This window comes from Drosophila grimshawi, unplaced genomic scaffold (assembly GCF_018153295.1).
Source record: "Drosophila grimshawi isolate 15287-2541.00 unplaced genomic scaffold, ASM1815329v1 contig_1367, whole genome shotgun sequence".
NCBI lineage: Eukaryota > Metazoa > Arthropoda > Insecta > Diptera > Drosophilidae > Drosophila > Drosophila grimshawi.
In genome coordinates this window covers 12,081,273-12,153,361 of record NW_025062889.1, presented here as the reverse complement: position 1 = coordinate 12,153,361, position 72,089 = coordinate 12,081,273, and the positions used below count along the sequence as shown (strand labels likewise).

At 37.9% G+C, this 72,089-nt stretch overlaps 3 protein-coding genes across 11 annotated transcripts; 1 reads left to right on the top strand and 2 right to left on the bottom strand.

Moving 5' to 3' along the window:
• Positions 1-964: 964 nt before the first annotated feature.
• Positions 965-3,065, bottom strand: LOC6560328. Of its 9 annotated transcripts, none has more exons than XM_043216326.1 (5): positions 2,984-3,065; positions 2,320-2,640; positions 1,755-2,250; positions 1,512-1,712; positions 965-1,468 (listed from the first exon to the last, which is right to left on the bottom strand). In XM_043216326.1, exons 1-5 carry the CDS (start codon positions 3,035-3,037, stop codon positions 1,161-1,163), a joined length of 1,380 nt encoding a protein of 459 aa, XP_043072261.1. In that variant the 5' UTR covers positions 3,038-3,065; the 3' UTR covers positions 965-1,160. The 9 variants fall into 9 exon arrangements, with proteins under 9 accessions (XP_043072261.1, XP_043072260.1, XP_043072262.1 ...); XM_043216325.1 differs by having other exon boundaries at positions 965-1,330; positions 1,373-1,468; positions 1,512-2,250; positions 2,984-3,064; XM_043216327.1 differs by having other exon boundaries at positions 1,512-1,553; positions 1,596-2,250; positions 2,984-3,064.
• A 426-nt stretch (positions 3,066-3,491) lies between these two features.
• LOC6559621 lies at positions 3,492-4,458 on the bottom strand. The gene is made up of 3 exons (XM_001986535.2): positions 4,365-4,458; positions 3,968-4,303; positions 3,492-3,906 (listed from the first exon to the last, which is right to left on the bottom strand). The coding sequence occupies exons 1-3, from the start codon at positions 4,410-4,412 to the stop codon at positions 3,568-3,570; spliced, it is 723 nt and encodes a 240-aa protein (XP_001986571.1). The 5' UTR covers positions 4,413-4,458; the 3' UTR covers positions 3,492-3,567.
• A 14,132-nt stretch (positions 4,459-18,590) lies between these two features.
• Positions 18,591-56,840, top strand: LOC6559933. Its single transcript, XM_001986534.2, has 7 exons — positions 18,591-18,753; positions 39,570-40,171; positions 51,994-52,095; positions 52,314-52,422; positions 54,854-55,030; positions 55,132-55,245; positions 56,453-56,840. The coding sequence occupies exons 1-7, from the start codon at positions 18,642-18,644 to the stop codon at positions 56,590-56,592; spliced, it is 1,356 nt and encodes a 451-aa protein (XP_001986570.2). The 5' UTR covers positions 18,591-18,641; the 3' UTR covers positions 56,593-56,840.
• The last annotated feature ends 15,249 nt before the right edge of the window (positions 56,841-72,089 follow it).

Here is a 72,089-nt window from a genome sequence, read left to right as displayed (position 1 = left end):
TGATGCACACTCAGAACAATTTAGAAAATCGACCTGAAGCCAGAGAGTTTGGTGAATTAAAAAAAAAAATCGAAGTGTTCGAAATATATTTCATAAAATTACTAACGTTTGACGACTGTTTATACTTACAAAATAAATATATTTTAAAATCAAATTTATAATTTAGATGTATCAATTAGCATTTAAGAAACTTTAACCATTGTTTACAAAAAACCTTTTCTACAATATTTGGTAAGCCAGAAAGTATGGTGATTTATTAAAATTCAGGACAATTTTTTTCTGTGTGCACACATACACACATAACCACACGTGTTGTAGGCACCGCTTTGAGCTCAATCGTTATGCAAATGCTGACTATGTCGAGCTGTCAGTGTGCGTTGAATAATATGCTCTGACTCCTACTCCTACTCCTGCTTGTGCACCTGCAATTATTAAACTTTTGGCATAATTTCAGAATCTGACTTTGGGCTTTAACAATGATTATTCTATCTGTTTTATACGAGGGGCCTAAGCTGTTTAGCCTGATATCTGATGCCAAGACCTGCGGCACAAGATGCTGACAGCCAGCTCATTAGCCTTGTCGAGTGTAACTAATTATTGCTGGCTTGGTTTCCGTTCTTCTCCACTTATTGACAGGCTCTGGCTTCGGTTTGCCCCTTATGCAATATTTTGCTGACGCTTCACTTAGATCCATCATTTTGTGCAGCCATCTGCGACACGTGGCCCTCAGTTGGCTAATAAATCTTAATCAGGGGATGCCCAAGTCAAGCCGCAGCAGTCAGTGGGCGTTGCCTATTTGCGAATTTCATTGCCATAAACACTTTTTTTGCCTTTTCTATTTTTCTAATTTTTGTTTTTCGTAATCTTAGCTGATAGCTTATCATATTACGGGGCATTCATTGGTCCGCATGGACCTGATTGAGAGTCTACGCGTGTTCGGAATAAAAACATTTCAATGCTAATCAATTTATTATTTTTATATATGCTGAAAATTTAATTTTAAGATTTTATGAGCAAAGAAAAGGAAAAATTATGTAAGACAACGGCTTAGATTCTCAAGTTCTTCACAAGTTTGTCCCACCAACTCATAGTAGTGGTGGCTTCAGGCGCAGAGGTAGTAGCATTCCAGTTTGGAGTGCTAGAATTCCAGCTAGGAGTAGTCAGATTCCAGTTCGGGGTGCTCTGATTCCAGTTTGGAGTTGACATATTCCAGTTGGGGGTCGTCCAGTTCCAGCTTGGAGTTGACGTATTCCAGTTGGGGGTCGTCCAGTTCCAGCTTGGAGTTGACATATTCCAGTTAGGGGTCGTCCAGTTCCAGCTTGGAGTTGACATATTCCAGCTAGGAGTCGTCCAGTTCCAGCTTGGAGTTGACATATTCCAGCTAGGAGTCGACCAGTTCGAGCTTGGAGTTGTCCAGTTCCAGATTGGTGGGGCTGGAGTTGTCCAGTTCCATGATGGGGTCTCCGTCCAGTTCCAGCTTGGAGTTGACATATTCCAGCTAGAGAGTCGACCAGTTCCAGCTTGGAGTTGACATATTCCAGCTAGGAGTCGACCAGTTCCAGTTTGGAGTTGACATATTCCAGCTAGGAGTCGACCAGTTCCAGCTTGGAGTTGTCCAGTTCCAGATTGGTGGGGCTGGAGTTGTCCAGTTCCATGATGGGGTCTCCGTCCAGTTCCAGCTTGGAGTTGACATATTCCAGCTAGGAGTCGACCAGTTCCAGCTTGGAGTTGACATATTCCAGCTAGGAGTCGACCAGTTCCAGCTTGGAGTTGTCCAGTTCCAGATTGGTGGGGCTGGAGTTGTCCAGTTCCATGATGGGGTCTCCGTCCAGTTCCAGCTTGGAGTTGACATATTCCAGCTAGGAGTCGACCAGTTCCAGCTTGGAGTTGACATATTCCAGCTAGGGGTCGACCAATTCCAGCTTGGAGTTGTCCAGTTCCAGATTGGTGGGACTGGAGTTGTCCAGTTCCAGCTTGGAGTTGACATATTCCAGCTAGGGGTCGACCAGTTCCAGCTTGGAGTTGTCCAGTTCCAGATTGGTGGGACTGGAGTTGTCCAGTTCCAGCTTGGAGTTGACATATTCCATTTGCCATTATCAGAGCCTCCAGCACCCTTAGAAATGCAATTCTGCAGGCATCGTTGGACTTTTCCACTTCCAACGCAGCATTCTTAATTTCATGGATGACACAACGCTTGATCTGCCAGACCCTTCTCAACATTGGATGCACAGCATTAAACAGATCCATGATCTAAAAACGGAACATTCAGCTAGTGAATCGCTAGATAAAAAATGCAGTTCGATTCTAATGATTCCTTACCAAATCTGCAAAGCACTCATGCTTGCTGCAGGCGGTCATCTTCTGCTGGAAGGCAGTTTTCACAGCAGATGAGCTTTGCTGTTGCAAAAAGGTTAGCAGTTCGAATTCCTTCACATTGGCACATTGGCGCAGCTTGCTGCTCGCAATTATAACTCTCTCAATAATTTTTATATTGTAAATAGCCGCACATTCATTCAAATTTTTTAATTCATTCAATTCGGGTATTTTCAGGCCGCCCGTAATACCATCGAATAGAAGATTTTTTAAAATCAACTCATTGCGGACACCGTTCGAATTAGTACTCTCAGCCGTCGTAAAGATCTATAGATAAAAAGACAAAATTAGTTAGGTATATGCAAAATGAAAATGACTAAAATAATATGAATAGTTATACAATAATTAAATAAATAACTTAGCTAAATATATATTTTATATTAAAGCAAGTTATAATTTAATTTTTTTCCAATGTACATTCAATTTAGTATATACTCGTACATGTATAAATACAATTTAATATTTATCATTTTTCGTCTGAATAATAGTTTTATTAACACTTTTCACTTCAGCAATGGAATAGATTCGTTATATAAGCGATTAATCTATAGAAAACTTTTTCATAACCTAATTTTTAATAAATTGTATCTTTAGTTGAGGAAGTACTTACGTTCGCGCTAAATACCAGTGCGCAGAGCACCAGCAATTTGCAGAGAACCTCCATGATTTCGGTTCCCGTCGTTTGTTAGTTTGCCAATTTAGCACCTGACCGTTTTATATCAAATTTGGCCGCGAAAAAGTTGATAGCTGGGAATTTTTCTAATGTATTTTTTATTTACTTATTATTGTTTATCTACACGAACAAATTTTCCTGCAGAGTCTTCCTCACTGTGATAAGAAACCTAGCAGTCTGAAAAATATATTATAATTACGTAGTATGTATATATATATATATGTATATAATTATCTAATAACTAGATACGGTTACTAGATTATACCCCCACGTCGCTTGGTCGTGAGTAATATTTATATACAGTATATTTGGGAACTCTGATTATTAAGACACTTGAGGTATTGGCACTCTTAATTGCGAGGCGCAATATAATCAGATTAAATAAATATTTATGAACGCTGTCGCCTAGCGCTCTATTATGTGTCTAGATATTGACTGTTTGAAGTTTGTTGAATATTAAAGATATTTATTCATCATATCCCATACAACATAAGTACATTCATAAATTTGATGTGCAAAAATTAGATATTGGACTGCTTAGCGGCTTGCTCAACTGGCGTCTGCTCTTGCAGATTCTCTGGCTGTTTTTCAGCCATTTTCTCTGCCTGATTCTCCGACACATCGTTAACCTGCTCCATCTTCTCCTTCTGCGCCGGTAGCTCACGTTGATTAGGCGCCATGGCCATGCACTTATCGAAATCATTGGCCGCCTCAATGGAGTTCACCTTGTACTGGCTGACAGCAGAGCTGATGCAGTTGGCGCGTTGCGTCTTAACGATTGTGGAATTGCTGGTGTGCTGAGACGCGATCTGGTAGGCCAAGGAGTTGGAGCTATCCAGCAGTTTCAGATTCTCGTCGAACTAAGAAAAAAACAGAGTTATGATTGATTATATGTGCATTTAAATTAAATTGCTCTCTTACATGGGCGATGGTACAATTGATGAGTAGCAGATTTTCGGATTCATTAGTGCACTTTTGCAGATTATTCTGCAAGGTCAGCACCTGGCTGCGTATCTGATTGCCGATTACGTCTCTATTCTGACTGTTGGCCACCAAAGTACTATTGTAGGTCTCCTCGCACTTGCTGGTCGCGTTGGTCATCTCATCGTGGTTCATGTTGGATGAATTTGTGTGTTTATTGACGCAATTAATTTCAGGTGGTGTCAAGGAGCGCGCTTCGCTGAGCGGCGATCCCAACTGGGCTATCACCATGCGGAGCAGGCTCGTCTCGGCGGCAGTATGGGGCCAGGCGCTGGCCTAATAATTGAGAACAATTAATGAGGATAGACGAAGAAGCACTCAAGTGGCGCGTACTTACACTCAACACTGTAGCTGCTAGCAGTATAACTTTTGTGATCAATTGCATATTTAGTGATTTTTTTGAGGTTTCAGATGCTTTTTTGATTGCTTACTAATTGCTCATTGTAAATTGATGGCGCTTTTATAGCCCCCAATTCAGAATTCTCAATTTTCACAGGGGAGAATGCAGAAATTCTGGCAGCATTTTAGATAAGATAGAGATTGTAAAAAGCAATTGGCTGGTTAATTGCCTTTTGTGCAGTTTTAAGACAACATTTGGCACGGTATCTTTGTCGAGGTTATAGAGTAAAGCAACTGTTGGCCCCGGCGCACTATCAGAGCTCATGTCTCATCAATTGCTCTTATCAGACAGCTGCTTTTTGGTGTCTTAGTGTCTACATTATAAGCTGTGATGATATAAGAACTTATTTATAAATATATTTTTATACCAACGTGAATCATATAATGCTCTCAATCGGATAGACTCAATTCAACTCATTCAATTTACACGCTATTTAATTAATTCCCTTAGTTGTAATCGAGTGGCATTTAAATTGTCAATTATTATATTACATGACTAGCTCATACATCCCATACTAATAAGTCAATATTTTCGCAGAACTGATAGAGTATATAAATGTGTTTTCATAAATTATCTTGTCATTTCTTGGGGATTTTATTTTCTAATTCTTTAGAATTTCATTAGATTAGATCACATATACTTAAAGTTTGCTTAATTGCTTGATGAATTGTTTACTCATGGAGGAAGGATAAGATAAGTTAATTATACCCTAAGACCATTAAAAATGGATAAAATTAGTATTATTGCATTGTGCAAATGTATGTAATAAGCAGAAAGAAGCATTTGCGACCCTTTAAAATATATATATTCTTTATCAGAGTCGAGATAGACATGTACGTAAGTCCATCTGCTTGAATCACGCAAATCTCAATGACTATAAGAGATAGAGACTTCACATTTTGGAAATGGGTTTTTGAATACCACGCGCTGTTCAAATATCGATACTTATCGTTTTCCGATAGCAATAGGAGCCACAATTTAAAGGGCAACGGCTTTTTATTGGCATTGAAATGCTTTTGACCAACTGGCCAAATTTTGTGAAGTTGGGATAACAGACACCCAAGTTACAGTCGAAAAGGTAGTCTCATATTGATGTCATTTCTATCAGCAGGCGCAACCATTTTCTATGCCATTGAGAGCAATTCCAAGCAAAATGCTGAGGGGAAATATAGCAATAAAACTAAAATATATTTAACAGCTGGGTATATCATAGCATAACTCACTCGACTACAGCATTCTTAATTGTTTTTTCTTCGCCTAGTGTCTATAAATTTGGGCGTGACAATGAAAAAGAATCTCTATCGACTTTCAGTCAATGGGCGAACAAAATTCCCAAATTCAATTCAATTAAATATTTGACATATTCAAACGCCATGTCGAATCAATTTCCCAGAATTGATAGCGAATCGGCAAACCCCATTCATTTTAATACTGTAATCAGTTTTGAATAAATACTTCTTATCATTTTCTTGGGAATATGTTTTGCCATTCTGATTTTATAGAAGACAGTCAAGTTATCAGGAAATAATTTATAAAGTGACGGAATTTGAAATTTGTTTATCATATTGTTTCCTCATTGAGGAAAGTCAAAGAAAGCTAATTTCTAATGCGAAGGCCCATAAATTTGATAGATCTTTATGAGCGAGTAAGAAAGCAACGAAGGTGTCTATCTCGACTTTCAGTCAATTGGATAACATAATACTAAATTATACAAGCAAATAGAATGGGCTGTGCTGAAAAATCTGTGCCAAGATTACCAAGTGAAAGCTGGCAAAACAATTTTCAAAAGTGGCTAACTTCACGGCTGCCAACAAATTTATCACAACATGCCAGAACCCACACACATACACACACACTTATCGCTTGGCATATCTAGATATGCGGCAATCTCATATATCATGCGACAGGGCCAACAAGACTTAAATAATATTCATAAGGTAAAAGACGCTTTGAGCACCTCTAGAGAAATAAAGAAGATCCATCCCAAAAGAAAATGTATTTTTGGGCGTTGCGCATAACTTGAACGATTAATCAAAAGTATAAAATGCAGGCTGGTTGGTTGCAACTTTTTGTTGAGATATGAGTTGTGCTTGTCTTGTGCTTGCAGCAGGTAGAGGGAGTGACAGATGGTAATAGCGCAAGTGCTCTGGCTGCCACACGCAGCTGCGTGACTTGAAGTGGCTGCAAAAACGTTGACAAAAATTCTAGAACCTGCTCGAACGTGCTCATTTCAGCAGTTCAACAATGTTGACTAATTTAATTGTTGTCTGCCATTTTGGTTTAGCACTTTTGCAAGAAAAGCCAAATGAAAGTCTTTCGCTGAGCAGTCAGCCACTTGAAATGTGACAGCTGCTGTTTACCTCTTGTGGCTTCTGTGGTTGATTTTCAATGGCCTGGCACTTTTAATCACGCCATTGTCGCCACCTTGCCCAACCCCATGGCTTCCCCAATACCCCTTGCTCATTTGTTTTGTTGATGGGGAGTCGAGTGGGCGAGTCATGTAACGCGGCTTCAAGTGTCATTTACACGCGCATTGTATTGTGGCTGGAACATCTGCTGTTTGACTGCCTGCCTCTTGGCAGCTTTTTCCGTTTCGCTCTGTTTTGCGTTTTAAGTAGCTGTTAAGCATTTTCATTACACACGCCAAAATGCACAATGATTTATGCGAAGAGCCCCGGAACCTTTATCACATGTTCATTCTGCTGTCAGCGGATTAAAAACTCACTCTACCTATCAACCCCAACCCACTGCCTTATCGCTTCACGCCTCTCTCTCTCTTTCTCTCCCTCTCTCTTTCTCCTACCACTTTCCCCAATTTATCATTAAAAAAATGGCATTTCATGCCGCATGCCTCACATGGTGCACAATACTCGGCTTTATGTTTCGAGTGTTGCGCATTTTCAAGACCAGCACATTGACATTGCACGTTGTTGCACACTGTGTGGTCTTGCTGCCACTGTTGCTGTTGCTGGTGTTATTGTTGTTGTCGTTGTTGTTGTTGTTGGTGATGTTGTCAGTGGGGTTTCGCTTTTGTTTGCTGCAGCTTTGTATGCAAATAAATGGGCGGTCTAGACAGACACGCACAATGGCAGTTTTTATTTGAAAAGTGTCTTCTGCAGCAACAGCAGCAACAGCAGCAACAACAACAGCAACCTCAATATCAGCATATAAGAACAACCGCACATATTTCACATTCGTGTTGTTTCCATTTTTGCTAACAAACTAGAAATTATACAGTTTAACAACTAAACAATAAATGTAGATATATATTTCGGTTAGTATTTTTGTAGAACTCGATATGAATGTGGTTTGTGTGATTTGCAAAGTTAATTATTGAATACCAGAAAAAATCTATACTTATTATAAACATCAAGAAATAAAACAACAATTTTGATTCTGCACGCCGATTTCAGTTAAATATTGCTGGACGTGAGGATAATACAAATAAGTGCAAAGTCAAAATAAGCAGATGATTTATTATAACTAAAATTATTTATGATTTAATGCAGCATCATGGGATCGCAAATAATATTTATCAAAATAATCATCGTTTGCATTTTTGCTCCTAATCTAATATTAACGGATTCTAAGAAAAAAGTAATTTTTTGTTGACTAAAATAAACGATAAAAATGTAACTCACAATTATAAGTTATATTTTTTATTATATGCTACAAAAATCTGACACAAACTTCACTTGATTCAATATGATAAATAAATCAGAATTCAACATATTTTTCTATAACCCGTCCCGCTTCAAACATTTATAAAACATATTTTACCAGTTTCATTTTCAGTTTTTATTTATTTCAATGTAATGTTTTATCCTCTAATGCAACTATGTTGACATTTCACTGCTCTTTTCGTTTATTATTTTTAGTGGCTTGCAGTCTTGCAAATTCCTGCCGGCTACTAAATTGAAATTCATAATTAGTTTTTTATGCAAATGTGTACCAGTGGTGTTGGCGTGTTAAACTTTTGACTGTCGCATTTTATTTCATTGTAAATTTTACTAGGTGACTTTTTTATGCACAATCCAAAAAAAAAAGCTGGGAGTAGGGTGACAAACCTTCAGATACTCCACCTTATTCATTTTTATCAAATATTTTGTTTAAATAAGCTATGAATAAAATGTGGCAGCACTTTGGTTTTTTCTTGATATGCGAACTATGAAATTAACTTGCACAATTTTATAGATGAGTCAGTAAGTTTTTGAGATTACACAGATTAAAATCAGGGCTACACGAGTCGATGTTTATAGTCAATTCAATCAAAATATTTGTATATATTTATGCATATTCAATAGATGGGGATGTGTTTTCCTTTTCAAAGATATTTTTAAAAAAAAGAAGCATTTTTGAGAACAGGGTGTAAAAAGTCAGATACAACAACATTCAGAATCGTGTAGCTTGTATTGTTTTTTTGTGGCCGCACGGAACTTTTGCGAACAAGCGGCAACCGAAATTGTTATATGTTAATTCGATACAACAATTTGGAGCAGTGTTGCATGTTCTCGTGTAAATGGTAACAACGATGTGCCACATGTGCCACATTTAAACAACGAGATGCTGGAAAAACTTGGCCAAAGCCAAAGCCAAACAACCAAACTGAAAACGTTTGAAAAGGCTGTGATTTTGATTTGGTCCGCAACATTTTGCGGTCTAATGGCAAACGGCATTTGAATTTAGATTTAATCCGATTGTAAAATGTGATTTAAATTGAAAGCCTAGCAGTGTACCAATGAGAGGAGTGTGGTAGGGGGGAGGTGGCAACTGTCGCTCTGCAAATGAGATTTGCATTTGAAAGCGCGGGCGTTTTTATGCGAGTTGCGTTCAAGGAAATTTATTAAAGCTTTCATTGCACGCTGGGGAACTGGCACTGGAACTAGGACTACAACCCGGGCCAAATGGCAAACGGTGGCCTTTTGTGTGTCGTAGATTTACAGTTACAGTTTAATACAATTTATATATGTACGCTGAACGAACAGAGTTGATTTTGCAGTCGGGATAAGGGCGATTACATTTTGGTGATTTTCATTCGCTTTTGTTACGCTTCAAATGCGCATTTAAAGCACTGAGCTGCCAGCTTAGTTTGTTGCCAGCTGCACGAACTTTAATTAAGTTAAATGGTTCGCATGAGGCCACTTGCTATCCCTCTCTTTCTCCATCTCTGTGCCTCTCTCTCTCTCTCTCTTACTCTCTGTCTACCTGGTCAGCCCATTTACTGTGTCTTGTGTCCTGTGTGTTATGTCCTGTGTGTTGTGTCCTGTAGCAGCTAACAGCAATTAAAGTCCATTAACCACATGATGCGTTTTGCACTTAAAACCAACGCATAAACATAAACACACACATGCAGCCTCACACACACACACACACACTCGCACTCACACACCTATGCAATCAGCGGCGCACATGTCGAAACCTGCAACAGCACCTTGCAACAGCAACCGGCAGTGCACGCCGAATCGGCATCCGTTTCCGGCAGCCACCAAGCCACGTCGAGGAAACGCTCAGTTGCTGATGCCCCTCACATGCCTCGCTGCCCAACTGTTCAAATGCTGGCTCTATTTATGTTACTAGCCTGACCATTGCGTCAGGTTAGCGAACACGTGTGCATCCCAATGAAAACTAATTAGACTGCTCGTCTGGTCGGCTCTGTTCCCGGTCTCGGTCCCAGTCCTACTACCGCTCCAGCTCCCGCTCCCGCTCCCAATCCCGATGAAGCCATGTTTGGTTTGGTTAGGTTAGCAAAGTGCCGCTGGTCACATCGTCTGTTGCATTTGTGTGCATTTGTGTGCATTTGTGTGCATTTGTAAGCGGCTTCAGCTTGTTGATTTTCACATATTTTTCTATACCCCGCAGTTCCACAAGGCACTGACGTATTTTTACACTGATTGCAGCCTAAATAAATAACAAATATTTTCAGATGCTTATAAACAAACACCGCATTTCTCTAAGTAAATATATCAACTTGCAACGCTTTAGTTGAGTTTTCTTTACTCATACAGTAATCAAAACAAATAGATATTAAAAAAAAGTCAACATTTGTGTTTCGCTTTTTACTAATCGAGTTCACATTTTTGATTCTTAATTTTACTGGCAATCTCACCGTCGTTCCCTTACCTTGTCTGTGCTTAATTGTGGCTCGAAAATTTACAAATATATCCGGAAAATGGTCGTTACTGCCACTGGTCGTTGGTTCCACGTAATGCGGCAACTTGTAACAGTTGCCGTCATCAGCGGCTTTCACATCATATGTGGTCCGCTGACATTTGAGGCAAATATACAAAAGAGTCCACACACAAAGGTAGAGGCAAGTGGGTGTGTGTCTGTTTGTCTATGTGGGTGCGAACCCATTTGGATTCTTTGGTCTTAGAAGACCTTAGACCTTTAGCCCTGATTCTGACAAGTGTCACAGCAGGTTCACAGTTGTGTCTTCTATATATTTTTGTTCGTTTTTTTCGTTGCTCTGGTTCAAATGTTAAATGTTCTTTTAACTGACACAAGAAATTTAATTTATTTTCGGCAAGACAAACACACAACGACAGATGTCAAATTAGTCGTCTTTGATATATGTGTATTTTTGTTCTAAAATATCCTCAAGGCATTTGCCGCAAAATTAGTTGTTTCGTTTAAAAACGAGGGCAACCACTTATGTGCGCTGTGAAATTTCTCTGACGTCAGCGGACAAGCTGTGCTCGTTAGCTGTGTGGCATACAAAAGTAAGGGGACTAATGGCTGGAGCATATGAGCGCCCATCGATATTGGACAACTAATTGCATTGTTTCACTTTGGAGCCAAAGAAAGCGAACCACTCACCCACTAAACGCTGATGCAATATGAGAACTTCTATCTGATGCTCGCTCGAGTTGGTCGTCGTAATGAAGCGACTTAAGCGGATATAAACTGAGCCATAAGCCAGCTTTAGACTTTTAATTTAAAAGTTTTGCACTGTGCCAAAAGGCAGGCGACAGCACCAACAACAACGTATGATGGAGAGCGAGAATGAGACCCAGAACAGTGAGGACAACGTAATGCAATCAGCAAACAAAAGGCAACTGCTAAAGAACGATTGCTGAAGGGAGTGGCAGCAATGGGTTGGCAGCGAGCAGCTTTCCATTCCTGCGGCTCTGCATGCCACATGAAATCAGGCGCTTCATCTTTTTGGCCGTGCATGCCATTGTCTGAGGCGGTGGTTAAGCGCGGATTAAGTCATAAATTGCAATATTTGGACATGCCGAACGAAGGTAGCCATTGTCATCAGCACTGGCACTGGCGACTGAGCTATAAACATACCGACAGAAAATTGCAAAGTTTCTGGCGGGCTTAATTAACAAGATATAATACGAAGCCAATATTATTACTGCTGATGTAGCCCATTTTTATACGTGTCTGAAAGTATGTGGCTGTTAGCGATGGCAGCATTTTAAATTAAATCACAGCATTATGACCGATAATTGGCCGACAGTCTCATTTCCATGCTGATGCCACCTCAAAGAGACAGAAAACAGGCGAATGATATTGTGTGTAAAATTAATTAACGACTTGCCCAACGAGTTGAATGAAAAGAACGCAATGGATACGAAATCAATGCAGTACTTCAGCGCCCTTTGAGGAAGACATAACTCAACAAAGTAATTTTCACAGTGCATTGTGTAAGATGGTCTTTTGGTGCCCGGCAGCACTCGGATCTGGAGCATCACATTTTTCATTTATTTTATTTTTTTTGTGAGCGCAAAATTAAACCCATTAAGTGTCTTCCTTTGCGGCAATCGCTACTTTTAGACCTAATTTAAGGCCACACAGCAGAATGGGTCTTAGACAGAGTTGTTCTTTATTAGGGTAACTAAAATTTGTTACGGATTATGGAACGCATTAAGGGAATCAGATATAATCCCAATTTCACATGAGTTGGTTAAGCATAAAATTAATTCGATAAAAGTTGAGTATCTTAACGACTTTTTGTTGTACATATTTATTTTGTTATTAAATAGCGACACTTGGCACTTCCACGCTTCGTTTTGTTGTTATTATTTTCTTGGAAAATTTGGAATTCAGTTTTTAAATTTAATATTAAAAGTCCAAAGTCCAAGTTATGCTTAAGCAGTTTTTATTTATTGTTCCAATTTTGTCAGGCATTACGTTTAAAGTCTAGCAATAAAATATTGTTATACGTTTAAAGTTGATCGGTTTTTGGAAATTCAGTAATCAGCAGATTGTAATATTACTGAAAGGGTATTCAAATTTTGTTAACCAGCATAGCTCATCTATGCTGATAGCCCTTTTCCTTTTTTTTTTTTTCTTTTTTTTGGGGTGAGTTGGTTTTCAGCTTTATTGGAGTTTAATCTTTTGCTTTCTGATTTGGCATCTTATTACATAAGTTTGAAGCTTAAGATTTCACTAAACTTTTTGCGCTCAAGAACTTGACTATCTACTTAGCTAGATTCCTCAGGCAAATAGCAAACAGAAAAATAATGAAGAATAAGAAATGGTAAATCGATGCAGAGCTCAAAGGAATCTAATTTCAATGTTTTAAGTCAGACCACGACCCCCCTTTCATTATAAATAATCGACAAGAGTTACAATAAAAATCAATTTCCATATTCAATTTGGCTAAGTGGCACACACATATCTACAAGCACTTGCAGATAGCCAAACTTTGACAGCGGCTGAAAAATGAAAATGAGTTTGTGGAAAAGCGCTGTTCAGCGCTATTTTCCAGCTGGTCATCTAAAGCGGGGCAGCATTTGAGAATGTGGATTGTCTATAAATAATACGCAGAGTTTTGCTCTGGCTCTAAATGAAGTTAAACTATGGCCAGTTCGTCAACGTCAGCAATTTAGAAGCCATACCCCTGCAATTCACTTGACTGTAGCTCATTTATGCGTTTAACACATTTTCCAAAGGGAGCTGGTAGTATGGGTCTTGGCAGTTGTAACTGGGAATTATATGGGACAAGCGACAGCGACATCCACAACAACAGCAACAACGACAACGACAGCGACAACGACATTGTGTGACACATTTCCATTTTGGGTGGAAAACGTTTTGCAAAAATTTCTTTATTCTTTGCTTTTGCTGGCTGGCTGGCTGGATGCTGCTGCTGCTTTTATTTACTGCGGGCTCACAACAGCCCTGGCAACGGCAATAATAAAAGAAGAGGCAAAAGTGAAAAGCACAAGAAATGTTTACCAGAAAATAGTGCAAAGTTTTCCTTTTTATTTTCCTGTTTTCTCTTTGGTAAGAGGAAAAAGTGAGAAAATACCAGCACGTTGAATTGAATTTAACGTGAAATGCAATGAAATGTAATGAAATTTTCGCCGTCAGTAGTCTCAAGCGTGCTCAAATAAATGAACTGACTATGTCCATAAGCAAAAGGCTCAAAATACAAATATAATCTTAAATATCCACCATTAACTGCACTAATTCACATAATATATACCTTATATAGCTGAATATATAACCAATAGTTCACAGATAAAATATCATCATCTAATCATCAATCAAGATACATTTTCAATTTTTAGTTTTGTTGACTTGATATGCATTCTTAGACAAAATTCCACCTTCGAAAATATTTCCGAAATTTTTGGAATGCTGAGAATTATTGAAGCTAGCTGCAAAACTTATTACCAAACAAGTACGAAAATCGAATGGAATGGAATATTTATTGCCCTTATTAGTGAGTCGATTGAAAAATTTTCTGCTCTCGAAATTCAATCTGAAGCGCTTCAATTCGCTGGCTGACTGCCTGGCCGCCCTTGTTCACCACACTCCACACCCCTCCCCAGCTCACCACCCTCTCAGTATCAATAGTAAGTGGTAGTCGTAGTTAGAGCCCTGTTGAACGAGGTCTAAGGTACAAGAGACTGCCAAACAATTCATCTTTTCACAAGCGAATATTTCACTCACCGCATTCGTTTTATTTTCAATGCCAATTTTTGGCATGCAGCTAAAGGTGGCACTTTATGAAATTCTCTCGATTGCCAGCCGGTTGCAGCTTGTTTCGTCTCATTTGCACTCCCATTTTTATTTGCCACTTTTCCTATTCCCTTCCCCTTTCCTGCTTCTTACATCTATTTACCCACCTGTTTTCCTTGTTAAGAAGTTTGTTGTTTGCTTTCACATTGGCATTTGTACAGTGTGTATTTGTTTTCAATTTAAACAGCTCCTGCCCTGAGCTGCCAATGCTTTTATCAAGTGCTTTTGTTCGTCTTGTTTGCAACAGCGTACAAAAACGGTACTCAGGCGTATAACAGTTGCCACGTGGCGTATGTGTAATAAGGCATATCACAATTTGCTATTACAGCTGCATTATTACCTTTTATCGTATTTTTTCCATTACAATTTTCCTCTCACATTGCGCAAGCAAGTCGTAAATAAATGCCACAATAATAAAATTGCATTTTTCTCTCTTTGTATTTACCTCCAATGTTAATTCTATCGATTCTCTGAGTTTCTCTTCCACGCCAAGAGCAATTAAGCGAAAGCAAAAGCAAATGCTTGACCTCCTGTAAATATATACAACTTATGCTAACAACAATCTTCAGCTGCACAGTAACAGCAACAAGCAAACAAATACAACAATTATTTACCCATCACCGAAGCAAAAATACACTTGGTGAAATTTTAATTAAAATACGTATGTTATTAGTAAGTACCGAAATATGCATTTTAGCCATATACATTTTGCTTGGCACTCTGCAATTAATCAAATCTCTTTAAGTCACAGCAGAAACGTGAACAACCCATGTATTTTATGAAGATTTATTTTCGGAAAATAATGGTCTCAAAAAGTTTGAGCACGTTGACGTTTGAATTCGGCGACTACTTTGTTATCGGATACGCATAATTTTTGGCATGTGGCAAACTTTACGCCAAAGTTGTTATAACTGACGTGCAAGTGTATCAAAAATAACACATAGTCCAGAGTGGGCGGGCCAGTTGGCCAGACAAATAAACAGACCTGAGTGCCGGACTGAAGTACCCGCAGCCACTCCGCAGCCCTTCCCACTTCCCCCTTCCCGACCGTTGTCAGTTGCAGTTGTAGCTTTTGCATGTGGCGTGTATGTGTGAGTGTGGATGATATGTCATAACAGACATTAGCATGTGTTTGTAAAAAATAGTTTGCGAAAATGCGAATATGTCTTGTGACCCCCAAGTTGCACTGACTTTGCGTGTGAGTGTGTGTCTCATGCAGACTGTCTGCGTATTTCCGGTGTGTTTGTGTGTTCACCTAATTACATTCCGGATATAAAATGTTGACTGATTGTGCCAATAAATGAAAATAATGACGTAGCCATTGACTGCAAACTCGCAAGACGACGGAAGCGGCAAAACTGGCAAACGTCGGCATCAAGCTGAACTCAGCCGACAAACTTTTTGCTCGCACAATGACTACAAGACCCGACCATTACCCCTCCTCATCCCATCACCCCTTAGCTATCCACTTGTTTAGGAATGTAACTTTTGTGCTGCTCTTTGGCTGTGTGCGCCGTTAAAACACAAACTCTTGACGAGTTTATTTCCCCACGCAGTCGCTAACTGATTGTCTGTGATTTTCTTGTTTTTAGATAATGAAAGCACACACACATACGCACACTGATAGACATTATTTGTGTGAGTATATAAAAGTAAGAGTTGGCCAGAATGTTTGCTTTTTATGTGCCTTCAGCTTGAAATTGTGGCCCATTTATTTGGTAATGCCCAAAAAAAGAGAGAAAAAAATTACTTTTGACGAAATTAATCTGCTGCTTTTAGGTTTTCGCGCAATAGCTAATAAATGATAGATCAGCCTCAAGCAGATTTATAAAGCTGGCAAAACTTTCCTTTTTTGGCATGTCAGTTGCAGCTTCTGCTCACGCAAAAATGCTTTTTAATATTTTAAGTAGCACATGGCGTCGGAACTGTGTCAATTTGTTAGCCAAAATGTAGCTGCAGGCCAAAAACTGGCAGTCCCTAAAAAGTATGCTAAGTATTTAGCCATTCGGCTTATGTTTCAGACTATGCATGTTGGACACAATGAAGAGAAGAAGCCTGATTCAAGGTGCAGTTAGACGATGGGACTTAAACAAACTTGGCCCTTTACTAATTTCAGCACAATAACCCAAATTAAAGCGGTTTTTGGGTTTTGTTTGCAGAAATCCAAAACACGAAAAGCCACGAACAGCTCCAAACAGAGAGAGAAAAGACTCGAAACCGGAAATCAGAGAAGACCTAAGTCAAATTTATGGCGACTTGAACAGCGCAGAAGCGTGAGAGCTGCAAAGAGATTTAGAGAGAATATATGCGAGAGAGTGACTGAGAGAATAGGCTTAAATGAGAGTTGTGTGTGCGTTTCAAAATGTTTGCTATAAAAGTGTAACAGCTGTTTTTATTGTCATCAAGCGCAGTATCAATTAAATGAACTCAAAATATCTCACAAGTAGTTGCTCAAATCAATGAACAATTTAAGCTACTCGCCAATAATAAATATATTTGATTATTAATAAAATAGAAACTACTTATTTGATTAGGTATAAGTGCTCAGAGGGCTTAAGAGAATAGAAAAAATTAAAACCATATTTATGATTATGTTATATACAAAAAAATATACAATTCTGAAGCAGTTATTGGTCAAATAATTTTATAAATTATGAGCAAGCACAATAGATACGATTAAAACAAATGAATTAAATTAATTTGGTTGATAGTCATGTTTTTCGGTCTAAAATGTATCTGCCGTGATTATAAGTATTGTAATCCATATGCGATATGCCGCCAAATAAGCGCTTGCTCCATCAGATGTTTGTCAAACTTTTCTTCCATGGACCAATTTCACGCAGTTTGTGCGCAACGATGTGAAGCTGCCATAAATCGAGAGACAACAACAAACAAGCGCCGAGGGAAAGAGAGAGAAACAGAGAGAGAGGAAGAGAGAAATAGAGAGAGAGAGACTTTGTGGCTGATACTGCTGTCGACGCAGACGTTGACGTCAACGTTGCTGCCTGTGCAGACGCAGACTTTAGCTAGTCATTATGGTATTTGCCGCTTCTGCTGCTGCTGCTTGTGCTGCTTGTGCTGCTGCCTCTGCCGTTGTGGCGCTGTTGGTGTCGTGTCCGTATCCTCGCCAAAGCAAGTCGCCATTGCCAGTCGCTTGCGAAAGCGTAAAGTAAACAGACTAGCGTCGTCCGAGCATGCAGAAGCAGCTGCGCTCCGAAGTTTGCAAGCGTCACCAACGACAGGCACAACAAAAGCAGCAACAACAACAGCAACAACGACAACGAAAACGACATCGACATCGACAACAACGAGAAGTCGCACGAGCGAGCTGTACAAGTGGCGCAGCTAGTGGCTGCGACGCCAGCAGCGACGCCTTTTATCGGTTATACGCTGCCAGGCTGCCTGCTTGCCTGCTTGCCTCTGCCTGGCTGCCGCTTGCCACATCCTTTGACGGCGCATGCAGTCAGTTAATTTCTGACCACAGCGGCAACGCGTTGCGTTCTCTCCACCGTGCAACGAATCGTGTTTCCTCTTGTTGTCCTTTATTGTTGTCAACTCAAACCAACCAACAACAAACTTAAATAAGTGCGAACTGTATTAACGGGACGTATACGCAATGCGCAATTTTTACAATTCACATTTAAACGGAAACATTGTGCCCCTTGGCCTAACGCATCCCACATAAAATATTTATGAGTGAATCAGATGAAAATTAAAAGTCCACAATTGGAGGCAATTGCCTCGGGCAACACGTGTGGCAAGCAAAGGTCAAATTAACATTTCCAAATCAAGTGCTCCAAATCGAAAAGTGAAAGCCTAACGCACAAAATTTGTGCAAAAAGCTGCTTTGCATTAAAGTTGGCCATTTTTTGTTCTATAATATCAATTAATTAAAACGACAAATTGCTCAAAAACAACTCAATCAAATTGTAGACAAATAGTTAACGATTTAATTAAATTGAGAAATTCAAAAGTTAATTTAACTCATAGATATAAGAGCAATAAGTGTGTGTGTGTGTGTGTGAGTGTGAGAGTGTGTGAGTGTGAGAGAATTCAATTGAAATGACAGTGACAAAAGAATTAAATTACACGTTGATAGATTGATTTACATATTGAAAACAATTAAAAGTGAAGTGTATACAAAACATAAAGGAGAGTAGCAACAACAACAACAAAAACAACAACAACAACAACAGCAACTTAAACAGCAACAACAACAACATCAGCGATAGCAAAATGCCGGCATCAATTGGATTATATCGCATCAAGCACGGGCGTGTACTTGGCAGTGTGCAAAAAAAGTCGGCACTTATTTTTATAGCATATATTGCGGCATGCAGCACTTGTGGTAAATATAACACACTTACACTCAAGTCCACAGCCCTAAGCTGATTGCTCAATAATAAATGGAAAGAGTAGCAAAACACAAATATAAACCGGGAAAAGCGAGGAAGAACTAAAGTAAAAATCCATTCATTTCGCATTCAAAACAATTATGACATTTGAAATTTCCATTATGTTCTCTCGATTATCTTTGGGCAGCAAACACGTACGCATAATAAAACTTCTGAGGAATATTCGAAAAGTTGTCAAATGTCGAGCAGCAAAACAGGCAGCCACACAAAAAATATCATGCATATATTTCAAGGATTCGACCAAACGCAATCATTAAATTATTAAAAATACTTGAATATTGAATTTTCAGTACATTTTCATATTCGTATAGCAGCAATAATGTGTAAAATGGGAAAATAGTTTTCAACTTTGACATTCTACATATGTAGTACATATATTCTGATATATATTTAATGGTTACTTTAAATTTGATTAACGGCACAAAACACTTTGACATTCTACATTTCTTTCCTACTACATATATAGATAACATATACATAACTCATGTTTTATTATCGATGCAAGTCGTTTATGCAAGTGTTAGACTTCTCCTTTTTTATCCCCATTGAATTGCAAAATTATAATGGTAAGAATATACAGTTCTCTTACCTAAGGATATGGGTCAATCGCAGCTGGTTTATGCATGGAGACCAACAACTTTCGTCAACTGCAGTTGCAGTGTGAACTTTGGCGAGACGTCTCAGAAAGCATTTGTCCAAGAGCAAAAATTGCCACTAATTTTATACTTTCTAGTTGTCATTAATTTGCGTGAGTGTTCATCCAAAATGTCAATGGTTTCTATTGGTAGTGACTAAATCTACGATTCATAGCTATAATTTTAAGTGAGAATATTTTTCGATTTTACGACCCAAAAAAATATAAACCATTTAAAGTGACGCAAAGCGTACATAATAAAAAACAGATGTTGGAAAATGCATTTTTGCTTATATTATTTATTGAAAGGCAACACCTTTTTGTTATGCTGACTCCGGATAAATGGCAATATGGGCATACCGTAAATATACCGTAAATATGTAATATTTTATTGGCAATGTCGCTCTTACTGACAGGTCAGCGATAGCGCGGAAATCGTGCATCACTTGTCAATGTCTGACAGAGCACCAACAATCGAATACAAGTGTGAACACTTGTCTGCAGGGCAAACGGTGCCGTGCCCCTGTCGGTGCCTCTATCCCACTGTCGTCTGCTGCTGTTGGCAATTTGTCAAGCAATCAACAAAGCCAGAAATTGCCCCAGCTCTTGTGACTAGAGGCAAGCTGGGAAGGAGGAGAAGGGAGCATGGACTATAGCCCCAAGGTGCCGTCGCTTTGCGAATGTTTGTTGCCAAATCATTGAAACAAATGAAAGCAAAGTGGTGAAGGAAAAACCGATCAAAGAGCACAAATACACACATGTGCATGTGGGTTGTATATGTATGTGTCTGCTGAGCCTTAACAACTAGAACAGATTGTGAAGCTAGCGCATCTACAGAAGCCATATACAGCCGTTGCTGTGCGTGCAACAGCAGCCCACAGACCACGCCCCCTTTGGGCCACAAAACGGTCTGTGAAATCATCAAATAAAGCGACCCAGTTGCTGGCCCTGGAGCTGTGCACTTCTGGCACATCTAGCACATCCATTGTTGCATGTGTTATGCCAACTTCTATGTTGCTTGCTTTTTGGGTTACACACACAAACAAACACGCTCGCACACTTCAACTGTCACTGTCAATGTTGTAATATGAAATTCTGAGAAGAAAAAAAATAAAAATGACGAAACAACAAAGCGAACATGGGCTTAGTTCATAAAATACAATTCTGCTGTGCTTGCATTTTTTTTTTCTTCATTTTTATTTTGCCTTTATATTCGGAGCACATTTATATTTAGCCCCGGCACACGGCTCGCATATCAATATTTATGCATGTCAGGAGTCGAGGCTTTCGAAGGACATCTAGAAATGCAGCGTGGTTTGCCGTTGGCCTTACACGCAAACACACACAAATGCATTTTATTCAGCTCGAATCTGCAGCTCGATGAACATAAACATTTGCATAATTCAGACGTAAAAAATACATGTTTAAAAACATAGAAAATATGATATCAGATATCAGGCATTATAATACACAGCCCAAATACCCTGGCGATTGGCTGCTACATGTTTTATTTGTATTATTAGAACAACTTTTGATTTGTATTTGTAGAGCATATGCTTGTTGCGACAAATGCAAATTTTGTATTATATTGCAGCACTCGAACCCATTGGGTGTTTTAAAATTCATACTATCATAATTTACACTTCTGTGTTATATTTTTAGCTACTTTAATTTATGTTAGAGTACATTTTACTTATGTTTTCAATCGAGTCCATGACAAAAACAAGGTGTCCAACTACAAAAGAATGACCAGCTGAAAATATACGGGAAAAATGTGTATTTACATATTTTTATTTCATATCGTTCACTAAGAAAAATATTATGATTAAATTATGTTGTTTGGGTGGGTGAAAAAATCGACGTTCACCAGTGCAATTTTTAATAATTGAAAACGAAAATTCTATAATAAAAAATAAAAAATGCTTCAGGCGATTATTTATTCTATGTTTAACAATGAGATGGAAATTCTAAGAAAATATGCTGAATGTATAAGCACGTTTACTCACGATTCAGATACGTCTTGCCAAAATGGGTAAGGCAGTGTAAATTTGTCGAGCCGCAGACGTTTTGCCAAGCACTTGATGGCTTCAGAAATGTAGCCAGGTCAACAGTCTGAATGCCATATAGACAGTCTGAATGCAATTCAGATACCTAAAAATGTTGTTGGTCTATCTTTTTGCTTTTGTACAAGCGGTCAACAAACCGCCTTGCTAAAAAATTGCAAAAAAAAATGCATCAGCTATCAACATCGTTTTTAGATGTATCCAGTACGCAGAGACTAGTTGGCCACTTTTCGGATGAATTTACAGTAAATGGGTGTGTAAATTGATCTTGCTCGATTGCTTAATTGCCACAATTCCAAGTTTACCCCCTGGGGCGTATACGTAATATGAGCTGCGCATTTCAATTGGGCTTGAATTGATGCCTTAATTGATGCGAACGAAAGAAGCAAAAAGAAATTTGTAAAGCGCATTTCCTTAATAGGATAAACCATAAGGATGTTGCAACAAGGGTCTGCACGTAGCCCGTAGCCGTACTTCAATATTTCTTCATTTCAAGCGTAATAATTTTAAATAAACTCAAGTCAGCCTGTCAGCAGCCAGGCAGCTAGCAGCCTCCGCATGGGTCAAGGTCTACAAGAAGGGCTTACACCCGTTAACCCACACACACGCACACCCAATGTAATAGCGCGCTGGCAAGAATAATTTAATATTACTCACACACACGCAATACACGGAACCAGTTGTAGCTCGCCAACACAGCCATAAAGTTTACCTGTTACAAATGCAACGACACGTGGGCGCTGCTGCGGCAGTGGCAGCCATAATAATCAGCACAAAAACTAATGGTCGCACACGCTCACGCATACATCCACACACACTTACACACACACACACACTTAGATAGACTTACATGTGCTGCCTCGGTGCTGAGCCTGCACTTTCGACACCATTGCATGTGAGTCTGGGGTCGCTGAATGCCCGTAAATTCGACATAATTCAAGGGCTGGCGTCACCTTCTGGCAACACGGTTACGACGTGCTGTGAACGCGAGCACGGATTGAGATTTGCAGATGCGATAAAAGGGTATCGAACAGGCTTAGTAAAAAAGTAGGGAAACTGTATGCAATACGGGAAACGAAGAACATTCAAAATATAATACACATATATTCCTTCGGCATCAATTTATTTGCGTCTCCCAAAGTGACCGCATATGTCACAGATTGCAGCTCATATAATGTCTACTTAATAATCAAACTGTATAATCTGTATTACTGTATAATCGACATGCTGAGTAAATCCTTAAAAAAAAAATAAGGAAAGATATCTGGAGTAATATTGTTTGCTTAAATATTTTAAAGGTATTGTTTGGTATTCCTCTGGTCGCACTGCAAAACTGTCAAACTGATTGCCGTTGATTTTTGTTCGTGGTAAATATACAAGTTACTACTTGGTGTTGCATTTATAATTCTTATATTAATCTGGGCGTGTTTAAGTAATTTATGTGGCTTCAGTAAGGAGTTAGAAGCGAACACAAAATACAACTTGAATTGGGTGGGTTTCCGATTATTTTTTTATTTTATTATTCCGCAAGTCATGCAAATCCAAAAAAAAGAGTCAAGTTACCTGGGCTCTGACAGGCACTTCAACTTTGACTGCTTAGCCTATATGCAAATGATTCTTATGATTTACCAACTTTTACTTTTTCTTTCGTTTAGTATTTTTCGATTTTTGTTTCTTCTATTCTTCGGTTTCAACTTTGAGCCTCATCATCGTTATGGTGTGATGATGACAATGATAATGCTGCTGATGACGTGCATAGTTAGACGAGATGTCTGCTAACGAGCTGCTTTGCGGACAACTTTGACAAGTGGTTGTTGCAGCTGTTTCCCCAAAACAACATCAACACCACCCGAAACCCTTTTCCAGCATACCCTTTAATTATTAGTCCGATTGTCTAGAGGTTGGGTTTTTGTGCGCACTTTATTTACGCCGTTAATTGGACTGAATTCGGGGCGCTTGATTTTATTTGTGTGTTTCATGTCACTCTTGACGTTCTGTTTTCTTAAAAAGACAGACGACTCACCAAAATAAAAACGAAATAAATAAATAAAACAAGAATATCCGAAACAAAATCCCGCTGACACAATTTCATTACGGAACTTGTCAGCGTAGAAAAAAAATACAAGACGAAGCAGAGAATTTGCCTATCATTTGTCTCGGCAGCTCACAACTCGAAACGGGGAAAGTCGAGCTGGAAGACTGGCAGCTCGCAACTCGCAGCACGCAGAAATTGAAACTTTTCAAAAGCAATTGCTTGAATTTCAAGTGAAAACTTTCTGGTTTTGCCCCTTTTTCTTTTGCCAACTTTTTTTTTTCTTTCTGTTTGCCAACGCACACAGGCACACAAATATATTTTTGGGTTTGTTTTTTGTGTGTGCGTGTGTTCGTGTGTGTGTGTGTGTGTGTGTGAGTTTCTAAGTAATTGCACTCAGTAGCAACTGGAGCAAACTGTCTGCGTTTTAAATGCCAACGAGCACATTGACGCCAAAATGCAAAGCTAAATGCCAAATGGCGTCGTATTCTTTTAGCAGCAGCAACAGCAGCCGCTATATCCACTCCAGAATCCAGCCGCTCCAGCATCCAGCATCCAGCACCAGCTGAAGTCATCAGAATAAAGTATTGCATGCTGCTACACATTTTTTAGATGAAATAATGTTGCAACTTACAGCCGCGGCAAAGACATATGCTCTATACTCTATCTTCCAGCCGTTCGATGCCGACGATGCCATGTTTTACACTCAATGTGAACTCTGTTTGCAGATTATCTTGACTTGAAGACTTCACTTAGTTCACTTCACTTACAACAAAAAAATACAGATTGGCTAATAAACTTGCTAGAGGGTAATCAAACTTTATTACTGGATGTGTAATGTATTGAATAAAGCACTTCCGGAACCAGTAAATGTGTGCAATAACCTAATTTAATGATCTAGTCTGGTGTATGTCCATAGATTATTTTTCTGAAAATTACTTTAAACAAATTCACTTTCCATATCAATGTAAAATGATTCATATATATTATTGTTATACAGCATTTTTTTTGTGGCTTTCATCTGAAACATTTTTAACATTCGGTAATCCTTAATTACTTTATTCTTTGTTGTTATTGTGCAAAACTTTTGCCACATGTTCAGTTGGCTAAACTTATTTCAATGCATGCCTCCGTTGCTTTAATTCAAAAAGTGCTTACATTTTTTTGGCCGCCTACCTGAGGATTAAGCGTTAAGTAACTGTAACTCACTGTTACTCACGACTGTTTTGGCGGGCTGTTTTGGCCAAAAGCTCCCTGCTTAGCAGTTCCTTAATGCGCCGAAACGAAACGAATCGAAACGGAAACGCCCCATATCAAAAGGAGCTCGCGTTTTGCGCATAAAGCCGGATTATGGTTTTAAGTGTAATTACAATTTACATGGCTTCCATTCTGTCAGCTACATCTACGGCTGCGGCATCACACACAGGCCCGCTTATATTAAAAACTTAAACACCAAGCAATAAGCGACACCCGGCCAACCAGATACCCGTCGCCCACTGCCCACCAGCTACCAGATAAGTGAATACAAAAAACCGCCAGTCGGTTTCACGGTCGTAATTAGAAACTTTTTAGTTGTTGGCAGCGTACAAAAGTTAGACATGACTTTTGAAGCATTAGCGAACGCGGTGGCAGCAACGGCCATTTTTACACCATGAAGCGGTAATTAATTTTCTCGGAACGCTTTTGAATAGCCATAACTGATGAGTGGTGTTCAAGCTGCGCTTTGGACAGACACGCTTAGTTATCAAGGCTACAATCGCAGTAAATATTGCACACAGACATCACTAGCATATGTATATCCCCTTGATCTTACAGAATCAAATAAGCGAAACGAATTCTTTTTTTTAAACATATTTCGCTCTTCTCATTTAAGACTTGAACATGCAACTTGTTGTAATATCAACGAATTCACATTGCATATATTTCAATATTAAAAATCAAAATAGAAATAAATTAAAAATCTTAAAAAATGCTGCCCATATTAATTGCTGTTATTTGTTGATTATTAATAAATAAATAATCACCGTTAACATACAGCCAATTATCAACTTAGTTTAAATATTAATGAGCTGACTAATTACATTTTCTATGTGAATTACCAAATTAGGTCATATATATTTTTTTAATAATAATGTATATTTTCCTATTTATTTATTAAATTCATTTGAATATTTAATCACACATTTTCTAAACAATCTGAAGCTTTTAAGCTAATTGAATAATTGTGCCATTTCATGCTTAAATTATGTTATTATTATTAATATTTATTATTTGTGGATTGTACATAAATAAGTACCGTTAATATAGAGTCTATCGGCAAATTAATTTAAATACCAATGATCGGACTATGTCCACTTATAAAAATTATAAATATTATTATTTCAAACACTATATTATTTTTTTATTCTATTGTATGTGTTCATAATATATTTATATTCTATATTTATTAATTCAATTAATTTGAATATATTTTCAAACAATTTAAGCTATCCTGGCAGCTTTTGGGTTAATCAAATAATTGTGGCATCTCATACTAAATGTATTTAATTATTATTGTTTAATTTAGTGCCATGAAATTGCTTGATCTGGGACAGCGTATTTGGCTTTGCGGTTTATAAGCTTGCTTTGAAAATTAAATGTGAAATTTATAGGCAACGCGAAGCCCCCAGCTAATGGCTAAAACATGCAAACACACACACATATATACATAAACATAGATACAAAACAGGGACACATACATGGTATTTACTTAATTACCGTTGATAATTTACACTTTCGCTGCCTGCGCGCTTTAACTTTAGCCCATTTGGCTGCACATTTCTGCGCTCTACATAAATTAAAGTTTAAAGCGCAGTAAATTCAACAGTCCCCCACCCAAAACTTGGCAGTTTCCATACGACACCTCCGCAACACACACACACACACACACAGAAACGCACATACACCCACACACACACACACACACAAACACACACAGAAACGCACATACACCCACACACAAACACACACAGAGAGCCACACATACACCCACACACAGAGAACTTTCAACTAAAAAGCAAATTCAGTTCAGGGTAGTCGCCTGGGGCGGTTCAAATATTTGAATGTGTTTGTTGGGTGTGCGTGAATGTGTGTGTGTGTTTGTGTGTGTGTGTGTGTAGATGCGTACAAGAGCTTGCGTAACAATTTGGATTACTGCTGAAGTAGTTGACAGTTTGGAGGGGTGCGGAGGCGGCACAGTAACGAAACGCGGAGTGTGCTACAAGCTAATTTACGAAAATTGCTGCCGAAATTATTGGCAAAGACGCCGGCGGCTAGAAAGGGGTGTTGTTTGACTGCCTGACTGAGTGACCAAACGACAAACCGAACAACCAACTGGCTGTCTGACAAAGTGGCAAAGGCGAGTGACGCAATTCAAACGGCGGCTGCGGCTTTGATAATGAGCCAAGAACATATTGAAAGTCTTTCTCTCTCTCTCTCTGGCGCCTAGAAGTATGCAAACGCTTCCTCTGTGTGTGCCTCCAGTGAAAGTGGCAAGTAGAGAGTGAAAAGGAAAAAGTGGCAAGTGGCTAACAAGTGTAATTTATGGTTGAATGCTTAAATTTCACCAAATAAAAATAAAACCACAAATTATAAATCTACTGTACAACATATATATACAATCCAATAAATTTAGACGGCTGCCAGCTAAGCAAAAAAGGTATGACTGCTTTAATCGAGAATGCTGGGCTGTAAAATACCTTATAGCTATGCCTTAAGTGCCTTAATAATCCGATAATGAAGACCATTAACTGCGCTTAGAGAGCGGAGCAAGAGATAGGTGCAGATAAATCAAAGGACGAGAGTGAGAGTTTTTGTGGAAGCTCAGAGTAAACTTTCTGTTTTTAGGACAAAATTTACAAATCTCATTACAAAGTCTGTAGGCTTTATTGGATACGATTAAAATCGCACAAAAAGGCGATATTTTGCACAAACTTTATCTTTCTTATGGACAGATCTGCGAGAATGTATACATATATATATATATATATATCTTATCGGAAATGTCTCTTTCTGCACTTACATTTGAATTGTACGCAGAGTATAAAAACATAGAGGAAGTGGAAGATAAAATTAAACAACCATAAGAAATAGAAGAAGAACAAACGAATTTCTTTTGCCAAACTTACTTGTTATTTGTTGCCTTTAATCTTTTGGAGGTGGGGTGCGAAAGAAATTTACGCGATTTCAGTTGCGCTCACAAAAGACTCTGGCGCAACTCAAGGGCAACAAATGATAACGGTTAACACAGCACCACCATCAGCATCAGCATCACCAGCATCAGCAGCAATAGCAACAGCAACAGCAACGGCTACAGCATTGCCTAATGATACTGTCAACAAAAGCCAAAAAGAGTCCGTGCCACAGAGGGTGAAGGTGAGGGTGGATGGACGGGGAGCTGAAGTGGCTCGTCGAAAAAAGAAAATATAACTTACCAAAGCGAAAAGACAAGAGGAGACAGCGCCCGAAGAAGAATATGATGATGACAGCAAACACTGCAAAGATTTTGAGAGACTGCCATTGCGACTAAGACTGCGACAACAAATTTTGCCATTAGATACTGTAGGCAAGCATGTATTGTCTTGCTTGCCTGAGGTCGAGCTGGTTGATGGGGTGGCTGGTGAGGGGGACAAGACAAACACGCAAGCCGCAACCCAATAGCAAATGGCAGTTCCTGCGCTGCGCGAACTGGCACCATCCCCGTTCATTTGCATTTATTCACTTGACTTTGCTTTAACAATGAGGTAACTGACAACGGTGTGTGTGTACCTACGTGTGTATGTGTGCTTGTGTGTGTGTGTGTGTGTATGTGCACGGCAACATTTTTGTTTTCCATACACGCACCAGCCGCATAGATTGAATATTTCCTGCCTTGGTCGCAGATTTGTCCGCATGCCGCGAAAAAATTCATATTAATAACTTAGTAAGAAGAACTCGACTCTTAAATACTCTATGACTGAATAAGCTTATAATAATTTAAGTTGTACTATTTTTACTAAAACCAAACTTTCTCGTTTGTTGCTTGTCTAAGCTCGCAGATATCGATTTATTAATTAAGCTGCATAGAACTAATAACATTTCTATATTTCATTTTTGAGTACAGGGTGTAGCAACATCACATTAAAGTCGTCTTTGATTTTTCTATAATGCGATGTCAAACACAAAAATCCTTGTACGCGGACCAAAGTGTGTATGTGAAGGCTTTGACTCTAGCAATTGCGACGTATTTAAAAATTGAATTCAATTTCAATGCTGTAACTTTATGGATGTGTTCTTTGAGGGACGGTTGCAATTGTGGGCATTGCAGTTAAAAAGTCAAAAGTGGAAAACTTTGTTGCTTAACTTAGTTAATGCCAAACTTGCCAGCATTATTATTGCTACTCCCACTTTTCACTGCATGCCACAAGGTCAAGATGGGAGGTAAAGTTATGATGCCCCGCAGTCGTCGCTTATACTTATATATACAGACAAGACAGAGTACTTGGAAATGATTTGTTGGATCTGTCGAATCAACAGATTTATGATCGAAAATTGTTTTATGTGTGCGTTGAGCCGAATAAATATATAAATATATTTTTGGTATATTGTGACAGGCCTTCATTAAGCATTTTGTGGCTTAATTATCATAATTCATAATGGAGGCCAATGGACAAATCAATAAATTTCGGACAGACAGCCATTTAGTTAATTACAATAAGTACTATGGCTAAATTGATGTATCTTATATCTAAATATTGATTTTAATCTTAGCAAACTAATATTCTTCAATCTGAACTCAATTGAAATTAAATCACCTGCCAGCTATTGTATTTGCGTATAGCACTACTCACCCCCTCCCTTCACCTATCCATTAAAATCCAGCTGCGAAACTCAAACAGAGAATTGCGAATATTTGCTCGATGGAAATGTTTGTTTTGATATGTGATTCAGAAGGCGCCACAGGCTCACTTGCAGATGGATTTCGCTTTCTGAGTAATTGACTAGAACTAGGTATGCTTTGTACACTGACCACAAGCGACTAGGCAAATATGTGGCACACTATATCACACACACACACATACATATACACACTCACACACATACATTTTTGAAACTTTAAATGTTCATGCAATGAAGTTGCGCATATGGTAAATTGATTACTGCAACGGAAACGGGTGCAATTAGTTTGTCCTCATGAGCCCGTCTCTTGCCCTTTGTGATGAGCTGCAAGCAAAATGTTATCCAGTCACGAAAGCACAACAGCTCAATTATTTCACATGCTTGTTGGCTGGCCAAAAATACTCTTTATAGGTGGAATTAGTAGAAAGTGCAGTTCTCTTTTCTCTATTGCTGAAAAATGAAAGATACTAATAAATAAGGAGCACAACAACTACAAAGAAAACAAAACGTGACATGCTGCAGTTATTGCATGTGCAAAACTTTTCAAAGGCAACTAACTTAACTAACATATACGCAGTGGTGGCACTGCAAAAAGTTTTCAATACAGCTGCAACGTTTGCTGCTGCCAGTTGCAAGTTGCAAGCTGCTATATCCGTAGTCAGGTGCCAGCCCTAAGCGCAACCGATACTGCCCGTTTAGATTGAAATGCCAATCAAGCGGGAATTGTATAACATTTTTAACAAACCGCATTTCGATTTATCAATTTTATTAGCCACAAAAATTTAATCGAGCGTGTTTTATTTCTATACAAACAATTTTACAAGCTGATGCTTCTATCCAAGTTTCTAACCCAACTAAAAATTTGTGGTCGAAATTCTTCAATCTGTGATTCCAGCCAAACAATTGCGGTCGGTGAAGAGATCCCACTGCGCAGCATGACACACAACACCTCGACTGAATTTCACCTGCGGTTGCCAACAGTCATCCAAAGTATAGTTTAAAATCAATAAACTCAATCTTAATTGCAAGGTCAGCGCAGCAGATATACAAGTTCCTTGATGTCAAACCGCAATAATTTCCCGAAAGAAAAAATTACTCAAAATCAAAACCGCAATTTCATTTTGTTCATTTGGTGCGTTTGGTTTTATCGTTGACAGCAAATCAACTAAAAATTTAAAAAATTCACAATGCTCAGACGGTCGGACATCCGAGTCATGCCAAAGCCATTTGCTGTTTGGGAAATGTCAACGGCATAAAACGGATAACAGCCCACACAGTCAGTCCGATAATGTTCCTTGCCCCCTGCCTGCCTGCCTGCCTGCCTGCCTGCCTGCCTGCCTGCCCCAATACAAAATGTGACAGTTCACATGAAAATGTTAAGCAGCAACAACATAAAAGCCAGGGCCAGATTTACCCAATCTCAACGTTTAGAAAATTGTGGAAATGGCAAGTGGAAAACTGGGAAATGGGCATCAAAATAGGAATCGATCAATGGCATTTCTTTAGCTTTTCTTTGGGTCGCAAATAAATTGAGCTTAAATAGGTGACGTCAAGCAAAGGTATCAACGATGCTTTTGAACAGGGCGAGATACCCTACAAATCTCAGCTGCTGTTTCGAATCAACATTCTCTTTAAAAAAAAAACTGAAGTTTTCATATATGATTTTTTATTACATTTTTTTTTAAATTTATGCGAATAAATCCCCAAATAAATATTTAATCAAAAAAATCAACATAAATGAACTTCTCCATTCTGTTATTCCCTTAAAACTTGAAGGAACTTTTTGTCAAAACATCTTTATTAATATTAAATGAAATCGAATCAAGCGTAGCTATATTAAATGACTCTCGATGTTTTCCATTAAAATCTAACTACCTTATATACTTAAGCTATGTTTGCCAAAGCCATCCACTAAGCAGAAAACACTTCAAACTGGACAAAGCTATTATAAAAGGACTCTCGATTGTATACATTATGGCATTCCAAGCTCTGGATGCCCTATTAAAAGGACAGTGTATAAAAATATTTTTTTTTTCCATTACTAGTCGAGATTAACAACTGAGCTACTTGATGCAACTTTATTAAGAAAAATTCCATTTGAAATTAAAAAAGAAAAAAAACGATTAAAAGGGGCATTAATATTATATAGCTAGTTGCAGCGAACTTTTGATACCCTACTCATCAAGGTACTGAAATAATGGTTTCTTTTTAACGATTATTCTTAGGTAAGGGTATACACGAATGTGATTCGAAATGTCTAGGCAAAAAAGTTTGACTTTGATTGCGTCCGAATCCCAAAAGAAGAGCCACCAAATTTGCCACATCCGGCGCAGCAGTTTATATCGACTGCGACGCGACGCCGAGTCGCCTGTGTCGCAAGTGTGTCTGGAGTTGGGCTGGAATTAAGTGGACTGGCCAAAAAAAAAAAATTTTTCTTTGCAGTTGTTGGGCTCTCTTCGCTTGTTATTGTATATTTTATTATTTTTTGTTTTTGCTTTATTTTACTTCTAATAATATTTTCACTTTGATGCCCGGCCACTTTGGTCAACGTTGCCAAATACGTCCCCATTTTGTCCCACTCTCCGTCTGCACCTCTGCGCCTCCCCTCCTCTATTAACGTCTGCGCCTGCGTCTGCATCTGGCGCTGTTAGCGCTCAGTTTCTGTGTTTATGCGTCGCATTACGGAAGTTGACAATTTAATTTTATGTACTGAAGGACTGGCCGGATTTCGTCTAGAGTTTTCCCTTCCTACTTCCCTCGACTAGCATTTGGATGGGCAGATACTAAACATTTATTGAAGTCGTTGCCGTCGTTGCCCTTTTTGACTCCCTAGGTCGACTATTCAAAGTGCTTAGTCAAGCATTCGCTCAGCGTATTCAGTCGGTATTCGTGTAATCGTATTCTAATTTGCACGTGCTTGCAATTTACCCAAAATCCGATCGCAATTCAAAATATGTCTCTAATGTGTGTTTTGGTTTGTGTGTGTATATTTATATTTAGACTATTCTAAGTATAAATCTTCATTAGGCACACGGCTCACCCACAGAATCAAACAAAGGCACAACTGGCACAGGCTGGTCTGATTCACAAGCTCACACACAAAGATTCACAAAGAGTCACTCATGTCCTGTGCCACATGACGCACTTAACTTATGCTCTTTTATATTTTCCTCTTTTGCTGACTTTTCCGTTTGATTTCACACACAAACACATCGCAGACATACTTGCACAGCGTAACGGCTTTACAGATATAAAAAAGTCTTGTACCTTATTTATTTTGCTTTGCATAATTTATTAATGTTGCGCTTACTTTCATATATTTATTCCTCCCCAGTGTTTATTCCTCCTCAGTGCGTTGCCATGAAATTGGAAGGATATGTGACGTACTACCTATTTATATTAGCCATTTAATAGCTATAAATTTCAAATTGGATTTGGTATATCTGAGTCTGGTTGTAGCAACTTGTAAGCTACTAAAAGCTAAATAGAATAATTTATCTTTTTTTAAATTAAAGGCAGATATAATAACATGCAGATTTCGAGATAGATTTAGTGATGCGTTCTTCAACTTTTTGACAAAAAGAGCTTTTAGCTTAACGCGTCAGATTGTCCAGTCCATTCAATAGTTTAATCTCTTGCCTGAGTACCAATATATTTGGATATACATGTATATCTTGAATGTATATATAATATTTATACATTCAAGAGTATAACATAGTCAAGTTGCTTCTTCTGGCGCTTACTTATTTATTTGTGTATTCATATAATATGTATGTATATGAAAGCGTATCTGTGAATATGTAAGCAGACGCTGACAATGTCGCCTCATCAAGCGAAGCACATCGCAAAGGCGTCATTTATTGACAAAAAGCGAATGTTGATGCCTCATTTGATGAAGTGGCATAAAAATCATAATTTTATACTTATTTCGAACAGCAGCAAGTTCCAAAAATAGAAATTGAGTGATGAATTGCCAAAAGCAAAAATAAATAATTTGATAAGTTTGTTTAAGTTAAGAACATACTAATTTTGGGATAATATGGCGTAAACTAATAAAATTTATTTTATCAAATATAATACACATTTTTTTCATTTAAAGTTTAATTTACATAAGAATAAGAAATACTTGTAAACTAAATTAATTTTTTTGAGGCAAACACCGAGAAATATAATATGAAAGTTCGGGAAACTGAACTCTAATGATTTAATATTTTTGATGCTAAGAATTAATAAAGTTTTTTCAACTTCCACACACGTGTACAAGAATTGTAACTCAATGCATTTACATGGGACTAATTAAATTCTTCAATGCTTCAAGTGTGATGCTAATTACCTAAACTTGAAGCTTGCACAAGTTTGTTGGCTTTCCCATCGGTCCACTCAGGACTGTGTAAATATTTTCACAGACATTTCTAAGAAATTTGAACTATGCAAAATTGTTGAAAGCAAGTTGAAAATATGCTTGAGCTGTGAACTGCGAACAGCAGTTGCCCATTTTCCCTTATTTTCGTCGCATTTGCCATATTGTGCAATGCCCAAAGTTGAGCACTTAGACACGCATTGAAATAAAATAAATAAAATTACAAAACATCGGTTCGTTGCTGTGTTTGCGCCTATTGGAGGATATTGCGCCCACAATCAACTTTTTCGTCCTTTTCATCGTCTAAGACGTGGCGCCTCTGACTTGGGACAGTGGCTGCCATTTGCCAGATAGAAAGCCAATTTTATGACTCAACTTAAATAGGCACTTTACTTTAGTCTTAATGCCTTTTTATGAGCGCCTCCACGAGCGTAGTTAGTGGCCCGTTGTCGAAGTGTTGCCACGGTAGCCAGAGTTTCCAGCTGCTAGTTTCCTTCCCTGCTTGGAGTCGCCAATTTGGAGGGTTGGAGCAACATTAATGATTGTTAAGAACGCAGCTCGGTGACGCTTTATTGTTAAATAAATGGCGAATAGTCGCTAGTTGCAAGTTTCATGCCACGCACTTATCTGATTTTACACTGACACTTTAGGCCAGGACCAAAAACAGACAAGACAGCCAAAGCTGTTGCCATTGTTCACTGACTTGACTGTTGCCTGTTAATGTTAACGTCCAATAAAAATTATGACAGTCACAAAGTTAAACGCTCTGGCGGCCATTTTGTTTACGTGTGAGTGGGCGTAACCGTGGGCGTGTCTCAACTAAATGTATCCTCGTCTCCAAGATTGTTTCTGTTACCGTTGCTATTGCTGTTGTTTTTGGGCCAGATCATGGCCAGAGGCCAGTTGTCGCATTTACACAAAATTACCGCCAAGTGTCAAATGCAAACATTTCGGCTTTAACAATATTTGCAATGAAAACACCAAAGCAATTTTGTTCCGCGCAAAACTTCTTCGGCTAAACTTTTGCGTTCATTACGAGCTCAAAAACTTGGCAGCAGCCGTCAAGTGTTTCCGGGCCAAAAACTGGCGAATGTTCATTTCGCTTGAAACCAAAATTATCAAATTTGTTGCTAAATTCTAACCAAATGCTGCAGGGCCAAGGAGCAGCAATGGGGGCTATGTGGTCCACTTCGGTTCGGACCAGAGCGTGACACACATATATACACATATATAAGGACAAGCATATAGTGTTCGTGTATTCAGCGCACGACTAATTGATATATTTTAAGCATTTAATTAAAACTTTTCAATTTACTGTTGAACTAAGTAACTTGCGGGCCATTGTAACAAATTCGAAACACAGAAATTATTTGTGTCAATTGTTTCGTGTCCCGTTTTAAATTCAAACCGCAAATTCAGTTAACAGCGACCAATAAATTAAGGCAGGAAAAGTAACAGAAGCAAAGCGGAAATGTAACATGGCATATACGAAGTATATATTGTGTAAATGCCCTTACCGAGAGTAAAATTATTTTCCAGCGTAATGGGTCCATTAGGCATTAATTCATTTAACGTATATATAAAAAAAAAATTATTTCTTTTAGCTGTCGGAGACGCGACAGACATGTACATACGCAAATTAAAAATCCTTCGAAACTTGAATTGAATTAGATTATTATTTAGTATATAAATATAATTTGAACACATTCTTATTACTGTTTTAATATATATACATATATATTGGACTAGTAATCTACTAGCAATCGAATTAAGAAAAGAGTATTTACTCTTCGACAAAGAAACTTAAATGTTCTATTCATGTTTTTTGGTTGTGTTCTTTAATTAGAGAATTTTATTTAGGTAATGTTGTTGCACGAAGTAATGAGATAAAATCAAATTCATGTTGCTACAGGATGTGTTTCTAAGGGAATAATATACATATATATAGATATATATATATATCTATATATATTGTAAAATAATTAACCTTAAAAAAACCGCGTAGTGTTTGAAATATGTGACAATTTAAATAATAGCAAATTATTCAAATGAGGAATTCATTGTGCATTTGATTTTTAGTAGCTAAATTAAATACAGTTTGGTATTTCAATTAGGATTATATAGATTATATTTTAACTGAATTATTTGAGCACAAAGCTTAATTACAGCCAGGCTACACACACGGAAACGTAAAAGCGCACACACATAAGAATTGATTGCTGTTAGCTGACAATCCAACAAACAGAGACAAAACTTTTGATTAAAGTGTCCCGAAGTGCATACACACACATAGAAGCAGCTGGCTTATGCTTCGCTGCTGGCTTATGCAAAGTTTGGCGCATTCCGCAGCGGTAATAATCACACACACGCACACACACATATGTATTATATGCCGCCGCATGTATTGCAGAAAATGTGATTTGTTGTTGCCTTGGCGCAAAATGTTTGTGGCTCTGTTTATTTTAGCTGCCTTCTGCGCTTTACTTGCACCTCACTGACTTGACAATGCGCAGTGCTTATAAATCCACTGTGAAGAACCACATCAAGCCATTGTAACAGCCGCAGCAGCAGCAGCAGCAACAACAGCAACTACTCGTTGTGAAAAATTCAATTACAACTGCTCCTAGGGAATGCAAAATCCAAAATAAACAAGAGATGGAAAAAACAGAAATTTTCCAGCTACACATGATCAAATACCCTTGCATGCCATCAGATTAACAATACAAAACTCCAATCAGAATCAACATTTTTATTCGATAACTTTTATAGCTTCCAGAAGGTGATGTGGTTTAGTTTCGACCCATTGATGGATTAGGTATTGGGTATAAAAGCTATTTTTAAAACATTTTTCTGCCCATGCACTTAACATAAGATATTGTTTAAAATTTTGTTTTAGCTGCTAAGCCCTAGACTAAACAGAAAAGGCTACTTAGCTTAAGCACATAGAAACTCACACGGTGAAATTTCAGTGAATTTTACGGTCAGTTATTGAGTTTTGAAAAAATACCTCTTAAAACCATAAAGTTGTTTCCACAATAAATCCACTTTTCCGATTGTTTCTATGGTAGCATTAAAGCGATGAACATACGTATCTATATACTGCCGAAAGCAAACTGACAGGTCTTTATATTGTTTCAGCGAACTGATGCACTGCCTAGCATTGATAGACATGAATAAGGCCATTTCATATTTTTTTACTAAACATTTACGTACTGCATGTGATCAAAAAGAGCACCCCTAATAAGTTACACATTTCATGCAAGGGTATACAAGCTTAGTTCTGAACGGATTTGCTACAAATGCAAATGCAAACAACAAACAGAAAAAGAACAACAAGAAACAGTCAGTCAGTCTTGTCTCTGTGTACTGTGGTCGTTGGTTTTACGTCGCACTATGCGAACTGCAAACTGCAAACTGCAGAACAGAAACTAGAAACTGGCAACTGAAAAGTATTTGGCAAATTCAGTAAGCAGTCACGTGCGAACGTGACAAAAATGCCACGAAGATGCGCCATGCTGTTTGGCCAAGTCCCCGCTGGGCCATAACCGATGGCCATAACCATGGCATAGGAACAATTGTGCTCACGCACCAGCTGGCTGTGTGTTTCTGTTTGCTTGTGTGTGCTTGCTTAGCTGTGTATGTTAGCTTCAGTTAATAATGCGCTGGTTCGTCTGGCCGGGCTTAGGCCAAAGATCGAGCTACAACATTGCATATAACCGCAATTGGAATGTAGATGTTTGACGCAGCTGGATGCCAGAGAGCTTCAAAATGTCTGCTGTCCGACTGCAAATTGCTGTGTATTATGCGAACAAATATATTGACATTTGACAATAGTGTCAACATCAGCTGCATCTGCTCTTTAGTGCATACCAATTTAAAGTATAACTTATGCTGACAATGCTGTATTCACTTGCATATTTATTAAATTGATTTAAATAGAATTTAACGCTACACATTTACCTATACATTTATCAAATTATCAAGAAAAAAACATATATTAATTATAAAAAAAAAAGTAAAAGATCAGCATATGTTCAAAGTCAAGTTTTTTTCTACTCATAAATATATCCACATATTGAATTACTTGAAAATTACTTTTCACAAAAATATATAGTAATTAATGCTTACTGTAATATATTTAGCTCCTATTTTAATAGTAATAATTAATTTATGTACTTAACTTCCATCAAGTGTTTGTCGGTAAATATGAAAGAAAAACTAAATTCAAGCTTTCGCTTAAGCTGCTTAACACAATAATTGAAACTCGATGGTGTCAAGGAAATGTTGATAAAGTTATTCAAGTTCAACATCGTGTTTATTGAATAAATAATAATAATTGCATAAGTAAACTGTAGTTTTAATTGTAATAGACCTGCTGAGGACGTATTAGCTTTGCAATAGTTGCACAATAAATTCCATACGCATATTTACTTATGTAAGAATATGTTCTCTTAGGACGGCCAGAATGGAAAGCTATCAAGTTGTTTGCAGAAATTTGCGGCCAACGTGTAGAAATTAAATGCGTGACCAATTAATGGAAAGCAATTGAGATTTGAAAATTTGACATTTGGCCTAATGGCCGTACAGTAAATGCCAATCAGGGCCGAAACACATAACCTAATCCGCTCTTATGCAATTATGCTTAATTGTAAAATATTATATGGTTTACGCAAATTACAAACAGCAAATGAGTTCCATTAGGGCTGAATCATGTTCTGCAGTTGCTTTAATGACAAACCCAAACCCCAAAGATCTCCAAGCACCCACATTAAATGCTTGATAAACATGGCATACAAACTAAAAGCAAACCACATAGTTATAAAGTATGTGTATGATTTCTCTCTCATTGTTTCACTAATTTCCGAGTATTATTGACAATTACACATTTTTGAATTGTGAAATGCTTTTGCAAATAAGGAAGGTGAAGTGCGTGCATATTTAATTTGCACACAGAGTATTTCAAGTGGTAAATATTGCACGCACAGATGGAATTAGGGTTTAAAATATGTGGTATGTTTGATTCGTATAATCAAATGGTATATTTAGTTATAATTAAAAGCTGTTTGCCTGCTAGAAATGTTATTGTGAACGAATCTGTATTTGAAATATATGTAATACGGTTTATTATTAATTGTTATAAATGCACTCTAAGCTCCACAAAATATGTATAAAACTGCACGAATAAAAGGTTACAAATTTTTGGTATAGTGTGTAAGACAAAAAATGAGTTTCGCATTCAGCTCAAAATTGTTATTATTCTTTCATAATTTGCTTGTTTGTATATTTTTCGAGCATGTGTGTCAACAATTCTCAGAAAAATATGTATAATAAACCAGAAGAGATTTACATATGACAACGTCAGACATTTTTGTTATTTTTTTTCTTGTTGATCCTTGTGAAGACAACAAATTGTACACAAATTATGCAGAGATTTTTGTGCAAATACAAGCAAGCCGGTCTTTGGTATGAGGGGAAGCGCATCATAATATCCTGCTTAATATGGGCACCTTAATTAGCTGCGTCTCATTTTATGCAAATAATTTGGTGAAATGTGGGAACGAGCAGGGTCCAAACGCATCTAATGAAAATTCCACTGAGAGATATTGCGTATACGCAAACGCTTATGGGCATTCAAATTAATTGACTTCACGCTGTTATTGTTTGTCCCACAACAGAAGCAGCGCATATATTAACACATTTTAAAGCATGTCTCTCTTCCAATCTTGCTTTTCCAATCGACACAGGCTATATGGCAGCGGCAGAGGCAGCAACAACAATGAGGCCAACAGCAACGCACAGTGCGACGTCGAGGAGCCCAAGTGAGGAATTACAGCGCCATATAAATCAAAATTTAATTATGTCGCCAGCGCTTGGCTCGAGCTTTGCCGCCGCATCGGCGGCCGCACTGACAGCATCACAGCAACGCAGTTCCTCCTCCTCTGCCTCTTCGTACTCATCACCCCCTTCAGGCAGCAGCATAAAAAGCTTCGACTCCAACAACTTGATCGATGACAAACGCCTGCCGCAGCCGCCACACGAACAGCAGCAGCAGCAGCAGCAGCAACAGCAACTGGAACAGCTCGAACAGCTTCAGCTGCAACAACAGCTGAAGCAGCAGCAACACTCACGAATTCAGGCCAAAGATACGGCAGGGCCATATCCAATACCTGTGCACAGGAGCGAGCCCGTGGAGAATCACTTAGAGGCGACACACGGCATCGATGGTGCAGATAATGTGTTCGGCACGCCCATGTACTTCGGCACCGAGAACTCAACGGTGGTGACGACACAAATTGGCGCCACCGCCCACGTTCCATGCACCGTGCATCACATTGGCGATGGTGTGGTAAGTAAATATATACTCTTAATAATGTCCATATACTCCAAATTGTACTCGTACTCACTATGTCCACAAGTGAGTCATTCATTTCACCTCATTCGCATTGCAGTCTTTGTCATTGCTTTAATAATTCATTTAAAATCAATTCATCAACTCTGCTTTGTTTGACTTGTGGGTATCGGTGACTGTTGCACTACTCGACTGAGAGTACGGTAAATGCTAGCCGTATCCGTTAGCACTTGGCACGTATTCAGCATCGTCCTGGCGAATTAATTAACAAAGTGTCATTCGCAAGGCAAATAGAGCGCGCTCGATTCCAATTGGCATTTTAATTGAGAATCCAAAAGCTATAAACAATTTGATTTATGCAAAGCACCGAGCTGTGCTTTATTAAATTGTTTATTTTCTATTGGCATATGAATACTTTTACTGTAGAAATTGTGCAAATATTGAAGCTCAACAACAATTTATTTCTTAGAGAAAGAAAGGATGTCAGAAAAATGTATTTTGATGGGTAAAGTGAAAAAATCTTTAACTTTGGAATATGTATACATTTTTGTATAAGTTGAAGAAAAGTGCAAGCCTATTATATCAATAGTTTTATCGTAATATATATTCCTTATATTTATTCCCAGTTAGCTTTAATCTAGACGCCCAAGAAATATTCAATGTTCATTTCAATGACGTATGACTTTTCATTTGTATAAGTATATGTCTCTGTGCCATCTGCCATGCATCCACCCAACTGACAATTTGTTCATTAAGTACTCTTCGGACATCGAACGTTGGCCGAGAATTGAAGTAAAACAAATATTATACTTATTACTTTTCTTATATTATATATATAACTTGGCATTACATATAGAGAGATATATATATTTTGACATTATCCAACGGCTACAATCTGTCTGCGTAAGTTATTGTTCTCATAAGCACACTCACATACACACTCAGACTCAGGCGAGCAGAGATACTTACGCTAAGCAGTCTTCATATTTGGCGTCAGGGTGAACAAATTACACCTTTATGTAATGTGGAACATCAACTACAAATAATCAACCTTAGTCAGAGACTGGGACAGAAGGAGATGGGTAGTTGATGCGTGTGGAGTGTGGCTTGTGCATGCTATTGAGGTTGTATAGCCTCAAGTGGTATTAATTTTACGCTTGTCTAGAGTTATTACCCATACGCAGAATGTGCCACTCACACGTTTCGTCTATATGCTTAAGACCCGATGCAGCAGTTGAGGGAATTCGTAAGCCTCAAAGTGTTTATGCCCCACAACGCTGGACACGATTATGTCCGTCGTTGATTTGGGTGTGTGCGTGTTTGGTTTAAATTGACGATTTCATAATTGTGCGCTCAAGTGTGCCGACGTTAATAAGCGCTTAAGCGCCTCTAGCGCCTATAACTTTTGGGTCCCACTCCCATAGGCAGACACACACACCTTCCAGAAATTGTGTTAATACCCCATGTGAAGTTGGTTAGCCAGTTTGCACTATAGCAGCCCCGTGCTCAAGTGGCCATTGGGCTTCGACTGAAGTTGGCCCTAAATGCTGGGACTTCTTTGCTTAATATGTTAACAGTTAGTTAAAAGTCATAATAATCCCAAGGAACACATGCATATTACTGTCCGACCAATTACCCTTAATTAGATATGGCACAAGACCTTGTCTTGCAACAATTTGTGTCACAAATGAGCCGTGTAAGCGTTGCATATTCTTATATATCCACTTAAATGACGCAAAGCAGTTTCCATCGAGACTCTTTTGCATAAAAAGAATCATATACAAGCACAAAGCTACATTTCAATGAATTTCAGTCGACATGAATTGGGTTCCTCAAGACGTTGCTATTGACACCGACATCGATGCATTGCCCTTGCTACTTAAAAGCTCCTTGTGAAACACACCCATACATATAAGACAGTCTCGTCTTATTATAAAATCTTTTCCCTTCCAATTTCATATATGCTCATGCGTTTGTGCCACGCATCCCTCTTCATCCGCCAGTTCATACCTACAGCACAGCTGCCTTTGTCGAGTGTACATTAATATTGGCACAAATTTATGAACGGCATTAAGAGCGCATGACAGCAATGGCAAGTTCAATGAATAGAAAATACATAAATTCAAGGATATGAAGCATATATGAAAATGAGAGAATTCAAAGGAATTCAGCTAATTTTTAATTTTCTCAATATTTCAAATACAAATCTTGCTTGCGTAATTTACAAAAAGTAAAGTATATCTCATGCTTTATTTTAACAGCAAAAAAATACTGATTAAATTATATTCAACTCATCAAGATCCCAAAATACAGTGAAAACAAATTTTTTAAAATTTTGTTCTTAGTGATGTGTTGGTTTAATATTCATTATTTATAAATTAAAATCAGAGTCAGTAGACTTGAAATGAAGGAATTCATTTACTATACTCATTTTACAGTTAAGATCATCAGCTGCAAATATACAACCCTTACACACGATACAATATGATATACCTGTCTATACTATAGGATATCTGAGAGTCTGTCACCAACCCTCCCAGCATTCCGAGTTGTTGTCTCTGTGTTTTGGGGGTCGCGACAGACTATTGCCTTTGTTTGTAGCTCGGCAAACATTTGCCCCTTGTTTTTGTACTTGGTAGGTTCATTCATTTGTTTATTTGTTTGCTGCACCCTTAATGAAGGATGCTTGTAAGGAGGTTGTATGGATGCCTTCTAAAAAGACATTCTAAACATTTTTCTGTTTTCGCCAGCCTCTATCGCTATCTTTGTTGTTGTCGTTGCCGTTTGTCGCCGATGCTGCCATTGTCATAAATTTTGTTCATCTTCAGACGACAATAAAATGCAGGAAACATTAAATAAATGAATTGCTTCCGCAAGTAGTAAGTAAATGCGAAGTGCGCCTTTGTTTCACAACCATTTTGCTGCAATTTTAATTTCTGTTGCGCTGCGATTTCACAGTCGTTACACAGCAACACAGTGCAGAACAGCCAGGGTGCTGGGTTAGTGTGTAAATCATAATTGCCATGGATCGAAGGACGTAAGACACCGTAGAAGTAGAACAAGTAAAACTTTAGTTTAATATATCTTTAAATTTACAAACATTTAGTACTCGTTGACTTTCTTATAAACATATTCAATTCTTATCGTAATATCTACAGAAATCATATTCCGACTACTTCGATCCTAAATTAAATTATCGGTTATTCTTCTAGCTGTTTCGAAGTTATCTATAAGCTTATATATATTATATGTATATATATATTTATAAGCATATGCGCAGTGTGTCTATCTACTATCAAAAATGTTGAACATATACTTTAAGTATTCCTCAAATTCAACTCTCCATAAATATCAGCCTTGTAGAATTTCAAGTCTAGCGAGTAATTCGAAATCTAAATTCAAATAATTATATTTCTTCGAAAATGTGCAAATGCGTTTGACTAAGCCAATTGGCATGATAAACATCAAGTTATGCGGCTCGGCACACAATAAAAGCAATCTTTGATAGCCAAAGTAGAAAACAAACAGCAAATTTCAGCATATTTAAAGTGCATAAATCAAATTGCATGCAGCAAAAAACAAAACAAAAGCCAGTAGCTTAAAATGTCATGCCACTGCAGCAGCAACAACAAGAACACGAGAAAATGGTGTGGGAAATCCGATTGGAAATTAGAAATTACGACACAATTTGGGCACAGACACACGGTTGACATTAAAATATGTCATTTGAGAATTAGTTCAGTGTGTGTGAGTGAGACAGACGGGCAAGATTAAATGGCATTTAAAATACACTAAGCAAATACGTAAACCGATGGCTCTTAGCCATCAAGCGTGTCTGTTACCTACACTTTTCCCAGCTGCACTGCCCCCTACCCCCTCGGAATGTTTTCTCGACACATACATATGTACATATATAAAGTGGGGTGAATCAGCATTAAGTAAAGCGAAGTGTGCAACTAAAAGTTGTATATGCTGCAGATCCCGCCAGGAAGCAGCCAGGATGTCATCCTGCCAGGGACTGCAAGCGTGAGTCTGTCCGACCTAAGCACTTAATTACTTTTTAGATAAATTGTCGTTTTTAATGGCTAGACTCTTAGATATTTTCATAGAGAAAAGTGGCAGTAATTAAATGTGATCACAGCATGTCACGAAAGTACCTAAGGCAGAAGCAAATCCTCAAGACGAAAGAAAATGCTAAAAGCAAATGCCAAATGCCAAATGCCAAATGCTTAAATGCTTAAAAATAACTCAAGCTCTACTCCTCAGTAGCCATGAGAGTCAACTTGGAGCAGTAACAGCAGCTAATTTATATATAATTTTCCAGATTAGAAGTAGCATATAATTAAAAGGTCAATTTAAAGTGCAGACACACACGCACCTTAAATGGGAACTGCAAATACTTTCCCAACCAAATTCTAGATAAAAATCTCGAAATTGGTATTTTATGAAAATTAACGCTCAAGGGTATCTATTTACCCCAACTCTCCAATTCGTATTACGTTGACATTCTGTTTAGCAGCCTCTCTCTCTCTCTGAGTCAGATAAGTCGTTAAGATAAAAAAGGTTACGCAAATATTTAACCCAGGCTCTACATATATGCATGTATGTGTGTATATATATGTATTGTACCTCGTATATAGGTTGCCCATGTTTGCTTGTTAGAAATTTAAAAGTTTAAGATCTGATATGTGGCAAATTCTATTGTCCAAGGGAAATACAGTTTGGAAACAAGAATTCTCTACAATAATTGCTCGACTGAGAGGTATATACATTGGCAGAAATGAAATGTTACTATGAATATTGTCGATATATTAAAGAGTATTGATATAGTAGTAGTAGTTGGTACTTTCGACTTTTCAACTTTCTATTAATATTAACCCAGCATTTATATACCCTACTATATTACTCCCGTTAAGCACAGGATATAACAGGCACACAGTGATGAGGGTTAGTATAATTTTACCCGAATTCCTACCAGGCATATGTACACGCATAATTTCCAGTTATAGAGCTTAGAAAACTGTCGCGTTTTTAATCAAAACAAACAAATAATTCGAGTTAGATAATTTGTGTTTATTTTAATCAAATAAAATACATTTTCTTGCTTGTAGGGCAGAACCATAGCGAGCTTTCAACTGTTTTTCTCTTCTTAGTCGGTCATAAATTATTATTCTACTTTCATTCTTTTTTTTTTATTTTATTTTTGTTGTGCGCATGAATTACATTTAATGTATGTGAAGGCCCAAGAAACGTTATATTATATAGTCTACTCGTACATTTTTATTTTTTGCTCCATTTTTATTTGAAGTTTGTGTATTGTTGTGCCAGCCATTCAAATTTTTGTTTTGGTTGATGACGTTGCCCCGTTTTTATTGCTCACATTTTTGTTTCATATGAATTGTGAGAGCTTTAAAGAAATTGCATTCGTCTCTAACACACACACACACACACACACAAGCACACTTATGCAAACAAAGAACTGCTGCAAAATGTGGCATTGAGCTCTGGCTACTTGAATTCTTAGAGTCGTCGTTCTCATCGTCCACGCTGTTGCAAATACCATATAAAATTATAAAATATTTGTAGTGGCTGGCAGAAAGCTTGCGTCACAGTCCTTTCACTATGTATGCGTACTTATATATGTACTATTCCTGTTGTTACTGTTTGTGTGTGGATGTTTCCCAAGAGATATCTTTATTACGCCATTTTATAAGAAAACAACAGTTCTTGAAGTCTTTGAAGTCATATTAAATTTATGTGACGAAAGGTATTTTAATACATGAAATAATACATGAACTTCGGGGCATCCGATTTTTATTTACATTGCATCACATGGTCAGGAGCTATTATGCGAGACTTCTATGCAATAATTAATTTCATGCTCTCAGCAATATATTAGAAAATAATTAATGATTGTTTTGCTTTATTTACGAGCTTTCTTTGTCACATGCATTTCTTCAGACTCGAATTTGACTAGTTTGAGCTGCCAATTAAATCAGAAATCTTTATGACAGCGCCGAAACCACATCCATCCAAAAGCAACATGCTAAATACGCTCTGAGCTTATATCATATTAACTAAGCGCCAGCCACTTGGCTATTTTTTGAGGCGAGGAGGTGTCTAGAACAGTGCCTGACCCAAAAGTAAATATTGCTCAAAATTGCCATAAACCTTTTTAATGAATACAAATCATTATCACTTTGTTCGCCGGCAGCCTTAACCGTAATTACACAAGTGAAGACCGTAGAAGAGGTCTTGAAACAGGTCCTGCAGTCTGTCGTCCTGTTGCCTGTGTTTGCCAGTTTGTCAGCTAATAAGGCATTCCACCAGACGTTGTTCGGCTGCTTGGCAGAACAACTTGGTAAAGGCTTATTACAGCCACCAGCTGGTCGCCCGCAGTGAATGAGCTTTGCCCTTTTGTTTGGGCCTGTCGTTGCCTGTCACAATGTTTATTTAAACAAATGCTACAACAAAGGGCAACAATTTTTGACCCAGATTTTGCTGTATGTGTGATTGTGTATGCTAAATGGCTTCATTATTTCTATAAAGTTTTCTGTGTCGTTTTGACAAAAGACGGTCTAAAAACAATTAAGAAACGCTGCAAGTATTCTGTTCAAATTGAGCTGGCGCCAAAGGTGAAAGTTCAATGGCGAGAAATAAAATTTATGGAACACCGGACCCAAAATGAAAGAATAACAATTAATATTTTTGTGTACGAGTATACCAGTCCACTAGATGTCCTGTAACCCTGACGCATAAATATGATTTTATGTAAATACTTGGATTTTAATTTGTATTCTATCATCCAAAATACTTTACAAACTTATAGCAAGAGGGTTTCATGTGAGATTCTATCTCAGGTGACGCATCCTCCACCTCGATTATATATATATATCTTGTAGGCGTTATAAGTAAGAAGGATATGCTCACCTCGACCTTCTTTTGCCACCTTTTACCCCTACGATAACAGGGTATTAAAAGGCAGCACACAAAAGTTTGAGAATGGTACGCTGAGTCGCATTTCAAATTAAATTATTTTAATTGCGTTGCAATTATGAGGACAACAATGGTTCGTCCATTAATAAAAGCCAACAAAATCTGAATGAGAAATGGGAAATATGAAAATATACGAATGCGCCTGCAGCATGGCTAAAACACTCAACGCTCCCATTCAAACAAACAAACAAACACTCAAGCACTAACATTCACTTTGGAATTTACGCCGCCTTGACAGCTGAAAACGGGCTATGGTAATTTTCATTTTTTATATTATTATTATGTTTGTATTGGCTATTATTTTGGCTTATGTTTTGGGGTGGCTTCAATGACCTCCTTTTTTCATTTGACAGGCTAATTTGGGTCGCAATTAGCAAATGCTCAATGCTTAATTATGCATTAATTGCATTTAATGAGCACTTCCGCTCCAGGAATAATGAATAATGCGAAAAGTTCATGCCAGCCAAAGCAACCTCAGCTGTCCACCTCGCCCACTCTTTCTTTTGCCACCGTAATTTAAGGGTTTTATGATTGCGGACCGCTTAAGATTATTTATTAAGGGTAAACAACAAAGTGCTAAAATTTAACTGGAAACTTGCTCACCAAATTTATAAGATAAATACAACTCGCATTTTAAACATTTTTAGTTAAACATTTTTTGTTGCCAGTTTTTTTTTTTTAATTTTTTATGTCTCTTGACCCAGTTTGAGAGAGCACGCTCACTTGCATGCCCATTTACACATGCACACATTCACGTACAGTTACTGCAAAATATTTGCACACGCTTGTGCAACAATGGCAATTTTGATGACTCCATAGAGCTGCATACAAAAATACCGCATAAAGCTGACTACAACCAAAAAGTTATCAACGCACACAAAAACACATTCAGTGACACTGAACTGAGGTCTTTTTGTGTGGTGCCTTTTCGTGGAAATAGCGTGCACACTCTAACAGTATACTTTTATGGAGTACGATTCTATTTATTGCACAAATGATACCCAAAAAGCAACATCTAAATAGAATTTTATTAAAATCGCTTGTTAAAAAGTTTTTTTTGTGGGTTGAAAAAAGTTGCAAGCATTTTCCTCTCTAGTCAATCTCTTATTGACCCTTGGGCTTGTGGCAACGGAAATTGGTTGGACAGCGCGAAATAAAGCATGCAAAATGCTCGTCAATAACATTCAACAACTACAACAAAAGCCAATTTAAAGTTTGTTCTGCGGCAACAAAATCGAACAAAACAAGTCAAAGTGCTCTAGACGAATGAGCCCGACTAGGAAATACCCCGAACCCAAGCCTCAGCCCATCATTAGTCATACACTTCACAGATCTCAGCGAAAGTTTTAGAGTCAATAATGGATAAGGTGTATTCCATTCAGATTGAAGAACCATTTCTTTAAAATTGTGACTTTTATTGATGTGGATAAGCAACTTATCGATAAAGCTAAAATAAACTTGATCTGCGCATGTTTAATGATAACTATTTTTTAATAAATTTTGAAGTATAAATATAGAAGTATATAGTAGTGTTATAGTCGCTGAGGACGGCAATTGTTCACAAACAGGAATGACTAAAGAAAATGCTAAATTGATTCGGTTTGAAGATGCTTCCATCTGATTTTGTATACCCTTTTACTAATTTACATTATGTTTAGGGTATAGAAATGTATAAAATTAAAAAATAAATACAAAAACAAACTGTAATCAGCTTTCGTATTGAGCTTTCTCTTTGTATTCTTTTCTCTGCCACGCAATTACAAGTCCCACCCTTGCTGCCTGCCCTTACTGCCTGCACCTCCCCGGCCTGCCTGAACGCCTGTCCGGCTGCCTGCATTTAGACAGTTTGCATATGCGCGCAGCTGTGTTAAGATTCAGCGATAAGCTGCGTAAGCAAATCGAAGCGCAAATAAGCATGCAACATTTTTTGGATTGGCAGGCATTGGCAGAAAGGCGGAAAGGCGGAAAGGATTCGCGTTGGCTACCTTTCCTTGTTGGCAGCTCGGAAAGGACGTGTAGCATAAATTTGCCATAAATTTGCTAACAAGTGATTTGTGGCTGGGCGCCAAGCCAAGCCCCATCCACATCACCACCACCTCATGGCCATAAATTAAACGCGGCTTTTTATTTTGCAGATTTGGCATACATATATATATAAATATATATATTTTTTTGAATTTGTAATTTTTTTTTATTTTTGGTGTGCTTGTAAAAAAGGTAAAATGTAAACAATTATCTGCGAGTTCACAGCTGCAGCACAACCAACACACACATGCACACACTGCCAAACAAAGTCAAATACACAACCGCAGCAGCCGCAGAAACAGGCGCCACGCACACACGTGACAGGCAACTGAGATTTATGCGCCATATACACGCGCACCGCAAGCAAACATTCACACACACACACACACACATGCACATACACACACACACGCACCCACACTTATTGCAAACATGCCCAGTTACATCCACGCACACATAGAGAGTCTGAGAGACACTTTGCCAAAGGAATTCGCCTGCTTTTGATTAATTGCCGCAACATTTTATATTTTTTTTATTTTTATATTTCTTCCTTTTTCGGTGTGTTTTTTCCATTGGCAGAATCAGGCAGACACATATTTGCCTGTGATGGCTTCACTTCCACACCCCGAATCACACATCCCCACTACATACATTTGCCCCCGCAACACATTCCACTTTACGCTTTTTGCAACATTTTGCTTTAGCTGCATGGTTCAGGGTTTATTTACCGACACGTAACAGTCACAGACGCAGTCTGCAAGAACTTCAGCCATCATAAATATCATAAAAAACATAAAAAAAAAGAAAATAAAGCTAGAGACTGGCAGAGTAGGAGAGGAATGTGAATAGAGGAGTTAGGTAGATATATGGGCGATGCTAGCCCAGTTTGCTGTGCGCAGAACTTATGCGAAATTTATGACTCACACTTTGTGGGCCAATGTTGCAACTTGAATTGAATAGAGATATATTGATGGTATAACCTATTGCAAAATCTTGATAATAAATGACTATCGAGCAGCACTGGCATGCTTTTGTTGTTATTCCAACAATTCAATTGCAAATCTGCCAGACATCAAATATGCATGCAAAATAGAAAACATTTTCGGAGAAACCCTAAAAACAGGCAAAAATATTCCGTAACAAGAATAGGTGTATATATGTATTTTTCTATATGTTGTTTCTGGAAATGTTCTGTAGCAACTGTTGAATGGCTTTCTGTAAAACTAGAATTGTTCGTATTTGGCGCATTGCGTATACGCCCAATTGTACGCCTTGACAGCAATTTAAGCAAGTGTTTTTGGCCAATTTAAACTTAATTTCAACGTTTGCTCTTGTTTGCTCTTCATGTGCGTGTGTCAATATTTGCCACGAAGCTTTCTACATGTGTTTTCAGTTGCGATATTTTCTTGTTAATTTTTATTTTTTCTTTTGGTCCAATAAATAACATTTTCTATCAATTGAAAATTGATTGATGCACGAGCGTACATCAGGCTGTCGAAAAGAGCAGACACAAACCTATGGGACAAACCAAGTCCATCCCTTTTTCGTATTACTCTGTTTTGAAAATGACAGAGCCGCTTTTATATATTATATATACATTCAACTTAGCCTCCTCAAGTTATTTTATATTAAGCATGTAATTGTATATTTTTCTTTATTTTCGCACAAAGCCTCTTCAGTTTAAGAGTTACTCATTTACCAAAATCAAGCTCTATGAGTATGCTCCACAATTTAAATGCTAAAACTTTGCTGATAGAGAAATTTAATTTGTGCGAAATACAATTTGTTTGACATGCAAGTGACAGGTACAGTGACCGCTAGAAAGTTAAAACAAAAAAAGTATTTATTATTATATCACGTATAGCATAGAATATACCACAAAATGATTGTGCTTAAGATTTAAGCCGTTTAAAGTGGCAACTTTATTAACTGTCTCCAAAAACACAGAGTACCCAGCAGTTTAGTGCACACATTCTAACTTTTTTCTTTGGTTTTTTTCCATTTCTGGATTGCTTACCTTCTCTGCCTCTTTCTGTAGGCTACTTAGGCTATATATGAGCCCCAGAGCTAATATCTGTATAAGATTTGTGTGTGTGTGTGTGTGTGTGTGTATGTTGGTGAAGTGAGTGTTGCGTCTCGTGAAAAAACATAGACGATGTCGAAATCGAAATGATTAATGGTCATTTCAGATTAGCTAAAAGTCGACACACTTACTTTATACACACAAACACACACACCAACTGGAGCGGCATGGGCTGTAGGTGTAGGTGTGGGTGTGGGTGTGGCTGTGGGTGACGGTGACGGTGTGGGCGTAGGCGTGGCTTTTGCAGGGAAGCTCAACATGTTTGTCGCTTTTGCTTGTTGGTTTGCCTATTTACAGTTAAGCAGCCAATTTGAACTTTGAACCCTGTATCAATCAATCTGCTATTATGTTTATTATTGTTGTTGTTCCCATTTCCATTGTTGCTTTTTACACGTAATTGCTTTTTGATTTTTTTGAGGGCCATCTACAGTTTTCTACTTTTTTCTACCTTTTTTATTTGTTATGTATTCGATCTAGCAACGGGTCTTAACTTGTATCTTTTTAAAAAATTGCATCATCATCGTGTTGTCGTCGCCGCTTGATGGATTGACAAACATTTGTTGAGGACCTCAACGCACGAATGGCCAATACGATGATGCTAGCATATGTTAAAATATTTTGGGCCCCAAACCAAGACTAATGTCCTTGCTGCCCCCCTCTATTGTATTTGACTAATGGCGCCGCCTTTGGTTTATCTCTTTCCTTCTGCTTTTAGGTATCCTGGATACGCAAAAAGGATTATCATCTGCTTACGGTCGGCTTAACAACCTACAGCAGCGACGAGCGCTTCAGTGCGACGCACTTGAAACATTCCGAGGTGAGTGAGAAACTAATTTGCATTTTCGCCAGCTGCCGCCAAAGCGGCGTGCAGCATGCCAATTGAAAAACGCCATTGGCCAACATTGCGTATACGTGACAGAAATTCGCCAAAACTAATAGCGACATTCAAGCTTAAAGTCCCAGCTGCAGCTGTGCGTCTAATACATAATGCATAATACTCACATGCATATTATTTCCATGTTTCGTCTTCAACAGGATTGGACATTGCAAATTAAATTTGTGCAGCTGCGTGATGCGGGCGTCTACGAGTGTCAAGTTTCCACGCATCCACCCACATCTATATTTTTGCACTTGAGTGTTGTCGGTAAGTGGACAGCAAGAAGTTAGTTGACAAAAAATAGAGCACATTTTTGTTTTTGTATTGCTTACTGAACTGTGTGGTTAGTAGAACGTGTTTCTATGTAAGTTGGTATTATTAATTTATAACAGATATGTCAAATCGAAATCGAAAATCATTAACATCAATCATACAAAAAAATAGATTGTTTCTTTTGCTACCGATAGCTTATATTTTTAAAGTTGGAGTAATCAGCTTGTAGATAAATTTTATTGCGCTGCGAGATTGCGATTAATACAAAATTTATAAGTAAAGGAAAAACGTAGTAGTTTTTATACCCCGAAGACAATTCAAATGTATATCACTTTATTATAATTTGAAACTTTTGTTTTTAAAAATCTTTAAGAATTGTTAAAAACAAATGAAATAAAATAAACTAAAGAAAGACTGTAGCTCCGAAAAACCATTCTGGCCCAAAGCTATCTAAATCTAAAAATACTCTTTATTGCGGCTTTACGTGGCTTAAACCGTATTGCTTTAGCCGAGAAATCAGAAACAAATTTAAATGTCAGAATTTAATAGGATGCTGCCTTCTGCTCAAAGTTTGCATTAAGTGCTTTGCTTACATCATGAATTTGATGGAGGCAAGAAGAGGCCAGAATTCTTTAACTTTGTTTTCATAGTTGCTATCACGTAATTCCCTTGACTTCATGCTATCCTCAACAGCTTAAAAATTTGTAAAAGTGGATATAATAGTTATGTGGAAATGAATGTAACAGGCAGGCAGAAACTTCAAATGTGGAATAAAGGCTCTAATATATATTGACATATTTTTGATCATTAAGTTCAGGTCAGAAATACCAAAGTAAAAGTCCAATACATATTCTCATATTGATGTCTTTACCATTACTTGTCAAAGGCATTTTCTGCATAGTTCAGATTCAAGATTTAATATGCTCCTACAAGCCAATTGAACATTTTTTAAAAACATTATATAAATACCAGCTTCGGAATATTTCTGCAAGGATATTCAACCTACGCAAAAACGTTTTTTTTTTTCTTTTTTTACTTATGATAATTGTACGGTTTAAAAGCCTGAACCATTTGAGCTATTTACTCGCTGAAGCAACTCTGGTAACTCTGGCAGTGAGCATTGGGCACTGGGTCAACACGGAGCATCCGCTCGCTCACACAGCTTGCTCTTAATATCCATTCAACCACGTGCCTTGTTTTGCCCGATGCGCTCATGCTTAAATTAGAAATGTCCATATGCCAGTTGTCAGAGTTGTCAAGCGAAACAGCTAAGTCAGAAAAAAAAAAAGGAAAACAAAATATGCTGAAAATGAAAAGCAAAGAAATAAAAATGTATACCTGCCCAAATGGCAGCGACTCAGCAAAGTTGCCCAAAATAACGCTGTCGACGTGAGTGCACCTGTTCCTGTTGTTGTTCCTGTTGTTGTTGGTTCGGCTTCTCGGTTTCGTTGTTGTTGTCGTTGGCGCTGCCATGTCGTTGGCCTTGGCTAACGCTAACTGACACACATTATTCTGAATTTAACAAACAATTTACTTTGAATGTGGTGCGACTAATGGCGTTTTCTGCACAAAAACAAGACCCCAACACACATGCACATACACCCTCACACACACAAATACACACACACACACACACTCGTTTACTGGCCGAAACTGATGCGACAGCGCAAAAAAAAAGTATGTCTGCTACACATTTGACTAACGCCTGGCATGAATTTGCACACATGACGACATACATAATCAGATACATCGTTCCAGCTCGAGTTACTCGCATATAATGTAAGGCATATTTATGAGCACGGATTTTGCACAAGTAGTTAAGAATAAGTTTTTGTACGCCTTTATTATCGGATCGGATTTTGGCAATCCTCTATCTATAAGTGATTTTAGCGGGCGTCTATACAGAGTTAGGCTATAATATAAAATTACATTTATTTTCAAGTAAAATCTGACAAAATCTTCTGCATATATATTTAAGTGTATTATAAAAATTAAACTTTTTCTCTTAGTTTCAAAGTAATATTATGTCCGTCGTAATTCAAAATTTATTATTTGAAGCTAGCATCAAAGATGGTAAATTTTATTTTGAGTTTACTTTAACTGTTGTGTTTACTGTTTGAGCGCAAAGTTTGACTATCGAAGATTTTTGAACTGAACTTAACTTAATAAATTGTATAAGAGAAATAACCCTATCTAAGCATTTCGATAAGAGACAACCGTATAGCATATATGCCACTTGCGAAAGAGTAAAATGTCTGTTTTAGTTTAAAGCTCTGTGACACGTATTTGCATTTACATTTGATTAAATTTTGAATCTCTCATCTCCACTCGCCTCAACAACAAAACACGCATTCGCTGAACCACCACCAATATCCGATTGTGGCAACGGCAATTCAATTTCCAAAATGTCATTCGATTCGGTTAGAAGCGCGCGCCGAAATATCAGGACCGCCCATACGTTATCTGACGCCGGGTTCCACGCTGCGCCTGCAATGCCGTGTTGTACAGAATACGGAGGCATCCGAGTACATATTCTGGTATCACGACAATCGTATGATTAATTATGACATTGATCGGGGCATCAATGTGTCAACCGAACCAGGTGAGTCTGTCTTCTATTCCTTACACTTCGCCTTACCCCCTTTCTTTCTTTCTGTTGTCCCTGTAACCAACCAATGCATTCTTATGTGCATTTCATTGCAGACTTTCAATCATCGGAGCTTACAATTCAGCGCACCCGTCGGGAGCACTCGGGCAATTTTACTTGTGTGGCCAGCAACACGCAGCCTGCCAGCGTTTTGGTACACATTTTCAAAGGTGAGTACCATTTAGCATTGCAACTGTGCGTATACTTAATGCATTTCCACAACCAGCAGTTTTTCAACCGGTTTGTAATTAATAAAATGGATTCTTACATAACTAACTTCAAGACTAAGTGGGTTAGCTTAAATATGAGAATCAGAAGTGAAAAAGAACATCAGAAAATGTTTAATAAAACTGTTAATTTAAATTTAAATCAAAATTCTACCTGTGAGTTAATGTTTTCCGCTTTTAACAACTTTAACACAACAATATATGTAATTGAATGTAGTGCGAAATCAGCAACTTATTTTGTTGTTGATATTTATTGATATCTTGCTTTTCTTGTTATTGTTTTCAGAGTTTCAATTATTATTTTTACATTTTCTGTAGGATCAGCAGATAAGATTAAATTGCCTATTATGTCAGATGCGAGTATTTAAAATTTTTTTCACAAGAGGTTAAAATGTACTCAGTTCGCTGCAATTGTATAGCTTGAAAACGAACAAAGACCGTTGCAGAATTTGTGCAGCTTTATTGTTATTTTCGGTATTTCAAAATTTTATTTGCTGAATGTTCAGTTGCCACATTTAATTAAATAAAGTGAGGCAGAAATTCAATTTAAAATGGTAAAATTTACAAAATCAAATTTAAGCTGAATATAAACGAAAAAGGAAAACTACGATCAATTTTGTCCTCTGTATATAGTATATACTCACGTACAAGTATGACAATAGCTGTATCTGTATCTGTATCTGTATCTGCATCTGCTGCCGTATTGTGGTGTATGTAGTATTTTTTACAGTTCATATATCAAGTAGAAAAAGCCAACAACAAAAAGAGGGAGAACAATAAAAGTAATTTATGAAAATTACAGAGCCACAGGCGTGCGGATTAAAAATGCCTGCACCACCGAGGCAACCATTAAAGTCGGGCCATAAACACTAAGCCACAAACACATACCAGTGTGCTGTGTAGGTGTAACTGGAGGGTGGAGCAGAGCTCATAACTTATAGGGCCAGCATAAGTTGTAGAGCAAAAGTTGGGGACACTGAAAATGCTCATTAGCATTTGTTTTTTCACCTGTGTGTACATGAATGTATGCTTTGAGTGTGTGTGGGTGTGGGTGTGTGGACCTTAATTAATTTGAGCACATTTTCTCTTGATTTTCATATGAATTTTTTCTCATCTCTCTACTTTTCTACTACTCTTATATTTTATACAGGCGATAATCCAGCGGCTATGTATCACGGACATGTGGGTGGCTCGACAAAGACGACGCAGCGCCAGCTGCATAATGTTATGGTAATCATTGCCATCGGCTATCGGATATTTCACACAAGTGTCTACATGAAGATTGTCTAAGGGGCAAACACCAATTAATACAACGCATTTGTAACTAATTCATCAAAGCAGTAAAATTATAATTAAGTAATGCGTAAGTAAATTCCATTTGCCTCTTCAAGCGATCATTCCATAAGTAAGAAAACATACTCGTATAGTAATCATCGATTGAACAGCTCTTAACTAACTAAGCTCCAAACTTACAAATGTCAAAACAAAATTCTCTTTTGAGCTGCAAGTGTGTGTATCTACTTTCATATTAGTGTACGAGCGTGTGACTATATATATATACATATATAGATCACTTCGGGATAATTCTTAGAGTTTCTAATTTAAGTTTCAGTTGCTAGCTTGCATTGTTGTTGAGGCATGTTAAAGAGATTGAGCAGCGCTTTATCATTCCTATGAAAATCAATTTATAAAACTCCAATAACTTCAAAAATCAAATAAAATACTATCTGTGCATTTATTACTTGAACAGGTATTTAAACCGAAAAAAGAAACACGAACACATTCAACTAAAAGCTGGCAGAGCTTTTACGTAAGTGATTTTAAGTCAACTTGAGCATAATATCGGCATTAAATACTAGCAATAATATTAAACAAATTAATTACAAATAAATATATAAATCCAGTTAACCAACAATTTAGTACGTTTTCTTTACAAATTTTGAATTTATTTAATAAACAAATTGTACATACCGAAAATATTGAATTGGTAATAAATTACAACTTATCTCCAATATAAGTTCAACTAAATTTGTTAATCATATGTTTCGACAATGCTGTAAACTGTTTAGTTATTCATTCAATCTAGTCAAGTAAATGTTTGAGTATAGGTTATTTGCCAATATGCAAAAAAAATATAATTGAAGACAAATTTCAAAATCATTGTTGGTTACAAACTAAAGCAAACTAAATTTTTAAAGATAGCCAGAAGGAAGAAAAATTAAAATTAAAAGGAGACTTTTGACCATGTTTAAAAGTTGTTAATCAAAAGAACAAACAAAAACAGCAGCAAGGAACAGAGTAATCAAAATAAACTATTATCTAGCCTAAGAAATATTTAGTATTTTTTAACAATGCGCAAATCTTTTAAGCAATCGAAAAGAAGTTCAGTAAAGTACGCCCCAAATTTGCAGTGTAAATAATAATTTAATTAATGTGTATTATAAAAACAAAAAGAAAACCATATAAAAACTAAAACAAATAAAAAAAAAAAACCAAATACAAGAAATGCATTGAAATACATAGTAATAGTTTTTAAGTATGTGTAGTTAAATGTAACAAAAATTACAGAAATCAACCAAATGGAGAAACAAATAAAACATAATGAAATTATGCAAAATATATATGTAAATCTCGTTTCGATCTTCTTTGCTGATTGATTTATGTTGTTAATATTAAAGCTTAGATTTTGATTAGTTTTGCAATCTCAAGTGATCCCATCGGCATACACAAAAAGCACGCGACTTTCTGGTGTACATATTGGCTTATGCCTAGCCCGACAATGGCCTGGTAGAGGAAGCAAATGACGGGGAGTCAATGGGTAGCTCATTGTTTACACCGCCAAGCTACTGCCAGCCGACAGACATCAGCATCTACAGCAGCTACAACAGCATCAGCATGAGCATCAACTGGCAACGAAGCGACAGCAAGAAGTGCAGCTCATTTCTCTTCTTGCCATTTTCTGTGCCGCCCCGTGACTTCCTCTTCCTCTTCCTCTTCGCCGTCTCGCTTTCGCTCATTGCCTCAGTTAATAAAACTAAATTGTGTGCCGAGAATGATGACAGCGTGGCGACAACGCCGCTGACAATGGGAGCAACATGGCCAGCCGCAGCAGCAGTATCAGCATCTCACGATGACGATGCTGATTACGTGTGGCAAGCTGTCAGTGAGCTTGTGCTTCTCCTTCATCATTTCTGTCGTTGCATGCAACCGGCTAAATACACTCAATTGATGCCTGATTTACGGTTGACGGTAAATGCAAGTTGGCAGGGGTAGGGTAATGAGGCGTGAGATTGCAAAACACCATATACAGAACTTAAAAGTTCCAAGTCCAACGAACTTCGCAAACTCTGACACAAACAGAATATGAAAAATAGTTGAATGAGAGAAGCTTAGGAAAACATATATACAAGGCAACAATTTTATGAAAATAGCATGCAAAATATCTAATATCTGTGATTAAAAATATTCTTTTCCACTTTTTTTCTATTATTTCCTATAATGATTTAAATGTATTTTTGTGATAAAAATGAAATATATTTAAGTGTCAAATCCAGTTTATCCTTTGTTCTATTGTTAAGAGGCAGCTTTGCAGCAAACAGAAATAAACTACTTCCGCAAAGAAACGAACGTCAATTAAAAGAGGAGATACAGTTGAAGAAAAGTCAATAACGAAATAGATATGAGTTTTGTTTGCCAAACCTTGAGCTTAAATGAATTGCCTTATTTGGTCTGAGCAGACAAAATCTACATTGACAAACGAGGCGCATAAAATGATTTGCATTCCCAAACCGAGCAGCGAAGCCCACCTTCCCCCACATTCAACAACAAGCCACATCCAAAAAATAAAAAAATAGAAAACCAACACGAAATGCACAAATAGTTGCTGGAGGCATAAAAAAAAATAGGGGAGGATACAGAAAAAACGAAGCAGCAGCAGTAGCAGCAGCAGATTGTGGCAAAGTGTTTGTGAATGTGTCAATAGCCGAAAGGCAATTGCACCAACAAAAATAGTTAACAGCTCAGAACCAAAACACACACACATAGAGCACACAAGCTGGCAACAGTTTAAACATCCAAACACATATGAATATGTTGCTAATATGTGCAAAAGTATTTATCAAAAGCAGAGCACACACAACACACCACAACTCTGATGTATGCACATTGAGGCTGCCAACGGCAAAGAGCGCAGCTCTTTCTATGCGGAAGCGAGTCTTTTCAGTTCTTTTCAATCCGGCAGCGGCAGAGTTTTAGCTATGCAAATTTTACGTATTGATTGAGGTCGCATTCATTTATTGAATCTGAGCGGCAAATAAGAGTTTGCCACACAGTTGCAAGCATCGACAACGCCGCGAGTCAATAACAAATGCAATGCAATCAAAAGCCAATTTCATGCGACTCCTTCACCCTCGAACGAATCCTTTATACAACCTCAACATGGGGCACTTGCTGATTTAATTTGTGCATAACCAATTATGGCTGAATTACGTATTTATGAATACAAATGTTGAATTGAAAATAATTGCTCAATAGATTATCAAATCTTAATTTTTTTTGTTTTGTTTTTTGTTTCCGTATTTTGCGGCAGATTGAAACCGAACAATATTTGCATTTAGTCAGTTTTTGGGTTGACAGTTTTGCATAGTCGACTAAGCAGCGGAGCAAGTCAGGCGTGAATTTTAGCCACGTCAACATTTAATTCATTCCAACGGGGCCTAAGGGAAATTTTATAAATGCTCACATGCATCAGTGTATGCGTGTGAGTGTGTGTGAGTGTGTGTAAGTGTGTGTAAGTGTGTGTGATTGTGTGTGGGTGCGTGTATTGTTATTTGGCTGTCGGTCAAATGCGCACACATAATGCCCGAATGCCACGCCCACTTGGCCAATGTAGCAGGAGAAGCATCAGCAAAATCCATTGTGCTGAGCTGTTTGGTGCCTGAGCTAAGCTGAGCTGCTTGATGCCTGTCGTAAAAATTCCAATTTAGTTTCCAATTGCTTGACTTAAAGTGCGCCATTTGCGCATTAAAATTGTCTGCGTGTGTGTCCTTGAGCGCGCCTGTAAGTGTTTGTGTGTGTGTGTGTGTGTGTGTGTGTGTGTGTGAAAGGCACTTCATAATCAAGTTAACGACGCACAATTATGCTACAAGCTGACAGTTTGGGCGCGGCCCATCCAAATGCAAGGCAAAGCAATTTTCGAGACGTTGCTCATACGACATGTAAGCACGCCCACTCCGAGAGTCCGTCGGTGCGACGCTGCCTTCTTGCCATTACAGGACACTTTACATTTGTTCCTGTGCCCAAGTAATTTAACATGACAGACACGTACAAGTGAAAACGGCCTGTTGGAAACGTTTTGTCAATGGTTTTATTATGGCCACGCAAATGAAATGAAATCGATAGTCGATTGCCGATTGTCGATTGTCATTTCGCTGAGTTTAAAGACTGGTTGCACTCAAGTGGAGTTCGTGCCAAAGTCCTAGAAGTCCTCAGTGAAGTACATGTCCTTCCCTGAGGATTCATTAAATGTGAAATACGAGCAGACAATTAGCTAAAACTTGAACTTGATTCATTGATTGAAAACAAATTGAAGGTGTAGGAAATTGGTAAGAGAAGACGACTTTATATATTTATTACTATTACTGCATGTACTTGAGCTAAATTAACTTCAATTGATTAATGAGCACTGCGATTTCAATATTCACACTAATTACAAATGTTTTCAAGAGAGTTGAAATTTCAAATTTAATATTATTAGAAAGTTAATTGTGCCAATTGCAATCACAAATCAAAATGCGCGAAAGTATTTAAAAAATTGAGTTTAAAAAATTGGGTCTATGACATTTTGCTTTGACTGTGAAAATAGTAGGAGAATGTGAGCTAAATGAGCATATACAAAAGCAACCTCTTTTAATCCCCTTGCATACGAGCACAACGACTAATTGCACTGATTAACATTTAGTGCTTCCAATCAATTACCTTTGTTAGTACACGTAGAGAGTAAACATTCAGTCATGATTTGCTCTACAGTTCTAATCTGTTTCAATTGAATTTCAGAGTGCACTCGAATGGATTGATTTGCTTTCCATATAGGCATAAATGCCTTTTGTGCAATAATCTATACGATGTCATCGCAAGCGAGAGCATTGCATGAATTACTCAGGTTCAAACTCCGGTGCTAACCAAGTAATAATTGAAAACGTTCACACTACACTACACCATACACACAAATACCGCACACACACTTCAGTGTATCTAAGTGCATCTCAATAACAGATTAAATGGACACACATAGGCACTAAAGGAAAGCAGGATACGGAACACGATGAAATGCATGGGGCTGATATGTTGAGATTTTTGTTAGCTGCAAATAGAATAATATCTAAGCGTAGCATAGCACAGCAGAACTGACCAGGCCAACTGGAGGCAGAACTGACCAGGCCAACTGGAGGCAGAACTGACCAGGCCAACGGGAGGTAGAACTGACCAGGCCAAGTGGAGGTCATCCGATTGAAACTCATTACCATTGGGGACTCGGGGACTCTGCGAGCCTCTGTTACGTTGAGTGCGAAATGTCGTCGAACACATGAGTTTTATGTTTGTGTGTGTACTTAGAATTCCCAACGCAAAACTCTTTGATATAATGAGCGCCAATTAGGCCAGCTTAGCAGCTGCCTATAGCCAGACATGAGTTGCTCCTTTTTTTCTTGTCTCTTGCGAATGTTTCTGCGGCATTAGCACAGGAGCATCTGTTGCGGGCATATTGAATTGTTATTGTTATTATTGCAATTTTGTAGCCAATTACTTGTGTGTCTAAGCGTTTGGGTGTTTGTGCTCCAATTGCGCATTATATATCTTTGTGTGTGGGTTGAAAGCTGCTGCGTCTGCTACAAAAGACTCGATTATTTGCGCTCGGACAAAATTGTAACCAATTATTGGGCCTGGACTTTGGGCCTGTTGCATGAACAACTAAGGCATGCAATATTCAGTTTATCTAAGGCAAAGCTAACTGAATATGTGTATGTGTGTGTGAGAGAAAACATGTGTAATTGGTTGCGCCCTCAAGAGTATGCTACACAATTCGCCAGTTTTAGCCACTTTGCGCCCGGTAAGGGAAGTTACCGAGTGCGGCTTTAAAAATAAATTAAATGCCATAAAACAAAAGGATTAGGTCGTTGGCGCATGTAGACACATATACACAGACACACAAAAGATTTTGGAACGAGTTGAGGGGCAGGACAATAAACAAAACGTGGCAATGACAAAAACTTAACCCTAAGCAACGCACAATAAAAACACTTAAAGCACACACACACATATGCAATGCTTAAAATGACCCAGCTAAACATAAACAAAAACGCAAAATGGCGCAAACATGCCACACAAACACAAACACACACATAGACCGTGCATGGCAAGAAACAAGTGTAGCGCACATGAGAGATATGAACTAGAAATAAACAAATATTTTGTATACAAACACAAAAAAATATATATAGATATATATATATATATATATATATAGATATTTATGTGTGTTTGCTTATGTCTCAACGCTCAGCAGCAGATCCCCGACCACATACTCCGTCGCTGTGAAATTAGTTGGCAATGATAAAGATAAGTAACGTAAAATATGCGGCCTTCGCAATGTTTCAGGCAAGCCCCATTGAATATGCCTTGCGCCATTTTGTTGCTACAATTCTTTTTCCCTTCTACTTTTTTTTTTTTGGTTTTTCTGCCTTGCTGTCGCCATATTTGTTTTGTCTGGTTAGCAACAATACAGCAAGGATTTTTGGTTTTAGCTCCATGGCGGAAGGAGACACCACACAATTTTATTATGCTTATTTGTGTGTGCATGCACACTCACATATATATGAACAGTTACACACATGTTTATATATGCATATACAAGTGTAGGCTATTTGCATAGAAAGACCATAAGCGCTACTTGAAACTAAAAACACTTCTATATATAAATATATACAGTTACATACACTAAAATATTATTTATCATAAGAGTCTAACGACCAAAAAGAGTTTCTATTTTTCCAACTCTATATCGCCCTCTCTCTCTCTATATGTATGGGCCTTTTGTTCCATAAAATTCACACAATTTAAATAAAAACAATTCCATTCAATAGTTTGTTTTTCCTGCATTGCAGGCAATAGCTAAATTTGTAAATTGTATAAATTAAACATATCTCTTCATCATCGCCAACAAATCGAGTGTGTGCACATCACAGATTGCATTTAGGGTTTCTGTCAATAGTTAAATTAAACTATCTAAATTCATGGCATATGCGTGGCAAATCAATAATCAATAGTTAAATTAAACTATCTAAATTCATGGTAAATGCGTGGCAAATCAACAAACACAAATTTTCAGCCATTCAAAAAAACCAAACATTTTTTATCCACATATCTTTATTGAAATGCGGCAACAATTTTAATCTAAATCTGTAGAGCTTGCAACGACAACTGTGCCAACTGCAGCAGCTGGTGCTTGCCAAGGATATTTTACATTTTATTTTGGAATGCATGAAAATTGAATTTTTAATAATTGAATCAATACACAAAACCAAAATACATGGAGCTTGTTTATTTGAGCCATATTGATTGGTTTTACACATGTACAAAGTTCAAAAGTACTCCGGTTAGTCTAGGCAATTAATCAATTCTTATGCACCATTGGCTTACAAAATCAGCTAACATACAAAATTTAGAATATGAACTTATTTTATCCACATATTATAATTGATAAATCCATCTTGGTGACATTGGCTATCAAAGAATTGATGCTGTTAAAAGTTACGGAAGTTTTAAACCATTTTAATTTAAATATTTTAACTGTTGCAAAACAATTGGTGGCATTAATAATTACTGGATGCTCGGCAACTCAATTAGATACCATTTCGTTTGGTAACCAATGACAAATGGTTCTTGCAATAAATTGCTTCTCAACTGGCTGGGCTCTGTTGCAGGCTGGCTGTCAAGCTGTCAGATCATTGCTAATTGCTCAACACTTTTCTCTGCTGAATATCTAAAAGGGGCTTAAATGGCAAAAAGTTCAGGAGATACTCTTGCATTATTACATAACACACGATATCCAATCGTAAGGCATTGATTTAGCACATGTTTGGATGTATGCGATTATCTGTGTGCGTGTGCATGTGCGTGTGTGTGTATATATGTGTATATGTGTGTGTGAGTGTGCGTGTCCGAGTGTGCATTGTGATGGTTTTTAGGCATCAAATGATTTTCCATTTTGGTTATTTGTCATGCACACGCAGTGCAGAGTTGTTGTTGGTATTTTGATTGTTGTTGCTGTTGTGGGTGTTGGTGTATTTGTGTTTCCATGTCGTCATCAACATCAAAATACATTGTTGATCTCATTGCTGTTGTTGCCTATTTGCGATGGGGCATGTACTTGTGGCATGTGTCCTGGTTTGCGTGTGCATTATTATGCGAGTGTTAGTTAAATTGCAATTACAAGGCAAATCTCATTGCATGTAGCATTGTTGCTTGCAACATGGACGCCCGCAGTAGCGAATGGAATCGAATCCGGCTTAAGCAGAGCTGCTCTCTTGAGCAACAGCAGCTCGCCAGCTGTAGGCAGTTTATTTATATATGTCCGATGCTGGACCCGTCCGTCTTATTACAAACACTGTCCGCAATCCTTGGCCCATTAAGGACGTGCATTATTAACGCCTCGATGGCCTCTGGCCTTTGGTCTGTGATCTTTAGCCTGCTATGTTTGCCAAATAAAATGTTTTGTGTATCCTGCTAAATACTTGTCATTTGCCACATTTTAATCTGATAATTACTTATGCGAATTTTCGTTAACAGTTCGCCTAGCTGCTCAGCAATTTCGAACAACAGAAATCAATTTGCTTGGGCGGTTGGTTCTTAATTTTCGCAGTGCAAATGAAAATGTAATTTTCAACTTTTGCCACAATATTGACACACTTATAGATTGTTTGATTTATAAGTTGAAATTTGGTGTTTGCTTTTACTATTTGCTCTGAAAACTTTCGAAGCGCATTGCAAATATACTTCTGCTTGTACTTTTCAAGTTGTAGCTTTGAATTTCCTCATAGCACATCATATCATATTGCAAATATTGAAGACTCTCTGTAATGTGATCAAATTCGCACATGTCCAACACCCATCAAATCGAATTTCAACTGTAGTCGTATATATGTATATGAATATATTTATATATTGAAAAGGCATCCACACTCAGAGAAACAACTTTGATTTTTGTTATACATTTCTGTTTTATTCCATTGTATAATAATCAACGTAAAGCGAATAATAAGACGAATATAAATAAAATAAATAAATATAAAATAATGGTATCAAGCAGAAGATAAACAAAAGTTTGAATAAATATCATAATAAAATAAAAAAAAATATATATATATACTCATTCTGCATTTGAAACAAACTTCTCTTTTTCAAGTGTAGGAACAATCCAAGTGTAGATTGGTTTTCACAACAGCTTTCACAAATGTACTTGGATAGCCAACGAAATTGCAAGAGCAACCAAAAGTCAGCAGCGAGTTGCAAATTGAAATTGGTGGCAGGGTTATTTGAGGCAATGTGGCAGATGCGTTGCACTTCATTTGAGAATTAGATTGCTTGATAAACTTACAATGTTATTCATGCAGTTTATCGCACAAAGTGACTGACATTAAGAGAGACAATTTTGAGAGTCCTAAATACTCGTAATGCACCCTGCTTAAGCCAAAACATAAATAGAAAACAATCTCGGCTGTGATTAAATGTGTGTGGAAGCCGGAACAAAATGCAAAAATTTTACAGTGCTTTTTTGGGACGCACTTGCAAACAGGCGAGTGGCAAACCAAAACTGTATGAAACGCCTCAACAAAGCTGGGGAAACACCAACGTATTAGGACTCCTTGCCACAGTCAGAGCCAAGTATGCTCCAAATAGCAGCTTAAGTATTTTTAGGGACAGCATCAGCAGTAGAAGCTGCAGCAGGAAACGGATATGAAGAGCCAAGGGGACAAGAGAGGCGGATGTGAAAACGAAGCTGCAACTGCATCTGAAGCTAAAGCACATTGCCGCTTGCTGCATGGTAAAAGAAATCTGCAGAGCAGTAGCACAAAGCAGGCGTAACACAGACCCACTCAAAGATTGAGACACTCAAAGCAGTTGGACTGTGAGTGGGAGTCGGAGTTGCATCCGGAGTGGGTGGTAAACGTATGTGTATTTGTGTGTGTTGTGTGTGTGTTTATTTGGTCAAACTCTTTGTTTGGCACCTTAACAACGAAAACAGCGTAATAGAAAAACAACGAACCAAATATTTGTACATGAAAAAATAGCAAACAATTTGCAAAAAGAAGAAAACATAAACTGAACCAAAATTTTTACTATGCTTCATTTCCATTTTCTACTTGGCTTATGCACATAAACATGCTTGTGCAACTACTGGCCAAACATTGCATTCATTTTTCACAATATGTCTTTATTTGCCCTGTAAATTGTAGCTAATCGGAAAGGTTCTTTAACTCTACTAGATTCAAAACAAATAAATCAAAAGTGTCTGCCCGCTTTACTTTATTCACAACGATTTAGCTCTACTGCTTCAAGTTGGTGATCACAGAAATGATATCGATCAATATCGATATTATATGTTAAGTGCGTGGTTGAATGTTAAGTTACAGATGTTATTTTACTGTCTAGTACTGCACTGGTCTGGCCTGCAACATTAAATTACTCTTTATACATTCCGCAAGCGTTTGGCAAATAAAAACATAAAAAACTTAACTGCTGATAGGGTATTAAAAAGTTTTTCCGGCTCAGATATACATTTTAAACTATCGAGTTTGGGTTGCTTGTTTACTTTACTATAAGTTTTGAAATTTACAAGTGTTTGTAGCGTTAACCAGCAGCAAACAAGTAAACAGAACACAACACAGCATAAATTTGTTGAGAACTTTCCCAATAAAAAACGAAAATAGAAATCATGCTTACAGCATCCACAGCACAGTTAAACATTAAGTTTATAAATAAGTGAAATGGCGCGTTAACGAATTAATGAGCTAAGAGTCAGGAGAAAAAAGATGGCTGCTGTGGCAGTGGCAGGCGACAGACCGCGTGTGGCAGTTGCATGGTAAAACGACGTCAATGTGCCACATTTTTCTTTCTTTTTTTTTGCCCGATAACTGACCGCGCTATCCACAACCATCCGCACCAAAAGTCATGATTGATAACATCTCTACATAAATATACACACCAGCCCCACACACACACACACACACAGGATGCATGTGCTGTGCACATTTTAAAGCCACCGAAACAAACGTGGCTGGTGGCTCGTTTGTTTTTGGTCTGGCCAAGTGGTTGGTTAGCTGGTTGGTTGGTTGGTTGGCCTGGCTTGTTGGCCTTATCGTGTTCAGGCCAAACACGTGTTACTGCTGGCCACCATATCATGTGCAACCAATTGTCTGGATGACAGTTTGCATTGTGCCACCAGGTTTTTACCGTTCCATGCTATTTAAAAAACCAACATTAAAGTAAAGGGTACGTGACAGTCACTGCTAATAGTCACTGCACAAACCAATTTTCTGGCAACTTGCTCACTCAGAGGGCCGCGAATGAGCCGCGAATGAAAAGTGTTAAAGATTAAAAAAGAATACGACACAAACTGCTCCGCATTGGGAGTTTTTAGCTTGTATGTTTTGTTTTTGTTTTTGTTACTGTTGCTCGGCTGCAGTGGGCCATGAAAAACAATGCTGGAAGTGTAATAAAAACTAAGTAGCTTACAAGACCATTGCTAGCTCCTGACAGCAGGAAGAAGCTGGAACATTATACAAAATTGGTGTCCTGCCAACTTGCCCCACACCACTAACGGGCTGCTGCTTACTTAACGTTTTGTTTTGGCGTGATTGTTGCTACATGAGGCAACAACAACATGGCGACACTCTTGCAACACTCTCAGAGTGAGAATGTGCCTCTAATAACCTAACGTGCCGCTCGCATTAAATATGCTAATTCTTACAGTGAATACATTTTAAGGCAGCAGGCGACACTGCCACAGCAGACCCCTACATGCCACCTGACGGACGACTACCGCCTGCTCCTCCCCCCACTTTACTCATCAGGCATATTATACGCAAGGCTGGCAGGCAGCCGCGCGCATATTAAGTACATTTGCTTTATGTACGTGCTGTATACGGCAATGTTGCACGGCCCGCCCGTTGACATTTAGCGCGACAGCGACAACAATCACAACAACAATAACTACAACAACAGCAGCAACCACGCATCAAAACTGAAATTGAGAAAAATTACGCTGCAAATGCCAGGAGAAAAATTATGAGAAATTTTTTTTTTAGTATGACAAGATTTTTGTTTATGCTCATTTGTTGTCCGTCGTTCTTTGACGTACAGATCTTCACTTATACATATACACACACATGCACCCATATATAGTATGGAGTATTATCATTATATGTTGTCGACTGAAACACAGAAAAGTGTTTGCTGCTCTATAAAATATACAGAAGAGATTATGAGTCGACCAGCTGGAATGTTTAACTTAGTTGAAGGCTTTTTAGCTTAATCCGATAACGTAGCAGCTGAAACAAAATAATTCTCTCTCAAAAGTCCTTAAGTTAACTTAATGTTACTGTATGTACATATTTATTTGATAACTATTGCAACTATAGTATAATAATTATTTTCCATGAAGACAAACAAAAAGTCAAATCAACCTATGACAATTTTGCAATCAAAAGAAAGCTAAAAGCGAGATTATTTTAAATTCAAAATGTCCGACGTTCAGTTTTAATGATTACCAGACATCAATCTCAAATGTCAAAGTGAGCAAAAAAATGTGTTTCGCTAAAAGAGTATTCTGAAGTTTGCCTAAAATGTCGAGCATCCTTAAACATTGTCAGGACCGAAAAATATTTGCATTATTTTTGTTTGTTGGGCTGTTGTTTTTATGGCAAAAATATTCAAATTATTCCACGGCAACTTTGTAAACGTCTGCCTGGCAACTGCCAGATTCAGCCCATGTGCAGCTACTCCTCCTCAACCAGCGGTGCTCCCTACCTGTACCTTTCTGTGTTGCTGTCATTGTCAGTGAATTAAAAACGCTGTAAGGGCTTATTTAAATAAATTATGAACATGTAGATTTCTCAGTCGAGGCCACATTGCGTAGGATTTTCAATAAATGTAAATAATTCAGCAGATAAGTGAGCCATATTGGCTAAAGCAGCTCCAACGACATTAAAAAGCCATGTGAGAAATAACAGCAGTTGCCCAACTTATTCCTAAAGGAAATTGCAGCAATCCACACCAGTCGCAAAGTTCAAAGTTTTGAACTCTTAGAATTTCGTTTCTTTTTATATTTTGGTTGATACCCTAGATTCAAAAGAATCCATATGGGAAGAGTCTAATTATGACGTGACAACGAACGTTACAGGACAGGGCGACATAAATAAAATAATGACAAATTTGACCTAAGTTTCTTTGTTGGTTTGCCTATTCAAGCTGAAGTCATTAAATGCAATATATGTGATTTATATTCAATTTATATTTATTTGGAAAGTATATTATGCATCATTAAGCGAATAATTTAAAGCACGCCAGCGATTCATAGCTATTAATCCAAAGTGATTTATCAACCTAACAAAATATATTTTATTTTATTTTTTATGGTTTTTTTCACATTGGCTAAGCCGATGCTTTTTTATTCAACAGCGATTCCTTGCATATTTATTCATTGTTTTTATATCTTTGTAGAGGATATTATAATTTTGGAGTGAAGTTTGTATAGATATTTTGCTATATATTGTATTAGGCTTAACGATATGCATTTGTAAGTTTGTGCTTATTAATAATAAAGTTGAACTTATGCGTTTCTCTTCCACCTCTGTCTGCAACCGATTGTATCGATGTGCGTAGATATCGATACTCTACTGATATCGCTACTGACTCGATGACTTGCACTCAATAGTATCGGAACAATGCCAACAAGGTTTGTTTATCTCCTATACGAAATCACATAGGCATCGATTTAGATATCAGCAGATTAACTCCGGTCTACAACTTTTGAATGCTTAGTGCCTTTCTGCTGATTGTAGGGCATATGCTAGGTGTGGCTACCAGATTCTATTGACGCTAAATGAAAATTGCTGCACGGCACTGTTCGGTTTCTGGTCAGAGTCTATTGCCGCTAAATGAAAAGTTGCTGTGCACCACTTTTGCGCCTCTGGCGCTGTCAAAACTTTTGTATTTGTCTGGTAAAGTAAATGAAATAGAAGAAAATTACTGGGGAAGATGCGAAAAGAACTTCAAGCGTTCAAACGATCAAAAGCAAGCATAAAATTTAGTATCAGCTAAACAAAGCCAACACCAGACTCAGAACCTGAACCAGCTTAAACAAATTTGTATTCACTTTTATATCCTTTGTGGCAATTGGCAGGCGTGGCTGTCGCGGGGCGGAAACGGGGCTGGGCACTTAGAGTGGCAATAATCAGCAGACGAAAATGCAAAGCGTGACCGGCACAAGGTGCAGATGCAGCTGCGCTTGCTGCCTGTTGCTTCCTTCCTCTCGAGACGAAGTTGGCTCTATGCAAGACTTGCAGCAAGAGAAGGCAGTTTGGGCACAGGATGAAGCAAGTGGAATATGTGAGTGCCAGCCAAAGTGTGCAAATGTGCTAAACGAAGATGCGGATACAAATAGACACAAAAGGAGGCACCAGGATGGAATGAGGCTAAGCATGTAATGCAGCTGGAGGTAAACAAGGGCCACGGCAAACAACGGAGAATGGCGAACATCGCACGTTGAATGGGGAAAGTGAAAGTGAAAGTAAAAGTAACGCTTCATTGTTATCTTGGATGGCAGCTCGGCCTGTTACTTGTCTTGCTTCTCACCCAGCACACAATTGCTAAAAGATAAACTTGCTTGGTTGAAGCGGCTGATGCAAAGCAAATCTCACAACAATTTGGGTCAAACAAGCAAATTGCATTCTGTTTAGTGGCTCTACTATAGATGTTGTTATTTTTGTGGTTGCTGTTGTTGTTGCTGGTGCAATTGCAATTGCCTCCTTTGGGGTTAAGCGCTGTTCAGATTTCCATGGGGAGCATGTTTTGCACCCCTCCATCAGTCCACGGCTTTCCCTTTCTCCTTTCTCTCTCAACTCTCCAGCTTTTAGCTGTTGGCTGTGTACTGTATGCTGTGGGCTTTGCAAACATTTTGCTCAACTTTTTTGTTGAGTCCCGCGCTGTGTCTCTCTGTAGCTTTCTTTCATTTAGTTAGCTCCGCTCAGATTGCCTTTTGGATGTGCGCGCGTGCATTTGGGCATACAAAAATAAAAATAATTTGAATAAAATGAAATGAAAAGTGAAAGTGAAAGTGAAAGCGGAAAAACAATTTAAAGTTTTTGCGCAGCTTTTCTTTGACCCATTTAAATTGGCGCATTGATTAAAGTGTTAAAGTCGTAAAAATGCAAAATGCACGCGGCATCTGAAATTGTGGCCACAGGACTCTACTCTGAGCGATGCCCAGGAGCAGACGTTAGCTGACAACTTATGTAAATTTGCATGCTATTGAGAGGCACTCGCGGCACTCTCTGTGGACACGCAGCATGTGTGTGTATGTGTGTGTGGGTATGAATGTGTGTAAGGATGCGTATGTAAATTATTGTAATGTAGCTCAGATTGTCTGGCAAATGTGCCGCAAAGCGGCGATAGCACAGAATAAAGGTCATAAGTAAATTCCTTTTCAAACTGAAGATGCGCTGTGAAGCACA

Bases quoted from the DNA above. Each gene is read 5' to 3' on its own strand.
- LOC6560328 (XM_043216320.1), bottom strand. From the start codon at position 3,037: ATGGAGGTTCTCTGCAAATTGCTGGTGCTCTGCGCACTGGTATTTAGC. The intron at 2,641-2,983 runs GTAAGTACTTCC...TTTTATCTATAG, and splicing joins CACTGGTATTTAGCGCGAAC to ATCTTTACGACGGCTGAGAG. The intron at 1,469-1,511 runs GTCGACTCTCTA...AAGCTGGAACTG, and splicing joins TCAACTCCAAGCTGGAACTG to GACGGAGACCCCATCATGGA.
- LOC6559621 (XM_001986535.2), bottom strand. From the start codon at position 4,412: ATGCAATTGATCACAAAAGTTATACTGCTAGCAGCTACAGTGTTGAGT. The intron at 4,304-4,364 runs GTAAGTACGCGC...CTCAATTATTAG, and splicing joins TAGCAGCTACAGTGTTGAGT to GCCAGCGCCTGGCCCCATAC. The intron at 3,907-3,967 runs GTAAGAGAGCAA...TTTTTTTCTTAG, and splicing joins TCAATTGTACCATCGCCCAT to TTCGACGAGAATCTGAAACT.
- LOC6559933 (XM_001986534.2), top strand. From the start codon at position 18,642: ATGCCGGCATCAATTGGATTATATCGCATCAAGCACGGGCGTGTACTT. The intron at 55,031-55,131 runs GTGAGTCTGTCT...ATTTCATTGCAG, and splicing joins CAATGTGTCAACCGAACCAG to ACTTTCAATCATCGGAGCTT. The intron at 55,246-56,452 runs GTGAGTACCATT...TATTTTATACAG, and splicing joins TTTGGTACACATTTTCAAAG to GCGATAATCCAGCGGCTATG.